This window comes from Sciurus carolinensis, chromosome 3, assembly GCF_902686445.1.
Source record: "Sciurus carolinensis chromosome 3, mSciCar1.2, whole genome shotgun sequence".
NCBI lineage: Eukaryota > Metazoa > Chordata > Mammalia > Rodentia > Sciuridae > Sciurus > Sciurus carolinensis.
Window position 1 is genome coordinate 21,327,493 of NC_062215.1, and position 70,370 is coordinate 21,397,862.

Genomic DNA, 70,370 nt, shown 5'->3' on the forward strand with positions numbered 1-70,370 from the left:
CTTATACATTTTGATAGGTCATACATAAATAGAGTATAATCTCTCATTTTTCTATTATACATATTGCAGGATCCCATCGGTCATGCAGTCATACGTGTACATGACATAATAATGTCAGTTTCACTCTACAATTCTACCTTCCCCCATACCCCTTCGCCTCCCTTCACTCCCCTCAACCTAACATAAAATAACTCTATTCTTCCCTACATCCCCATCTTATTATGAATTAGTTTTCACATATCCGAGAAAACATTCGCCCTTAGGTTTTTTGGGTTTGGTTTATTTCACTAAGCATGATATTCTCTGACTCCATTCATTTACCAGCAAATGCCAAAATTTCATTCTTTGTTAAAATTGAGTAATATTCAATCATATATATATATATACATACCAGGTTTTCTTTATTCATTCATTTGTTGAAGGGCATCTAGGTTGGTTCCATAGTTTAGCTATTGTGAAATAAGCTGCTATAAACACTGATGTGGCTGTGTCACTATAGTATGTTGATTTTAAATCCTTCAGGTATAATTTGAGGAGTGTATACTATACTTTGTATAGTATGAGATACCTGTATTTATGTGGGTTTGTCTCTGTATCTTCTATTCTGTAACAATGGTCTACATGTCTGTTTTGTTGCCAATACCATGCTGTTTTTATTACTATAGCTCTGTAATATAATTGAAGTCTTGTATTGCGATGCCTCCTGCTTCACTTTTTGCTTAGCAATCCTGCTAAGGATTGCTTTGGTATTCTGGGTCTCTTATTTTTCCAAATGAATTTCATGATTTCTTTTTCTAGTTCTGTGAAGAACATCATTGTGATTTTAATAGGAATTGCATTTAATTTGTATAATGCTTTTGGTAGCATGGTCATTTTGACAATATTAATTCTGCCTATTCAGGAGCATCTTATCTTTCCATCTTCTAAGGTCTTCTTCAGTTTCTTTTTTTAGTGTTCTGTAGTTTTCATTGTAGAGGTCTTTCACCTCTTTAGTTAGAATAATTCCCAAGTAATTTTTTAAGATGATTGTTAATAAGGTAGTGTTCTTTATTTCCCTTTCAGTGAATTCATTATTGATGTATGGAAATGCATTTGATTCATGGATATTGATTTTATATCCTGGTACTTTGCTGAATTAATTTATTAGTTCTAGGAGATTTTGGTGGAATTTTTTGGATCTTCCAAATATACAATCATGTCATCAGCAAATAATGATAGTTTGAGTTCTTCTTTACATATTTGTATCCCTTAAGTTTCTTTCTTATAATTGCTCTGGCTAGAGTTTCAAGGAAATTGATGAATAAAAGTGATGAAAAAGCATATCCTTGTCTTTTTTCCAATTTTTAGAGGGAATGATTTCAATTTTTCTCTGTTTAGAATTATGTTGGCTTTGGGTTTAGTATATGTAGCTTTTATGATATTGAGGTATGTTCTTACTATCCCTAATTTTTCTAGTGTTTTGAACATTAAGGGATGCTGTATTTTGTCAAATACTTTTTCTGTATCTATTGAGATGATTATATGATTCTTGTTTTTAAGTCTATTGATATAATGAATTACATTGATTGCTTTCCATATGTTGAAGCAACCCTCCATCCCTGGGGTGAATTCCAATTGATCGTGGCACACTATATTTTTAATGTTTTTGTATGTGATTTGCCAGAATTTTATTGAGAAGTTTTGCCTCTATGTTCATCAGGGATATTGGTCTGAAGTTTTCTTTCCTTGATGTGTCTTTGTCTGCTTTTGGTATCAGGGTGATATTCGCCTCATAGAATGAGTTTGGAAGGGTTGTCTCCTTTCCTATTTCATGGAATAATTTGAGAAGTATTGGTGTTAATTCTTCTTTGAAGATCTTGTAGAACTAGGCTGAGAATCCATCTGATCCTGGAATTTTCATAAATGGTAGGCTTTTAGTGGCATTTTCTATTACATTACTTGAAAATGTTCTGTTTAAATCGTGTATGACCTCCTGACATATGTAGAATATTTCATCCATCAACAAGCGAATACACTTTTTTCTCAGCCACATATGGATCCTTCTCTAAAATAGACCATATCTTATGCCACAAGAAACTCTTGGTAAAAACAAAAAAATTGGAGATAATACCCTGCATTCTATCAGATCATAATGGACTGAAATTAGAAATCAATGATAAGATTAAAAAATAGAAGCTACTCTAACACATGAAGACTAAATAATACACAATACATTACAAATGGATAGTAGAAGAATTCAAGGATGAAATGAAAAAATACGTAGAAGTAAATGAGAATACTAACACAATGTGCCAAAAACTCAGGGACACTATGAAGGCAGTACTAAGAGGAAAGTTCATTGCATTGAGCTCATTTATTAAAAGAATAAAAAGTCAACAAATATATGACCTAAAATTACATCTCAAAGCCTTAGAAAAAGAACAAATCAACCCCAAAAAACAAAAGACAGGAAATAATTAAAATCAGAACTGAAATCAAAACAAAAGAAACAATTGAAAAAATTGGCAAAACAAAAACTTGGTTCTTTGAAAAGCATCAATAAAATTGATAAACCCCTAGTCACACTAACAAAGAGAAAAAGAGAGAAAACACAAGTTACTCAAATATATGATGGAAAAGGACATACCAAAGTGAACAAAACTGAAATACAGAAGATAATTAGAAACTATTATGAAAATTTATACTCCAATATATTAGAAAATATTGAAGACATTGACAAATATCTAGAGATACATTACCTACCTAAACTTAATCAGGAGGTCATATATGACTTCTGTCCTTAATTGATATTTTAACACCAATGCATGTTAATAGGACCAATTCAACATGGAGGAGAGCAGCTTTGCTTTATATAGGAGAACCTGAGGAGCATGAAACACTTGGGTGCCCATGCCTCACCCAAGAGCAATTAAATCAAAGTGTTCTGGGCAGGAGCAGGCATTGGTAGTTTTCAAATCTCCCCACACAGATTTCAGTTGCAGCCAATACTGAGAACCCCTGGTCTAGGGGCACTGATTGTCCACACTCTGTTCTATGAGGGTCATGTACTCTGGCTTTTTAGTTATGATGAAACAGTTCTCTCACTTTCCCTAAATTATGTAGAAACATCTCACTAGTAATCAAACTCCCTAAATGTATGTAGAATCACCTCCCTGGTAATCCAAATGATTTTCATCTCTGTCTTATTATTTCCTCTGTCTTGCACAGCAAATCCAGTGGAAAAAATATCTATTTCAGGACATAGAATTATTAAAATATGTTCTATTCTCCTACCAAAATACACCTTAAAAATAAGAACACTACCTAGATCAGGTGTTTGCTAACCAAGCAAACATGATGGAAATACCTCAAGGATCATATTCTTTAAAAGATCATACTTTGAACATAATGAAGACACTCAAAAATGCCATCACAAAGAGATCAAATAGGCTCTTCCTTCCTGTTTCTTGACTGAAAGAAGACCAATTAATGGACTGACCATTTTTAGGAACAGTAGTCAGTGGCTTTTTGCATTTGGAATTTAGTCATCTTTGAACTTTGAATTCATCTTCACTGTGAATATATGTCAGCTGATATCCATTATTGAGATATGTTATCTTTTTTCACTCTGGATTTCTTTTGCTCTGTTTGTTTCTTGCATAATAATACCTAAATGATAAAATATGATCAATAACATCAAGAATAAAGAAGAGAAGACAACGGCATCTTCAGAGCAACTCAGAAGAGACAGGAAGTTGGAGTTATATGGGGAATGAGGAACCTCAGTGCTTGTTGAGTGAGTGTTAGACACAGAAGACATGAGTCAATATGTCCTGTAAAACTCACAAAGACAGGAAAGTCAAAACAGAAAGAAGCACTTCCCCATCAAGTGGAGAGTTGCAGAACCTGAATCTCAGGGTGTAGTTAACCTCTACAGCCAAATTCCCCCAAGAGAACCTATACTTACTTTTAGGAGATTTGTTTCTGAGAAAAGAGAAATATGTACTTTCACTACATAGGATTCCCCCTGGTTAAATGTCTGTGTACCCCGTTGAATATCTGGAATGAATAACAACTTTCAAATTATGGAATGGGAAATGTGTCCAAGTGGTCTTCTGCTCTCATGCATGGTCTATGTTGCATGTTCAAAACACTTTTGTCCACCAGACTCATAAAGAATGAGGCATCAGACGGTCATCAAGATTTTTTTCTTTACTGTCCACAGACAGAAATATGGGATGCTAAAGTCAACCTTTTTCAAGACAGACATGATGTCCTATGCATACTGATACTGAAGCCCACCACATAGAGGCAGAATGTCATGTGACACCTCTTTTTAAGGAAGAACAACTACAAATACACATTAGAGATAATTGAGGAAGAACTCAAAAATAAATCCATCACATCAGAGAAAGGAAATCATGTTATCCACACAATCTGAAATATAAACCAAAAACAAATGGGCCTAATTTGATAATTGCCTATTTACTAACACAAACAATAGCAAGAAAGGGTGTTCCATGTGAAGACACCAACCTTTGGCAGGGTATAAAAGGGGATGTGGGGCAGAGAGACCTGCAAACCTTCCAAACCCACCTCCCTGGAAATACCCACAGAACCTCCAGTCTCTGACACCATGTGCAACTCCTGTTGTGGATCCTGCTGCTCTGGCCAGGGCTGTGGCTGCTGCCAGCCCAGGTGCTGCCAGACCACCTGCTGCAGGACCACCTGCTGCCACCCCAGCTGCTGCTGCAGCCCTTGTTGTGGTGGGTGCAGTGGCTGTGGTGGCTCCAGTGGCTGTGGTGGGTGCAGTGGCTGTGGTGGGTGTGGTGGCTGTGGTTCCTGCTGCTGTCGCCCCATCTGCTGTAGGACCACCTGCTGCAGGACCACCTGCTGTCGCCCCAGCTGCTGTGGCTCCTGCTGTGGTGGGTGCAGTGGCTGTGGCTCCTGCTGCTGTCGCCCCTGCTGCTGTGTCTCCTCTTGCTGCCACCCTTGCTGCTGTCACCCCACCTGCTGCCAGACCACCTGCTGCAGGACCACCTGCTGCCGCCCCAGCTGCTGTGGATCCTGCTGATGCCGCTCAACCTGCTGAGAGTCTGGGTGCTGCCAGCCCCCTTGCTGGCACCCACCCCAGCTCCCTAGTGTCCTGGTCCTGTAGGCCCTCCTGCTGCATCACCCAAAGCTGCCAGAACACCTGCTGCACAACCCAGTGCTGCCCCCTCACCTCCTGGTTTTCCAGCCACTGCCACCTCATTTCTGTCCACACCACCTGACCCTCTCCAGTCTGCTCCAGTGGTTCCTGCTGCTGAGCACTCTGACTTGATCTCTCTTCTTCTTCAATCAGTATTCTCCATGGACTCCATCTATCAGCCCCTACATGATGGAACAATTGGACACCTCAATTCTAACTGATTACAGGAGAGAGTTTGACCTCCTAAGGCACTGCCCCTCCCCACAGTTTGAATATTCTGTAGAGTCCCTCTACTCTCACATTGCCCCTTTGGATATTGTTCTGTCTGGCATGTCATCTCGTTTGTAGATAGACCCACATCTTCAATAAATCTGAATTTTCCTGGCATACACACATAATGACTTCTGGTCTCTTTCTATCCCTTCTGAGTTGCTGTCCTATTCTGTCAGCACTTGAACTGGACAGCTCTTAAGATTTCAAAACCATAACAGATCACCTGCAATGATCCACTTGTATTCTGTCAACAGTTGTCCTTCTAACCCAGGAAGATTATTTTTAAAGCACCCACCTGAAAAAACCCACCTGAGGACTTTCTCTGCATGAAAAGGAAGCTCTGGGCAGGAGGCTTCAAGTCCCAGGAGTAGAGCCCAGCCAGTGAATGGGAGTTGGTGCATAGACGCCCCAGGTCAATTCCCCTTGGTTGAGTCCTTCCAGCCCTCCCTAGGTCCCCCATGGGACTTGACCTCAGGTCACCCAGTTTAATTCTATTCATTTTGTCACTGTCTCCTCCCTTCTGTAGTGCCCTGCGTCAATTTCCAAATTCGTCAATTTCCAAATGATCATGCTTCTTATGATCATTTCCCAAACTACTCGTTCTAATTCTTACTATCTTGATATTTTTGCAAGGGTGCCCAGACTAGGTCTCCTGTCCTCCCATTCTCAGAGTTGGTATCCTTCAATGACTTTTCAAACAACATGGACGTTCTCTATGTTCTCAGGGTCAACTCTTGGTTTGACTGAACAAGTTGTTATTTTTTACCAATTTCTTCACAGTTTCCTCCAGGATCGTCTTTTCAATGCTTTGTATTTTCTAGGACACTGGATCTGGGGGACAGGGAAATAAATCAGGTTGGTAACTCGTGCCTTTGACGGCTCCATTCTTGGCTCTGATCATGGGCCTCGGGGCTTCTTGGCTCTTGAGTGGAGGTTGTCCTCAGCTCTTTCCCTAACACATCACTGTAACCCTGCAGCTAGATTCATCTATGTCAGTGACAGAAGGAGAGCCTGTAAATAAGGTTGCTTTCCTACAGGAAAATCTTTGTCTTTTCTAACTTAAGTGCTGAATGTTGCCATATGCTATTGCCTAGAAAGAAGTCCTCATTGGGAAAGCAATTATACAGATTCCTATTTTATTCACTTCATATGAATGGAAGGAAATAACTGAACCAATGCACATACAAAGAGAAGTGGTGGTTCCAGTGAAGATCAAGTGGCACCTTATCTATGACCCTCTGCTTCAGACACTGGATAGAAATGACTGTGAGCAAGTCCTCAAACAAACCACACCCATCACCACCTATTAAGAAAAAGACAGTTGGGACTGGGGTTCCTCCAGTTCCTTTGGAGAGCATGTTCCCAAGGACCTCATGGTCTCTCATGAATCCTCACCTTTTCAAGGTCCATAGGATCTTCCAATTTGACCAGCCTGAGAATCCATCCTAGACCATGGAACACTGAGGACATTATTCATATGCAAGGCCCAATAACCATGAATACCAGAAAGTAGAAAGCACTCAGGTCACATAAGAGTCTGGTATTTCAGCTTGTACAGAGCTGGAGTCAAAGAATATATAAAAGACATATAATGAGAAGATTCGAGATGGTGGATCAGGAATGCAATGACAGGCTGCATTCCTACTTGCTCTGTGGATGGAGAATCATCCCTGGGAGTGCTGCTTCTCAGCAAAGTGCGTTAAAAAGGGATTTCACTGAAACTCAGCAGTGAACAGTCTGAGTGTCTTGGAGATTCAGAACTTTGGGCACATTGAATAAGAAGAAAAATTACACTGGAGTCAAACAGGTTGTTCCAGGGGCAGCAGCAGCAGAATGGGCATTGGTGTATCACAAGAGGGAGAACACAGAGAGAAAAAATGGATAGATTTATGGGGAAAAACTAAGATCAGAAAAGCAAAGTGAACTTAGCTGATGCAGAGGCTTCACTGTGCACTGGTGTTTGCAAAGTGCTCTGTTTCTCCACTGGCAGCAGAGAGAAGAGGCAGAGCCACACAGAGGCAGTCACAATGTAGCTGCTACTGCAGAATCAGGAGATCACAGCAAACACTGTCACACTGTCCTGGAATGCTTCTGATGTGTAACCTAGGGTGTACCTAGGAAAACAGCAGTGAAACATGCACAGAAAAGATTTTACACAGGGGCATTCAAGTCACAAAAATGAATGGGAGACCAACTCTCTCATCTAATGAGTCCAGTGCTTAAGTGACCAGCTGAAGAGAGTTGGGAATCTGAACAGGTGGGTACTAATACACTCAGGAACTATGCTTGGGAAGGCTGTGTTGGTGGGCAGCAGTGTGTGTGGAAGATTGACTCTCCTACCCAATGAGTAGAATTCTTGAGAGGTTCCTGAGATCCAGACTTCTGACTCAGATCAGCAACTGGCAGGCCATAGGGGTGTGCTGTGTACCAGGAAATGAAGCCCCTGAAGCCTTATTAGACCTAAGCCCCGCCTACCAGAAGTCCCCTCTTTGAACTCTGCAACAGCCCCACCCTGGGAGTGTCAGTACACATCTCAAGAAGAAATGGAAAGAAAGATAGTTCGACATAGACAGGGACCAGCTATTCTTGTCAACTATTTGACCACCTCCGTAGAAATGATTTCTTAATTTTTCATTAAGAATCTGTTTTCTTTATTTTTTTTTCTTTTTCTTTGTGTGTGTCTCTGTGTGCGTTTGCTGTGCTAATTCATTCATGGATATATGTAATATACATATTTGCTTCTTTATTTCTTGTTTTTAGCATTCTTTAACAAAGACATTTTTCCTTGTCTTTTACAGGTTAATGTTTTTAATTTGTCTGTTTTGGTTCAGTTTTGTATTGCTTTCATTTGTTTGTTTCTCTTATTTCTCTTTCTCTCTTTTCTTCTCCTTTTAACAGCCAAATTCTTTCGTTCTCTCTTTCTCTTTCCCTTTACTTGGTTACCTCTATTTTTCCTCCTCCTGCCTTATAACCATCATCTGCTATATCTCTTTTCCATTCTTTTAACTTTTGGAAACTGTATATTCTTTTCTGCCTACCTATTGCATTTTCTTTTCTTTTAATTCACTGTATTCTTACCATCTTTTAGAACTAATTGGTTTACATAACTCCTCAATTCACTTTCCTCTCAGCAGAAAACATTTTCTGAAACAGACTTTTTTTTGATCATGAAGCAAACCTTAGCAAAAATAGAGAAAATACTTTACTTTGCATTCTATCAGATCATAGTGAAATGAAATTAGAAACAAATGATTGGATAAAATACAGAAACTACTCTAATACCTGGAGATTATATATTATACTTTTGAATGATAAATGGATAGGAGAAGAAATCAGGGGAGTAATTTCAAAAATTCTTAGAAGTAAATGAGAATAGTATACAATATATCAAAATCTCTGGGACAATATAAAATCAGTCCTAAGAGAAAAGTTTAGAGTATGAACTTTATGATTAAAAGAATAGAAAGATACCAAATAAATGACCTAACATTAATCTTAAGACCCTAAAAAAGAAGAATGAACCAACATCAGAGTCAGTAGAAGACAGGAAATAATTAAAATCAGAGGCAACATCAATGAAATTGAGATTTATTTTAAAAAATCAATACAAAAGAACAATGAAACAAAGAGACAGTTCTTTGAAATGATAAACAAAATGGATAAACCCTCAGCCAAACTAACTAAAAGAAAGAGAAAAAACAACAGAACTTAACAAAATCCATGATGAAAGGGGAAATATTAACACAGATGATACTGAAATCCAAAGGCACATGAAAACCTATTTTGAAAATTCAAAACTCCAATAAGCCAGATAATCTTGAAAAATGAGAATATAGAAAACTATAAATATTTGCAAGAATGTGGTAGAAATGGTGCATTCATACATTGTTGGTGGGTCTGCAAATTAGTGCAACCACTCTGGAAAGCAATAGGGAGATTCCTTCAAAAACTAGGAATAGAACCACCATATGCCCAAGTTATCCCACTCCTTGGTATATATCCCACTCCTCAGTATATATCCGAATGTTTTAAAATCTATGTAGTATAAGTAATGCAGCAGCATTTCTACGTTCATGGCACCACAATTCACAATAGCCAAGGTATGGAGCCAACCTAGGTTCCTTTTAACAGATGAAAGGATAAACAAAATGTGATGTACATAAACAATGGAGTATTACTCAGCCACAAAGAAGAATGACATTATGGCATTTGCCAGTTCATGGATGAAACTGGAGACTATCAAGCTAAGTGAAATAAGCCAGTCCCAAAATGTCAAAGGACATTTGCCAATTTTATCGTTACATTGTGTGCATGTAAAAATATTAACTAACAAACACTATCTTTGTTTATGACTATAAAAAAATGGGGAAAAGTTAAGTATTAGAAGAAAGAAAGACATTAAGCGAGAATCTATATAAAATTCAAAGGCATATATAACTAAACTGAAGAGTTTACAAATGTATATGGAAGGTGGATAAAGTACAAAGACAAATGAAGATAAAACTATTTTAAAAATCAGGATTGTGATTCTCCATGGTAGAGGGAGGGAGATTGGGTCAAGAAAAGACATGAAAGATGCCTTGATGTTGCTAAGTCTCTTCCTGGACTTGAGCTTTAGGCATGTAGATACTTGGCTGATCATTATTTGTAACACTACACAGATATACCTTGTACTCTTTTTACAATAAATGTGTTTTCCATGATAAAAACTGTTGAATTTGTTATCATTTTGTTGTTATCATTTTCTCTGTTTCTGGGCATATTATCCAGGGATACTTTACTACTGAGCTAACCTTGAGGTTTGTTGTTTTTATTTAGATATGGAGTCTCACTAAGCTATCCAGACTGACCTCACTCTTGGGAACCATTGCCTCAGCCTTCTCAGTGTATGGCATTGCAGGCATGTGCCCTTGGGCCCAATATTAAAAACTGTTCTTAAGAAGTCAAGTGAAAGGCATCTAGGTAGGTCCCACCGTCTAGCTACTATAAATTGAGCTACTTTAAACATTGATTTGGCTGTGTTACTGCAGTATGCTAATTTTAAGTCCTTTGGGTATAAACCAAAGAGTGGGATAACATCATTCCTGCCTGCTTAAAAATGGGGAGAAGGGAGTTGGGGACTTAGTTTAGTGCAGAGCGCATGTCTAGCATGTGTAAGGCCCTGAGTTCAGTTCTTGGCTCTGAAAAAAATTTTTTAAAAAGTGGGAAAATATTTGAAAAAAAAAAGAAGGCAAGTGAACTGAAATATTCATTCAAAATTTTGAGAAACAATTTTAGATAAGAAATGAATGAAGCTATTTCAAGGAAAAATGGAAAGCCAATCGATGCTAGACCAACACTTTTATTGCTTTAAATACTGCTCTGATTACAGGTACCCCTTCGTATCAAATCTGATAATACTGCTTAATACATACTCCTAAATATTTGAAAGCAATTTGATTTTCATTGTAATGTAACAGTGGAATTAAAAGTACATTAATTTTCCTATCAACCTACATGGTTACTGTAGGGACCTCCATTTTTAGAGCATGTTATGGATTCAGTAAAAATGGATAAGGGGTCTCCCTAAAGCTCCTGTGTTTACGTAGCATTGTTCAGAGGTGAAATAATTGGGCTTTGAGTGTGGTGAGCCGCCTCACCACCATGATAAGATGGTGCTGGTTTCCTGAAGTGCTTTCTAGGTAAACAAGCCCATATTTGGTTGAGCTAACTGTTGCAAATGGGAGCACCTATGAACATAGGCCAAGTGGCAGGAGTAGATTGGCTATTGCAAGAGTATAAAAGTGTATGAATTCGGCTCAAGAATGAGAAGAAGAAAAACCATGGTTTTATAATAATAAGGTCCTTTTTAAACTGCTGAAGGAAGATTCCTGTGTCATGTTTTCTTGCGGGCGAGGGACACGACAAGTGGTGCCGAAACCCGGGAATCAGAACTTTCAGTGGTCAGGGGGTGCACCGGTAAGTAACAGGTAAGTGTGGCACTCCTCTGTAGATAAGAGAGGGCGGGAATCGACTTTGCATAGTCGGTCAACAAAGAAAAATATTTAATCGACTTTGCATAGTCGATCAACAAAGAAAAATACTTAATCACCTTTGCATAGTTGATCAACAAAGAAAAATATTTAATCGACCTTGCATAGTCGATCAACAAAGAAAAATATTTAATCGACCTTGCATAGTCGATCAACAAAGAAAAATATTTTGTTTTTGCTTTCATTCTGCTTGCTCTGAACACTGCTTTCATTATGGGCAATTCTCCATCTAGTTCCTTAGTACAGCCTTTAGATTTTTTGTTGCGCTCCAAAGAGCTCAAGGTCAAACGCAGTACTTTAGAAACATTCATTGTAAGAATTGATAAAGCGGCCCCATGGTTTGCTGTCTCCGGAAGCTTGACTCCTGCCAGTTGGGATAAGTTGGGAAAAGATTTGGATTTCCTTCAGGAGCAGGGACAATTGGAGAAAGGGGTGATACCGCTATGGAAATTAATAAAAGGATGTATTCTTGATGGTAGATGTCAGGAAGCTATTCATAAAGGACAGGAAGTTCTTGAACAACTACATGAGGAGAAGTCCAAGGATTCTATGAGTACTTCCAGTAAACATAGTGCAAGAGAGCAGGTTTATGGAACTATTCCAAAGAGGAGACTGTACCCAGATTTAAAAGCCCTTAGAACACCAGAAGAAACAGAGGAGTCAGAATCAGACGGTGATGAGGAAGTGAAAGAGCTAATGCAGCACTTACGGAAGGTGAAGATAAAAGAAGGGGGAACTAAGAGGCAAAAAGATTTTAGACAGAAGGACTATGAGGAAGAACAGGAACCAGCTCTAGCCTATGATCCTCCCCCATATGTGGGAGGGGTTCCAGGCACGGGTAGAACTTTTAACTCTGCAGCTTGGAGGGCTGCCCATATAGAGTTGGGGTTTGCCTATCCTGTATTCCAGGACAATGATGGGGGAAGACATCAGGAACCCATAGAATTTAAAACGATAAAGAATATAGCAGAATCTGTCCGCACTTATGGTGTGGATGCTGCTTTTACTATCGCCCAAATAGAGGGGCTCAATAGATTCTGCATGACCCCCTCGGACTGGGCCAGTTTAGTGAAAGCTTGTGTTTCCCCGGGTAAATATTTAGACTGGAGAGCCTTCATGTTAGAGGGGGCCAATGAGCAGGCTGCACGCAACCAAGCTATGGGCAAACCTGCCTGGGATGTGGATATGCTTCTGGGGCAGGGTAGATTTGCCAATCAGCAAACAGGCTTTCCATTAGAGGTTTATGAACAAATTAATAAGATCTGCATTGCTGCCTGGAAAGCACTCCCTAATAAAGGAGAGGTGCGAGGTAACTTAACAAAAATTGTCCAAGGCCCCACAGAAGCTTTTTCAGATTTCGTGGCTAGAATGGTAGATGCAGCAGGGAAGATCTTCGGGGATGCTGATGTAGCTATGCCTTTAATTAAACAATTAGTATATGAACAATGTACAAGAGAATGCAGAAATGCTATTAATCCATTTAAAAGCAAAGGCATAGAGGCATGGATGAAAGCTTGTAGAGAAATAGGCGGCCCATTAACAAATGCAGGCTTAGCTGCTGCCTTCCTTCAACTTTCTAACAGGACTTCCTCCGGAAATAGGAGGTGTTATTCTTGTGGACAAGAAGGACATTTCATGAGAGAGTGTCCTAGTATACATAAGGTAGAAAGGACAAATAACGCTCCTCCAAATCGCCTCCCGGGGGTGTGTCATAGATGTAAGAAAGGAAAACATTGGGCTCATAAATGTAAGTCCGTGAAAGATATCCATGGCCGGTTTATTGAAAGGATTGATTCAAAAAACGGCTGGAAGGGCCCCCGTCCTCAGGGCCCGCAAATATATGGGGCCACAGAGGAAGTAACCAGGCCGAACGAGTATTGGCCGTCTCTGAGACACCCCACGAGCCCAGGAGAGCCACTAAAGGTTCCGCAGGAGTTGACCTCTGTTCCACCACCAGACTCATTTTAACACCTAAAATGGGTGTTCAGGTGATTGACACTGATTTTAAAGGATCTTTGCCACAGGACACTGTAGGTTTGCTCATTGGGCGAGCCTCTTCAATCTTACAAGGTCTTCATGTCTTTCCTGGAGTGATTAACCCAGATGCGGTGGGTTCTGTTAAAGTCATGGTAGAAGCTCCAAAAGGCATTGTGTCCATCTCCCCCGGAGATCGGATTGCTCAGCTGCTCTTGCTGCCTAGCCTACATAAACATTTTAAAGCTGATGCCATTAATAGAACTAGTGAACAGATTGGGAGCACAGAGGGGAATAGCGCCTATTTAACTCTAGATTTGAACACACGCCCTTTGGTAACTCTAAACGTAGAAGGCAAACCTATCCTGGGGTTAATGGATACAGGGGCAGATCGTAGTATTATCTCTAAAAAAGATTGGGCTAGGGGGTGTCCAGTCCAGACTTCTGATCACTCACTCAGAGGGCTTGGATATGCTCAAGCTCCTCAAATTAGTTGTAGATCACTTTCCTGGCGGGACACTGAGGGGCATGCTGGACAGTTTATTCCCTATGTACTTGACCTCCCATTTTCTTTATGGGGACGGGATATCCTGAGTGATATGGGATATCAGCTCAGTAATACTTACTCTCCAGAGTCTCGTCAACTGATGTTGAAAATGGGATTTAAACCTAATCTAGGATTAGGAAAAAACTTACAGGGAAGGAAGAGTCCGGTGCCAGCCAGGAAAGATACGGATGGAAAGGGTTTGGGTTTTTCATAGGGGCCACTGAGGCGCAGATACCCATTACCTGGAAAACGGAGGAACCAGTATGGGTGTCTCAGTGGCCTTTACCCTCTGTCAAGCTGGCTGCAGCACATGAATTAGTTCAAGAGCAGTTTGATTTAGGACATATTAGACCTTCCACATCTCCCTGGAATACTCCAATATTTGTTATTAAAAAGAAGTCTGGTAAATGGCGTCTGTTACATGATTTAAGAGCAATTAATGCACAGATGCAGATAATGGGTCCAGTTCAGAGAGGGTTGCCGCTACTTTCCACTATTCCAGATCACTGGAGAGTCATGTGTATAGATATTAAGGATTGTTTCTTTTCTATTCCATTACATCCTCGAGACTCAGAGCGCTTTGCTTTCACCCTCCCAGCCTGCAATCATGAAAAACCTGATCTCCGATTTGAGTGGATAGTGTTGCCTCAAGGCATGGCTAACAGTCCTACTTTATGTCAGTTGTTTGTTGGTAAGACTCTTGAACCACTCAGGAAGAAGTTTACAGGATTAAAATGTATTCATTTCTTGGATGACATTTTATTAGCAGCTAAGTTGGAAGAGCTGCTTTCTGAAATCTATTCTGAATTAATTCGGCTTTTAGAACTGCGAGGATTACATATTGCTCCAGAAAAGGTTCAAACAGGAAGCATAGTAAACTTTCTTGGAGCAAAAATTTCCTCACAAGGTATTGCTCCCCAGAAAATAACTATTAGGACTGAGGATCTTCACTCATTGAATGATTTCCAAAAACTGCTAGGGGACATAAATTGGATCAGGAGTTATCTGCATATTCCCAATGTTGATTTACTTCCCTTATATGACATCCTTAAAGGTGACCCTGATCTCTCTTCTCCTCGGAAATTAACCCTTGAGGCCAGATTGGCACTCCAGAAGGTTGAAAAGGCTATTCAAAATGCCAGTTTTACTAGATTACAAGGAGATAAGCCTGTGCAGCTTTGTATATTGCCCACGCTCAGGCAGCCAACTGGAGTTTTATGGCAAGAAGGTTCATTGTTGTGGATTCATCCACATGTTTCTCCTGGACGTTCTTTAGAACATTACCCTGATGCTGTTGCCTATTTAGCTCTACTTGGCATTCAGCAAAGTATTCAGTTTTTTGGCGTTCTTCCAAATTCTGTAATTACTCCCTATACAACCAAACAAATTCAGATACTCAGTGCTACTTTGGACAATTGGGCCATCTTGAGATGTTCCTTTCCAGGGGAAATTGAAAATCATTTTCCCTCTCATCCACTCCTTGCATTTGTTAAGGAACATCTGATTATATTTCCTAGAATAACATCCACTGTTCCTTTGTTAAAGGCATCGAATATCTTTACCGATGGTTCTAAGACAGGTATAGGAGCCTGTTATTGATAGTCAGTTCCCCATCCAACATCAGTTTGAACCAGGAAACCCACAATGGGTGGAGCTACAAATTGTTATTAAGGTTTTTGAGAGTTGTCCTTTTCCTTTTAATCTGATATCAGATTCTAATTATGTAATAGGAGCACTTAAGGTGTTGGAAACTGTAGGTGCCATCAATCCTAACAACAAAGTTTCATCTTTATTTACTCAGTTACAAAATTTGATTTTGGGCCATTCTGCACCCTTTTATCCTGTACATATAAGAGCTCATAAGGCTCTCCCTGGACCTATTGTTGAAGGAAACGCAAGGGCAGATGCCACTACCCGCACAATTTGTTTTCTTTCTTCTCTTGACAGTGCTCGAGACTTTCATAATAAGTTTCATGTTAACTCCCAAACACTTCGTAAGCGCTTCTCTATTCCTCGAGCAGAAGCGAGACAGATTGTCTTAGATTATTTCCATTGTGTTCCATTTCATCATCCCCCTTCTCTTGGTGTTAACCCCTGAGGCTTGCGACCTCTTACGGTTTGGCAAATGGATGTAACTCATATTGCAGAGTTTGGTTCCCTAAAATATGTTCATGTCTCAGTAGATACCTTCTCTGGAGTTATGCATGCCTCTGCTTTGGCAGGAGAAAAAGGCCATCATGTCGTCTCCCATTGCCTAGAGGCTTGGGCCGCCTGGGGCCTTCCATGCTCCTTGAAGACAGATAATGGGCCAGTGTACACTGGTCACCAATTCACCTCTTTCTGCTCCACTATGGGAGTGCAACTGACTCATGGCTTACCTTACAACCCCCAAGGTCAGGGAATCGTGGAGAGAGCTCATAGAACGATTAAAGAACTTTTGCAAAGACAAAAAGGGGGAATAGGAGCAAGCCATACTCCTAAAGAGCGTTTGTCTCTGGCTCTTTTTACCATTAATTTTTTAACTTTGGATGCAAATGATAATTCTGCGGCTGACAGACATTGTTCGCTGCCTGCCCCCCCTTCCTTAGGGAAAGTGAAGTGGAAGGATGTGCTTTCAGGCCAGTGGTACGGACCTGATCCCGTGCTGATATGGGCACGAGGTTCTGTTTGTATTTTTCCACAGGATCGAACGGAACCGCTTTGGGTGCCTGAGCGACTCGTGCGTAGGATACCTGGGAGTCTGTTAGCATCAACTTCAGCTAAAGGTGTGAAGGAACAGAATGAAGAATCTACTGATCCTGTGGTGTCTGGTCCTGATGATCCAATGGGCCAGTCAGAAGCCAGTTTCTAAGATAAGGCTCTGGGCGGTTACTCGGGCATGGCCGATACCCATGCCAATCCATGCTGATTCCAATATTTTGCCAACCCTTTTCGCCACCACTTGTGAGATGGAAATGCCATGTCGTGATCCTATGTCTACTGAAACCTCCGTCTTTAATCTTACATCTTTTAATTTGACTGAAGTCTTTTGTTTCTCCCTTCATAGTAGCAGTCAACACTGTGTGCATCTGCTCCTTAAAAATGTTACCTCCTGGGACAATCCCTTGCGACATAACAGTGTATCCTTAAACATACTGACTGCTGCCCTCACGCAGGTCTCGCAGGGATTGCATTCTGGATCTGGTGTGGGAAATAATAGTGGAGTGATAAATGTCACCACCCTGGTTACTGTGAGTACCGGTCGTTTTCCATGGGCAAGGAAAAATGCGACAAATGCCACACGGTTTCTTGCTTCACCCGCTTGTACCCCTTACAAAAGCTTCCCCCCAATATTTACTCATTGTCAAGACAGAAATTGGGATTATAAAGAGGTGGCTCCGGGATTCTCTATATCTCCATCCCTTAAGAAGTTTTCCTATAATTTCAAAAAAATGGTACCTCTACCGGATCGGGGTGGCCTTTTTATCAGTGGCTGATAGGTAATCGGGCCGGAGCCACGGCTGACATCTCTGCTTTAGCCTTATTAAAAGGAGGCAATTTCTCTTTGCATAATGCAACAGGTACTGTCACGGAAGATATACAGAAAGGACATCGACTAGGAAACTTGTTGTTGCATAAGCAGCTATATAATGCTACTCTTTCCCCTGCTCCAGTATGCTTAACTCCCCCTTTTCTATTTCTATTATCAAACAGTTCGGAAGTGATTTTAAATTGTTCTAATGACAATATTACCTGCCTGCTTTCAGAGTGTTGGAACGGTAGTGAATCTGTTGCTGTGATTGTAAAGGTACCCACCTTTGTACCTGTCCCAGTGGAGGTCAATCCAGATAATTTTCCGTTGGTGAACCTCTTCAGAGAAAAGAGAGACTTTGGCATTACCGCAGCCATAATAACTGCTATTACTGTCTCTGCTGCTGCAGCCACTACCACTGCTCTAGCCATGACCAATCAAGTTCAAACAGCACAAACCATTAATCAAGTCATACAGCAAACTGCACAAGTGCTAGAATCCCAGGACCGCGTCAACAGACATATCTTATCTGGGATTTTGGCGGCGAATCAAAGGATCGATTTACTACAAGTACAGTTGGATGAACTTTTCAACATTGCACAAGTTGGATGCATCGGGAATCATAAACACATGTGTATAACTCCAGTAAGATATGAAGAAGCAAAGAATCAAAGCCACTTGATTTCCGCCTTTCTTGCAGGCAACTGGTCCCTAGAAGCTGAGAAGATGATGAATCAACAATTATTGCAGATTGCGATTTTAAATGACACCCGTGTTGAGCCTGTTACTTTGAGTCAGTTCTCTAACTGGCTCACCTCTGCCTTTAGTTATTTTAAAGAATGGGTTGGTGTGGGGATCTTTGGATGTATTTGTTTTGCAGGTATTTGCCTTTGCCTTTGGTTTATTTGCAAGCTAAGAGTGCGTCAAGCACGTGAAAAGGCTGTGTTAATTCAGGCTGTGTTAGCCATTGAACAAGGGGTGTCACCTTCTGTGTGGTTGGCTAATCTGGCTCTGGAATAAGTGACATTTTTAATATATCTCTGTTAAAGTTAGAATTATCATTTACGCTAGGTATCTGCAGGGTACTGCTGTAATTACTATGTACTTTTCTTTGAGGACTGTGTATTTGCATCCTGGGGATTTCTTGTACTAATTAAGGCTTCAATTGTCTTGTAACTTTCACCTTTGATCTTGAGCTATAACAATGATGTTGGAGGAGAGAACTGTTACTATGTGCTTTGTGTTCATTATGGTGCCCCTGTATTGTGCAGCATTGGCAAGTAGGGTGATGTGTTTTCCTACCTCAGGCCTTTGCAGTTTCGTAAGCTGAATAAGCTCCCCCAAGTATGGTTTTCCATACCACTATGTCTTCAGGGACACAGGATGCGAGGCAAAGCACTGCACTTGAGAGTTTTATTTTTAAACCTCAAGGAAGGCATGCCCTATTGCATGTGGGTTTGATGTCCACGTCCCACCCTACGAAAAAAGGCATCGGCTTAGGTGATGTCAGGCCCGGAGAAGGCGCCACTCTGGGACTGACGTTCACTGCCACTTTTGCACAGTAGGATAGGGCCTCTACCTTCACCTGTATTCATAAAATAAAGAAGGGGGAGCTGTGGCGAGCTGCCTCACCACCATGATAAGATGGCGCTGGTTTCCTGAAGTGCTTTCTAGGTAAACAAGCCCATATTTGGTTGAGCTAACTGTTGCAAATGGGAGCACCTATGAACATAGGCCAAGTGGCAGGAGTAGATTGGCTATTGCAAGAGTATAAAAGTGTATGAATTCGGCTCAAGAATGAGAAGAAGAAAAACCATGGTTTTATAATAATAAGGTCCTTATTAAACTGCTGAAGGAAGATTCCTGTGTCGTGCTTTCTTGCGGGCGAGGGACACGACATTTGAGGGCTATAACCTAATGAGTGCATCCTAGTTTGAAAAGACTGAGTGATAACTGCAGGCAGGTGGAGCATGGCTGGAGGAGGGGAGTCACTGAGGGTGTCCTGGAAGATACCTCTTCACTGTGGCCCCTTCCCTCTCACTGCTTCCTGACTGGGATTAATGGAGCACAGCAAGGCATATTCACCATGCCCTTCTGTCATGGTGTTCTGCCTTTTCTTGGACCCAAATCAATGTAGTCTGTGTAGATGGACAGAACCTCTGATACTGTGAGCCAAAATAAATATTTCCTCCTTTAAATTATTTTTGTACACAATTATGATGTTGTTACTAACACACCATAATTCAAATATTTGTCCCACCATAGCCTCCAGGTAGCTGTGAACAGAGTACATAGGATTTATTTATTTATTTTTAATTTTTTATTTTTTTATTTTTACAGACTGCATTTTGATTCATTGTACACCATTGGGGTACATCATTTTGTTTCTATGGTTTTACATGATATAGATTCATACCATTTGTGTAATCATTTATGTACATAGGGTAATGAAGTCTGTGGTAAGTGAAATAAGCCAATCCCAAAAACCAAAGGCTGAATGTTTTCCCTGATATATTTAGTTTTAAAATATTGTGCACTAGCATCATATAAGTGACACCTGAAAACAAAAGTCTGCTTCCTTATTCTCCAAAGGATAGACCAGCATGATTTTCCCAGGCTGCTCATAGACATAATCAGATCCCTGGATGGGTTTTGCAAATGGCAATGGAGTTCAATTCATTCAAATTTCCTTGGTACATAATTATCAGGATTATTTTATCTTGTGACATTGAAAAAGACAAACTGTATAATGGGAAAACATCACACTTGATATACTATTCAGAGTTATAGCAGAGGTGAAGGCCTTAGGTAATTTGTATGTATGTTCAAATATTAATTATCTGGTGTATTTCACAGGTAAAATTTACCAGGGAGTACAGTTAGTGGTGTCTCCCCTGTTTTGAGTTCCCTCCTTCACAGTGCAGGGTGCCAAACAGCAATTTCCCATTGTTCTTCATGCTCTTGTGGTCCATCTCACCCATGTGAGCACAAGAATGATCCAAAACACTCAAGAGGAATATTGGTTTTTCCAGTTCACATTGTTCAAACTTCATTGTTCCCCAATCAGGATATTTTGTCTATTATTTAGGTAGCATCCATTGAAATTTAGTGATTTTGGTGACTTCTGTTCTTAATTGGAATTGACACCAATGCATGTAATGGAGACAATTCAACATGGCAGAGAGCAGCTTTCCTTCATATAGGAGAACCTGAGGAGCATGAAACACTTGGGTGCCCATGCCTCACCCAAGAGCAATTAAATCAAAGTGTTCTGGGCAGGAGCAGGCATTGGTAGTTTTCAAATCTCCCCACATGGATTCCAGTTGCAGCCAATATTGAGAACCACTGGTCTAGGGGCACTGATTATCCACACTCTGTTCTATGAGGGTCGTGTATTTTTAGTTATGATGAAACAGTTCTCTCAATTCCCCTAAATTATGTAGAAACATCTCACTAGTAATCAAACTCCCTAAATGTATGTAGAATCACCTTCCTGGTAATCCAAATGATTTTCACCTCTGTCTTATTATTTCCTGTCTTGTACAGCAAATTCAGTTAAATATTTTCATACTCAGGACATAGAATTATTGAAATATGTCCTATTCTCCCATCCTACCAAAACACGCCTTAAAAATAAGAACACCACCTAGATCAGGTATTTGTTAACCAAGCAAACATGATGGAAATACCTCAAGGATCATATTCTTTAAAAGATCATACTTCAAACATAATGAAGACACTCAAAATGCCATCACAAAGAGATCAAATAGGCTCTTCCTTCCTGTTTCTTGACTGAAAGAAGACCAATTAATGAACTGGCCACATTCCTCATTTTTAGGAACAGTAGTCAGTGGCTTTTTGCATTTGGAATTTGGTCACCTTTGTACTTTGAATTCATCCTCACTATGAATATATGTCAGCTGATATCCATTATTAAAATATCTGTTATCTTTTTTCACTCTGTATTTCTCTTGTTCTGCTTGTTTTCTTGCAGAATAATACCTAAATATCAAAATCTGATCAATAACGTACAATGAGTCAAAATTCAGTCTGTAAAAATAAAAAAAAATTGAAAAAATGACTGAAGTAGAGAAGACACAGCATCACAGAGCAACCCAATAGAGACAGGAAGTGGCAGGTTGAAGTTATATGGAAAATGAGGAACCTCGGTGGTTTACATGATATAAAAAAATTGTTATATGAACACAATTGAATATTACTCAGTCATTACAAAAGAATGAAGTTATGACATTTGCCAATAACTGGAAACTGTCATGCTAAGTGAAATTGAAGCCAGAATTAAAGACAGGCAGTGAATGTAGATAGATGATTGGGTCAGATTGAGAAAATGGAGGCTGATTTGATCAGGGAAGTTGGAGATCCCCTTTCCCCAGGAGATTGGAATGTTCATATCTCCAGAGCCCTTTTATAACCAAGATTATCTGCCTATACTACCCCTCCCAAAAGGATGCAGACAGGGAGTTGTTAATTAATGTCTTCCTGCCTGGATAATTCCATTTGGCTCTTCCCTCTGCCCCTATGCTTCTCATCTTTTTGCCATCCCAAGAGCATCTCCTGGGTCTAATCAAGTACACAGGAAGGAGAGAAATAAGGGGTGAGAAAGCAGCAGAAGAAAGTAAAAGTCTATCAAAAGGGCAGGGCGCTCTCCCTTCTTGGTATACCAGAAAAACAGCTATGACCCTGGCCCCTTTCTGCCTCCTGGGAGAAGTCTGTGTTACTATTTCTAAATAAAACCCACTTTCTACACTTGCCACAGTGTGTTTCTCTAATGTTCAAGTTCAACATTTGAGGGAGCAGAGCTGACTCAACACTGATCACCAGCAGTATCTTATTAAGCCAATTCCAGAAAAAAAGAGACCCAATGTTCTCTAAGATATTCAGATGCTAACACACAATAAGGGGGTGGAGGGAGAGAAAAATAGAAGTTCATAGGATTAGACAAAGGAGAATGAAGGCAAGGGAAGGTGATGTGCACAGGAAGGACAGTAGAATATAATGTTCCTACGTTCTTATATGAGTACACGACCAGTGTAAGTCCACATCAGAAATGATCAAGGAAGAGCTGACAATGAATGCACTCACACTCTGAAAGGAAATCATGTTCTCCATGCACTTGGAAATGTAAACCAAAAATAAATGGGCCTAATTTGATAATGGTCTGTTTACTAATATAGTGATTAGGAAATGGTGTTACCTATGAAGACACAAGAATGGGAAGTCACACTCCCTGTATATATAATATGTCAAAGCACACTCTACAGTCATGTATAACTAAAAAGAACAAGTAAACTCATTATTCATTTTAAATAAAAAAACATAAATCAATAGATTATATACAGGCCAAAATTTCCTTATAGAAGATTTCTTTCTGAAGAAAGAGAAACATCATGTATTTTGGTCACAGTGTTGACAGTCTAAGACAATTATGATATTATTACTAACACATGGTAATTCAAGGAATCATAGTACATGGGAACTATGACACATACCAATGACATATTAATTTGAAATCCATTGTGCACTACCATCATATAACTGAAATCAATGCATGCAGTGGGGAGAATTTGATGAGGAGGATCTCAGCTTTGCATCCTACCGGGACACAATGAGAAGCCTGACAGAATGAGAAGACCAGACCCTTCCCCAGAGCGATTCAGTCCAAATTGTTCTGGGCAGGTGACAGGCATAGGCAGCGTTTCAGTGGCAGCCAACTTGGGCTTCCACTGTTTTGGAGTTTATCATATTCACTGCTCTGTGATGCTAACATACTCTGGTTTTTTCCCTGTGGATAACAGTAATTTCAAAAATTCCTAACTTTATTCAAAAATATTGCTTCTAGGAATCAGAGACTTAAACTTCTATGTCTTCTTTGTCCTCTGTTTTCCTTACACGGTAAATCCACTGACATATCTTTACACTCAGATAGCGTATAGATTTATCTAGGTCATATTCTCCACATTTACCAACACGTGCCTTAAAAATAAGGTTCAAGTGAAACACGTGTTTGCCACCCAAGCTACCCTGATGAAAATATGTCAAGGGCCTTCTTCTTTAAATTATTGAACTAAGACATAACAAAGTTACAACAGATGCCATCATAGAGATACCAACTCAAATTTACATGCCTGTATCTCACCACACAGAGAACCAGCTAATGGGGAACAGCTTTCCTCATTTAAGAACGTCAGTCCCCTGGTTATTAGCCATGACAGTTTTAGCCCCTATTTGACTCCATCCTCACTAGGTTTATGTGTAAGCTAATAGTCATTCATGGAGATATCTGATTTTCTTTCCTGATTTCTCTGTGTATTTTTGAAATTTATTATTATATTTGTTCTAATTATTTGTATATGACAGTACAAAGCATTTATGTATTTTGATAGATCATACATAAATAGATAGATCATACATAAATGCAATCTCTCATTTTTCTGATTATACACATTGCAAGATCACATCAATCATGCAGTCATACATGTACATGAGATAATGTCTGTTTCACGCTACTATTATTCCTCCCCCCCATAGCCTTTCCCCTCCATTCACTCCCCTATAAATAATATAAAGTGATTCTATTCTTCCCTATCATTCCCCTTAATGTCAATGAGCTTCCCCATATCAGAGAACGCATTTCGCCTTTGGTTTGGGGGGAGTTCTGCTTATTTCACTTACTGTGATATTCTCCAACTCCAACCATTTTTGAAAATTAGATCTAATCACTAAAATTCAATCAAAGACCTCAGTGCATACAAAAGAAAGTAAAGTTCATCTTAAGAATAAAGACACCACTTGACAGAGACAGCCAGCTGAAAGTTATGTGTTTCACAGGACAGGTTACCTAGAGCATCAAATATGGATTGGCAAGTGTGTTCAGGAAACACAAGACATGAGTCAACATGGTCTGTTCAAACCACAAACACAAGAAGCCAGAAACAGAGGGAAACAGTTGAGTGATCTGAGTCACTTGGTGCTGCTGATCTTTGCTGCCACATCTCCTCACAGGACACAGAAAAATCATTTTAGCCATTTGTTTCCTGGGGAAAAAAATCCAAGCTTCACTATGTGTGTTTCTACTCAAAATGTTCTGTACATCCCATTAAGAGATGTAGAAGAAAGGTAATGATTGAGGAGGGAAAGAGGAAGTGTCCTAGTGGCCTTCCTGCTCTCATGCCAGGGGTCTGTGTTGCAAATTACAAGCTCCTTTGTCCACCAGATGCATAATGAGTAAATCATGATGAAAATCCAGGTTTTTATTTGTATCCACACTAAGAAATTAGGGATGGAGAAGTTGATCTTTACCTCAGACAAGCATGACCTTCTATACACATTGACACTGTGGTCCACCAGACAGAGGCAGAATATCCTGTAACATCCTCTCTGTGGAAAGAGAGGAAGGAGAGATAGAAAGACACTTCAGAGATGACTCAGGAAGAGCTGAATGTGAATCCTATCACATCAGGGAAAGGAAATCATGTTTTCCATATGACCTGATAATTGATATAAAAAAATAGGACTAATTTGATAATTGAGTATTTATTAATGCAAACAATGGCAAGGAAAGAGTGCTGCATGTGACAACAACAGGCCCATAGCAGGGTATAAAAGGGGATGTGGGGCAGAGAGACCTGCAAAGGTCCGAACCCCACTTGCAGGAAATGTCCCCAGAACCTCCATCCTCTGACACCATGTGCAACTCCTGTTGTGGATCCTGCTGCTCTGGCCAGGGCTGTGGCTGCTGCCAGCCCAGGTGCTGCCAGACCACCTGCTGCAGAACCACCTGCTGCCGCCCCAGCTGCTGCTGTGGCTCCTGCTGCTGTGGTGGCTCCAGTGGCTGTGGTGGCTCCAGTGGCTATGGTGGATGCAGTAGCTGTGGTGGCTCCAGTGGCTGTGGTGGATGCAGTGGCTGTGGTGGCTCCAGTGGCTGTGGTGGGTGCGGTGGCTGGGGCTCATGCTGCTGCCACCCCATCTGCTGTAGGACCATCTGCTGCAGGACCACCTGTTGCCGCCCCTGCTGCAGTGGATCCTGGTGACGCTGCCCAACCTTCTGAGAGTCTGGGTGATGCCAACCCCCTTGCTGGCACCCACCCCAGCTCCTGAAGATCCTGGTCCTGTAGGCCCTCCTCCTCATCACCCAAAGCTACCAGAACCCCTGCTGCACAACCCAGTGCTGCTGGCTTTCCAGCTACTGCAACCCCATTTCTGACCACACCACCTGAACCGCCCCTGTCTGCTCCAGTGGTTCCTGCTGATGAGCACTCTGACCTCATCTCTTTTCCTCCTCAACCAATATTCTCCATGGACTCCATCTATCAGCCCCTAAATCTTGGAACAATTGGACACCTCAATTCCAACTGATTATTTGATAGAGTATGCATCCTAAGGCACTGCCCCTCACCACAGTTTCAATTGTCTATAGAGTCCCTCTACCCTCACATTGCCCCTTTGGATTTTACTTCTGTCTGGAATGTTGTCTCATGTGGAGATAAAACTCCACCTTCAATAAATCTGAATTTACTGCCATACACACATAATGCATGGCATGTCTTTATTTTCCCCTTTTAAGATGGTGGCCTTCACTGCCTGTTTTTAATAGGACAGCTATTAAGAGTTAGAACCATTACAGACCATCTGAGATGCTCTACCTCTGTTCTCTGAGCATTTGCCATTCTAATACCCAAACTGTGGTTGGGAAAGCAAGCCCCTGGACCTATCTGCCTGAGGACTGTCTCTGGATGAAGAACATCCTCTGGGCAAGAATGTTACAAGGGTCCAGGAGCAGAGCTCAGTGAATGGGAGTTGGTGCAGATGTGCCTGCTCAATTTCCTGTTGGGAAGTCTTCCCAGTCCTGCAGAGTTCCTCTGTGGGACTGCATCTCATATGACCCCACTGTCACTCTCTTCACTGTCTACTGCCTTCTAACTATCCTGAATCAATTTCCACATTCCCTACAGTGGTTCCTGTGATCATTTCCCAAACTGCTAGTGCTGGGTCCTTTCTAACTGGTATGTTTTCAAGAGAACAGAGACTAATAATGCTTAATGCTATAAGTACTGCCATTCTTAGTGTTCACATCCTTCAGCAACTTATCAAACAATATACATGGTCTCCATGTTGTCATCTCTTAGTCTGACTGTCTACTGAACTGATAATTCTTCTGAATTTACTGGAAAATTCAGTAGCTGGTAAGAATTGTTACTTCTTACCAATCTCTTCATAGATTCCTTTAAGATATGACTCGACATATCACTGCATCACTGGATCTGAGGGACACGGAACAGGTTAGCAACTCTCTTCCTTGATGGCCGTCACACTTGATTCTCAGGGATGGGCCTCAGGGCTTCTTGGCTGCTGAGTGGAGGTTGTCCTCAGCTGTTTCCTTAATGAATCACTGTCACACTGCCGCTGGATTCTTCTACGTGATAGAAAGAAGTGTTTGTTAAACAAGTGGGATTTCTGTTTTAGTCAGTTGTTTTGCTGCTGTGACTAAAGGTCCCAGTCGAAACAATTTCAGGAAGAAAGATTTACTTGAGGTTGAGGGCTCCAGGTTTCATAGGTCTTAGTCCATAAACGGCCGGCTCCATTTCTTGAGGCTGGAGGTGAGGCAGAACATCATGTCAGAAGAGTGTGGAGGAAGGAAATAGCTTACATGATGAACAAGAAGTAGAGAGAGAGTGTTTCTAATCTCCAGAAACAAACTATATACACTACAGGCAGGCTCCCAAAACCCACCTCCTCCAGCCACACCCTAACCACGTCAGTTATCACTCAACCCCATTAGGTGTTTAAATCACTGATTAGGTTAAGGTAACTTCTTGCATTGTCTCTCAATACAGGTTTTGGGGGACACATCATCTAATCCATAACACTTTCCTACAGGAATGTCTGAGGCTTTGCAAGTAAGTGCTGGAGATTGCCATGTGCTATTGTTTAGAAGCAAGTTCCCAAAGGCAAAATGATCCCATCAACTATTTTATTATTCACTTCGTCTCATCAGAATCAAACAACTGAGGCAATGCACATACAAAAAGCAGGTTTATGTTTCTCTCCACTCTGGAGCATCCAGTGAAGATCAAGTGGCACCTTTTCTATGGGTCTATGTGAAACATGCTGAGTGTCAAAGGCAAGAAACTTCTCCTTGGGGAAACCACACCATTCACCAGCTGGAAAGAGAAAGATAGAAAGGGCAGGGGCCCCCCAGTTCCTGGGGAGGGCCTGCTCCCAATGGTCTAAAGGCTTCCCCGGAATCTTCACCAATTCAAGGTCCACAGCATCTCCAAATTCTGTCAGTCTGGGAAGCCATCCTTCACAATAAGCAAGAGAGGCACTATCCATATTTGAGGCACACTAGCTATGAACACCAGGATGTAGAAACACGTGGAGCCACATACAGGTTGCTATTTCCAGATCCTCCAGAGTATTGAACCCAAGAATGGAAAAAAAAAGATGCATACTGTGATTCTATTTATACTTAGATTCTACTTATATTTGAAGGAATTTATAACTAAACTGTTACAGTTTAGATATATATATCTGGGCAGATAATATAGAAAGAAAAGCAATGTAAGACTACTTTAAAAACCAGAATGTTGAATCTCCGTGGTGGTGGGAGGAATGAGGTCAATAAAAGACATACAGAACCCTTGGTGATGCCAACTTTCTCTTCCTGGACTTGAGCTTTGGACATGTTGCTACTTACCAGCCAATTATTGTATAGCACTATATATGTATATCTTGTACATGTTTCTGAGTAAATGTGTTTTCCATTAATAAAAATGTTGAATTTTTTTATCATTTTGGTACTCTTTCCTGTGGCACAGGTCATGTTCCCTAGGGTGCTTTACAGGGACCTAAACCTCAAGTCTTTGTTATTTTTCTTTTGATATTGGCCTCACTAAGCTGTCCAGGCTGACCTCACCCTTGGGATCCTCTTGCCTCAGACTTCTCAGTGGATGGCATCGCTGGCATGTGCCCTTCAGCCCAATAAAATGAGTTCTTAAAAAGTCAGGTGAACTGAAATCGTCCTTCCAAAATTAAAATGCAATTTTAGATAAAAAATCAATTAAGATATTTCAAGGAAAAACAGAGAACCAATCATTGCTAGATGGTCCTTTTTACAATTTTAAATAATGCTCTGATTACATATACCAGTCCACAACTAATCTGGCAATATAGATTAATATATATACTTAACTATTTGAAAGCACCATTTTCTTCAATCAGAGTAACAAGGTAGAATTAAAATTACATTAATTTCCTATAACCCTAATGGTTATTGTAGGTGTGTCCAAAAAGAGCATGTTTGAGTCTAGGTTGAATTTTTCAGAGTCAAAATGATTGGATTGCAAGGGTTAAGACATAGAGTCCATTCTAGTTTGAAAGACCTGAGTGATAACTTCAGGAAACTGGATCATGGTTGGTGGAGGTAGGTCACTGGGGGGAGTCCTGGAAGGTCTCCCTTCCCTGTGGCCCCTTCCCTGTCTCTGCATCCTGTAGGTGATTAATGGAGTAGACTAAGGCATCTTTCCTGAGCCCTTCCACCATGGTATTCTGCCTTCTTTGGGGCCCAAAAGATCAAGTCATGGGGTCTGTTCAACAGGGACTGAAACTCTGGAAACATGAGACAATATAAATCTTTCCTCCTTTAAGATATTCTTGTCATGTATTTGATAACAGTGGTGAAAGGCTTACTAAGACAACTGTGATGTTATTACTAACACACTATAATTTAAGGAATCATAGTACATGGGAACTATGGACACAATACATATGACATATTAATTTGAAATCCATTGTGCACTAGCATCAGGTATGTGACACCTGAAAAGAAAAGTCTGTTTCCTTATTCTCTACAGGATACAATAGCATGAACTGTCCTGTCTGATCATAGACATAACCTGATCCCTGGATGCTGTGTGCAAATGTCTATTGTGTCCACCTCATTCAAATCTCTTTGGTATTGGGTTATTGTATCTGTGGCATTTGAAAAAACAAAGAAAACTATTTAGAGGGAAGACATGTCACTGTTTACTACTCCATATCATGAAAGAAATGAGTTTTGTGTAGACCTTAGGTCATCTATGAATATGACCCAAATATTAATTTTCCATTAAATTTCAAGAGAAATCTCAATTTCCAGAAGGAGTGCACACAGCCAGGTCTCTCCTCTCTCAAGTTTCCTTCTTTAGAGTGAATGCCCATTGTGCTTCCACTCTAGTGCTCTAGTCCCATCCATGTGCATCTGACAGTTTTCAATAACAATGATCTAAAACAACAAAGAGGAAAATTAAAATTTTAATTCCCATTGATCAAAATAGTGTTCCTTGTTCAGCATCCATTTCTCTGTCATTTAGATGCAACCCATTGAAATATATTGATTTTGGTGACTTCCATGCTTGAAAGAGACTGACAACAATGCATGCAATGGGGAGAATTTAATGAAGAGGGTCTCAGTTTTGCATCCTACTGGGATACAATGAGCAGCCAGACACACTTGGAATGCCCAGACCCTTCCCCAGAGTGATTCAGTCCAAATTGTTATGGGCAGGAGCCAGGCATAGGCAGTTTTCAGTGGCAGCCAACTTGGGGTTCAACTGTTTTGGGGTCTATCATATTCACTGGTCTATGATGCTAATATCCTCTGGTTTTTTCACTGTGGATAACAGTAATTTCAAAAATTCCTAAATTTACTCAAAAATATTGCTTCTAGGAATCAGAGACTTAAACTTCTATGTCTTCTTTGTCCTCAGTTTTTCTTGCACGGTAAATCCACTGACGTATCTTTACACTCAGATAGCATATTGATTTATCGAGGTCATATTCTCCACATTTACCAACACGTGCCTTAAAAATAAGGTTCAAGTGAAACACGTGTTTGCCACCCAAGCTACCCTGATGGAAATATGTCAAGGGTCTTCTTCTTTAAATTATTGAACTAAGACATAACAAAGTTACATCAGATGCCATCGTAGAGATACCAACTCAACTTTACATGCCTGTTTCTAACCACACAGAGAACCAACTGATGGGGAACAGCATTCCTCATTTTTAAGAACATCAGTCACCTGGTTATTAGCCATGACAGTTTTAAGCCCCTATTTATTCTTTGACTCCATCCTCACTAGGATTATGTGTAAGCTAATAGCCATTCATGGAGATATCAGATTTCCTTTTCTAATTTCTCTGTGTATTATTTAAATTTTTTATTATATTTGTTCTAATTATTTGTATATGACAGTACAAAGCATTTATATATTTTGATAGATCATACATAAATAGAGTAAGTAATCTCTCATTTTTCTGATCATACACATTGCAAGATCACATCAATCATGCAGTCATACATGTACATGAGGTAATAATGTCTGTTTCATGCTACTATTATACCTCCTGCCATACCCTTTCCCCTATATTCACTGCCCTCTACATAATAAAAAGTGACTCTATTCTTCCCTATCCTCCCCCTTCTTGTGAATGTGCTTCCCCATATCAGAGAACACATTTGGCCTTTGGTTTGGGGGGAGTTCAGCTTATTTCACTTACTGTGATATTCTCTAACTCCAACCATTTTTCAAAATTATATCTAATCACTAAAATTCAATCAATGACCTCAGTGCATACAAAAGAAAGTAAAGTTCATCTTAAGAATGAAGACACCACTTGACAGAGACAGCCAGCTGAAAGTTATGTGTTTCACAGGACAGGTTACCTAGAGCATCAAATATGGATTGGCAAGTGTGTTCAGGAAACACAAGATATGAGTCAACATGGCCTGTTCAAACCACAATCACAAGAAGGCAGAAACAGAGGGAAACATTTGAGGGATCTGAGCCACTTGGTGCTGCTGATCTTTGCTGCCATATCTCCTCACAGGACACAGAAAAATCTTTTTGGCCATTTGTTTCCTGGAAAACAAAACATCCAAATTTCACTATGTGTGTTTCCACTCAAAATATTCTGTACATCTCATTAAGAGATGTAGAAGAAAGGTAATGATTAAGTAGGGAGGGGGGAATGTTCCTAGTGGCCATCCTTTACTCATGCCAGGGGTCTGTGTTGCACATTACAAGCTTCTTTGTCCACCAGATGCATAATGAGTGAACCATGATGAAAATCCAGGTTTTTTTTTGTATCCACACTAAATAATTAGGGATGGAGAAGTTGATCTTTACCTCAGACAAGCATGACCTTCTATACACATTGACACTGTGGTGCACCAGACAGAGGCAGAATGTCATGTGACTTCCTCTCTGTGGAAAGAGAGGAAGGATAGATAGAAAGACACTTCAGAGATGACTCAGGAAGAGCAGAATGTGAATCCTATCACATCAGGGAAAGGAAATCATGATTTCCATATGACCTGATAATTGATATAAAAAAACAGGACTAATTTGATAATTGAGTATTTATTAATGCAAACAATGGCAAGGAAAGAGTGTTGCATGTGACAACACCTGTCCCATAGCAGGGTATAAAAGGGGATGTGGGGCAGAGAGACCTCCAAACCTTCCAAACCCACCTTCCTGGAAACATCCCCAGAACCTCCATCCTCTGACACCATGTGCAACTCCTGTTGTGGATCCTGCTGCTCCGGCCAGGGCTATGGCTGCTGCCAGCCCAGGTGCTGCCAGACCACCTGCTGCAGAACCACCTGCTGCTGCCCCAGCTGCTGCTTCAGCCCTGCTGTGGTGGCTCCAGTGGCTGTGGTGGGTGCAGAGGCTGTGGTGGGTGTGGTGGCTGTGGATCCTGCTGCTGCCGCCCCATCTGTTGTAGGACCACCTGCTGCAGGACCACTTGCTGCCGCCCCTGCTGCTGCTGCAGCCCCTGCTGTGGTGGCTCCAGTGGCTGTGGTGGGTGTGGTGGCTGTGGATCCTGCTGCTGCCGCCCCATCTGCTGTAGGACCATCTGCTGCAGGACCACCTGCTGCCGCCCCTGCTGCTGCTGCAACCCCTGCTGTGGTGGATGCAGTGGCTGTGGTGGGTGTGGTGGCTGTGGATCCTACTGATGCCGCCCAACCTGCTGAGAGTCTGGGTGCTGTCAGCACCCTTGCTGCCACCCACCTGAGCTCCTTAAGATCCTGGTCCTGTGGGCCCTCCTGCTCATCACGCAATGCTGCCAGAACCCCTGCTGCACAACCCCCTGCTGCCCCCTCACCTCCTGCTTTTCCAGCTACTGCAACCCCATTTCTGTCCACACCACCTGAACCACTGCTGTCTGCTCCAGTGGTTCCTGCTGATGAGCACTCTGACCTCATCTCTGTTCCTCCTCAACCAATATTCTCCATGGACTCCATCTATCAGCCCCTAAATCTTGGAACAATTGGCACCTCAATTCCAACTGATTATTTGATAGAGTTTGCATCCTAAGGCACTGCCCCTCACCACAGTTTCAATTGTCTATAGAGTCCCTCTACCCTCACATTGCCCCTTTGGATTTTACTTCTGTCTGGAATGTTGTCTCATGTGGAGATAAATCTCCACCTTCAATAAATCTGAATCTACTGGCATAGAAACATAATGGCATGGTGTGCCTTTATTTTCCCCTTTTGAGATGATGGCCTTCTCTGCCTGTTTTTAGTAGGACAGCTATTAAGAGTTAGAACCATTACAGACCATCTGAGATGCTCTACCTCTGTTCTCTGAGCATTTGCCATTCTAATACCCAAATTGTGGTTGGGAAAGCAAGCCCCTGGACCTATCTGCCTGAGGACTGTCTCTGGATGTAGAGCATCCTCCTGGCAAGTGGGTTACAAGGGTCCAGGAGCAGAGCTCAGTGAACAGGAGTTGGTGCAGATGATCCTGCTCTATTTCCCATCGGGAAGTCTTCCCCGTCCTGCACAGTTCCTCTGTGGGACTGCATCTCATATGACCCCACTGTCACTTCTTTACTGTCTACTTCTAACTATCCTGAATCAATTTCCACATTCCCTACAGTGGTTCCTGTGATCATTTCCCAAACTGCTAGTGCTGGGTCCTTTCTAACTGGTATATTTTCAAGGGAACAGAGACTGATAATGCTTAATGCCATAAGTACTGCCATTCTTAGTGTTCACATCCTTCAACAACTTTTCAAGCAATATACATGGTCTCCATGTTGTCATCTCTTAGTCTGACTGTCTACTGAACTGATAATTCTTCTGAATTTACTGGAAAATTCAGTAGCTGGTAAGAATTGTTACTTCTTACCAATCTCTTCATAGATTCCTTTAAGGTATGACTCGACATATCACTGGATCACTGAATCTGAGGGACACGGAACAGGTTAGCAACTCTCTTCCTTGATGGCCGTCACACTTGATTCTCAGGGATGGGCCTCAGGGCTTCTTGGCTGCTGAGTGGAGGTTGTCCTCAGCTGTTTCCTTAATGCATAACTGTCACACTGCAACTGGATTCTTCTACGTGATAGAAAGAAGAAGTGTTTGTTAAACAAGTGGGATTTCTGTTTTAGTCAGTTGTTTTGCTGCTGTGACTAAAGGTCCCAGTCGAAACAATTTCAGGAAGAAAGATTTACTTGAGGTTGAGGGCTCCAGGTTTCATAGGTCTTAGTCCATAAACGGCCGGCTCCATTTCTTGAGGCTGGAGGTGAGGCAGAACATCATGTCAGAAGAGTGTGGAGGAAGGAAACAGCTTACATGATGATCAAGAAGTAGAGAGAGAGTGTTTCTAATCTCCAGAAACAAACTGTATACACTACAGGCAGGCTCCCAAAACCCACCTCCTCCAGCCACACCCTAACCACATCAGTTATCACTCAACCCCATCAGGTGTTTAAATCACTGATTAGGTTAAAGTACCTTCTTGCATTGTCTCTCAATGCAGGTTTTGGGGGACACATCATCTAATCCATAACACTTTCCTACAGGAATGTCTGAGTCTTAGCAAGGTAAGTGCTAGAGATTGCCATGTGCTATTGTTTAGAAGCAAGTTCCCAAGGTCAAAATGATCCCATAAACTATTTTATTATTCACTTCGTCTCAGTGCAATGAAACAACTGAGACAATGTACATACACAAAGCAGGTTTATGTTTCTCTCCACTCTGGAGCATCCAGTCAAGTTCAAGTGGCACATATTCTATGGGTCTACGTGAAACATGCTGAGTTGCAAAGGCAAGAAACTTCTCCTGGAGGAAACCACACCATTCACCAGCTGGAAAGAGAAAGATAGAAAGGGCAGGGGCCCCCAGTCCCTGGGTAGGGCCTGCTCCCAATGGCCTAAAGGTTTCCCAGGAAACTTCACCAATTCAAGGTCTACAGCATCTCCAAATTCTATCAGTCTGGGAGGCCATCCTTCACAATAAGCATGAGAGGCACTATCCATATTCGAGGCACAGTAACTATGAACACCAGGACGTAGAAACACGTGGAGCCACATACAGGTTGCTATTTCCAGATCCTCCAGAGTATTGAACCCAAGAATGGAAAAAAAACGATGCATACTGTGATTCTATTTATATTTATATTCTAATTATATTTGAAGGCATTTATAACTAAACTGTTACAGTTTAGATATATATATATATATTGGGCGAATAATATACAAGGAAAAGCAATGTAAGACTAATTTAAAATCCAGAATGTTGATCCTCGTGGTGGGGGGTGGAATGAGGTCAATAAAAGACACACAGACCCCTTGGTGATGCCAACATTCTCTTCCTGGACTTGAGCTTTGTGCATGTTGGTACTTGCCTCCTAAGTATTTATAGCACTATAAACATGTACACCTTGTTCATGTTTCACAATAAATGTGCTTTTCGTTAAAAAAAAATACTGTTGAACTTTTTTATCATTTTGGTACTCTTTCCTGGGGCACAGGTCATGTTCTCTAGGGACGCTTTACAGGGACCTAAACCTCAAGCCTTTGTTATTTATATTTTGACATTGGCCTCATTAAGTTTTCCAGACTGACCTCACCTTCGGGATCGTTTTTCCTCAGCCTACTCAGTATATGGCATTGCTGGCATGTGCCCTTCAGGCCAAAAAAATGAGTTCTTAAGAAGTCAGGTGAACTGAAATAGTCCTTCCAAATTAAAATGAAATTTAGGTAAGAAATCAAGGAAGATACTTCAAGGAAAAACCAAGAGCCAATCAATGCTAGGTGTCTGTTTTCACTATTTTAAGTAGTGCTCTGATGACATATACCAGTAAGTAAAAAATCTGGCATTACAGATTTATATATATACTTAACTATTTGAAAGCACCATGATCTTCAATTAAAGTAAAGGTGGAATTAAAATTACATTAATTTTCCTATAAACCTAATGATTATGGTAAGTGTCTCCAAAGAGAACATGGTTGTGTCTAGGTAGAACTTCCCAGAGGCCAAATAATTGGATTGCAAGGGCTAGGACCTAGAGTCCATTCTAGTTTGAACGATCTGAGTGATAACTTCAGGCACTGGATCATGGTTGGTGGATATAGGTTACTGGGGGGAGTTCTGGAATGTCCCACTTCCCTGTGGCCCCTTCCCTGTCTTTGCATCCTGTAGGTGATTAGTGGAGTAGACTAAGGCATGTTTCCTGTGTCCTTCCACCATGTTGTTCTGCCTTCTTTGTGGCCCAAAAGTCCAAGTTGTGGGGTGTGTTCAACAGTGACTGAACCTCTGGTATCATTAGACAACATAAATCTTTCCTCCTTTAAGATATTCTTGTCATGTATTTGATAACAGTGGTGAAAGGCTTACTAAGACAATTGTGAGGTTATTACTAATACACTGTAATTTAAGGAATCATAGTACATGGGAACTATGAACACAATACATATGACATATTAATTTGAAATCCATTGTGCACTAGCATCAGGTATGTGACACCTGAAAAGAAAAGTCTGTTTCCTTATTCTCTACAGGATACAATAGCATGAACTGTCCTGTCTGATCATAGACATAACCTGATCCCTGGATGCTGTGTGCAAATGTCTATTGTGTTAACCTCATTCAAATCTCTTTGGTGTTTGGTTATTGTGTCTTGTGGCATTTGAAAAAGACAAAGAAAACTATTTAGAGGGAAGACATGTCACTGTTTACTACTCCATATCATGAAAGAAATGAGGTTTGTGTAGACCTTAGGTAATCAGTGAATATGACACAAATATTAAATTTCCATTACATTTCAAGAGACCACAGGTAGAACTCCAGAAGGAGTGCAAACAGCAAGGTCTCTCCTCTCTCGAGTTTCCTTCTTTAGAGTGAATTCCCATTGTGCTTCCACGCTAGTGCTGCAGTCCCATCCATGTGCATCTGACAGTTTTCAATAACAATGATCTAAAACAACAAAGAGGAAAATAAAAATTTTAATTCCTATTGCTCAAATTTGAGTGTTCCTTGTTCAGCATTCATTTCTCTGTCATTTAGTTGCAACCCATTGAAATGTATTGATTTTGGTGACTTCCATGCTTAAATGAAACTGACGCCAAGCATGCAATGGGGAGAATTTAATGAGGAGGGTCTCAGCTTTGCATCCTACTGGGATACAATGAGAAGTCTGACAAACTTGGAATGCCCAGACCCTTCCCCAGAGCGATTCAGTCCAAATTGTTATGGGCAGGAGCCAGGAATAGGCAGTTTTCAGTGGCAGCCAACTTGGGCTTCCACTGTTTTGGAGTTTATCATATTCACTGGTCTATGATGTTAATATACTCTGGCTTTTTTGCTGTGGATAACAGTAATTTCAAAAATTCCTAACTTTACTCAAAAATATTGCTTCTAGGAATCAAAGACTCAAACTTCTATGTCTTCTTTGTCCTCTGTTTTTCTTGCACGGTAAATCAACTGACGTATCTCTACTCTCAGATAGCGTATTGATTTATCTAGGTCATATTCTCCACATTTACCAACATGTGTCTTAAAAATAAGGTTCAAGTGAAACAGGTGTTTGCCACCCAAGGTAACATGGTGGAAATATGTCAAGGGGCTTCTTCTTTAAATTATTGAACTAAGACATAACAAAGTTACATCAGATGCCATCGTAGAGCTACCAACTCAACTTTACCTGCCCGTTTCTTACCACACAGAGAACCAACTGATGGGGAACAGCATTCCTCATTTTTAAGAACATCAGTCACCTGGTTATTAGCCATGACAGTTTTAGCCCCTATTTAATGCTCACTAGGATTATGTGTCAGCTAATAGCCATTCATCAAACAGATATCTGTTTTCCTTTTCTGATTTCTCTGTGCATTTTTTTTAATTTTTTTTATTTTATTTGTTCTAATTATAGTTGTTTATGATAGTAGAATGCATTTATATATTTTGATAGATCATACATAGAGTGCAATCTCTCCTTTTTCTGATTATACACATTCCAAGATCACATCAATCATGCAGTCATACATGTACATGAGGTAATAATGCCTGTTTCACTCTATTATTATTCTTCCCCCCGCACCTCTTTACCTCCGTTCAATGCCCTCTACATAATATAAAGTGACTCTATTCTTCCCTATCCTCCCCCTTCTTGTGAATGAACTTCCTGATATCAGAGAACACATTTGGCCTTTGGTTTTGGGGGAGTTCTGCTTATTTCACTTACTGTGATATTCTCTAAATCCATCCATCTTTGAAAATAAGATCTAATCACTAAAATTCAATCAAAGACCTCAGTACAAATAAAAGAAAGTAAAGTTCATCTTAGGAATGATGTAGAGACAACTGGACAGAGACAGCCAGGTGGAAAGTTATGTGTTTCACAGGGCAGGTTCCCTGGAGCATCAAAGGTGGATTAGCAGGGTGTTCAGGAAACACAGGACATGAGTCAACATGGCCTGTTCAAACCACAAACACAAGAAGCCAGAAACAGAGGGAAATAATTGAAGGATCTGAGCCTCTTGGTGCTGCTGATCTCTGCAACCATATCCCTCAGAGGACACATAAAAATTATTTTGGCCATTTGTTTCTTGGGAAAACAAAACATCCAAGTTTCACTATGTGTGTTTCCACCCAAAATGTTCTGTACATCTCATTAAGAGATGTAGAAGAAAGGTAATGATTGAGTAGGGAAGGAGGAAGGATTCTAGTGGCCTTCGTGTTCTCATGCCAGAGGTCTGTGTTGCATAGTCCAAGCTTCTTTGTCCACCAGATGCATAATGAGTGAACCATGATGAAAATCCACGTTTTTATTTTGTATCCACACTAAGAAATTAGGGATGGAGCATTTGATCTTTACCACAGGCAAGCATGACCTTCTATACACATTGACACTGTGGTGCACCAGACAGAGGCAGAATGTCCTGTGACTTCCTCTCTGTGGAAAGAGAGGAAGGATAGATAGAAAGACACTTCAGAGATGACTCAGGAAGAGCTGAATATGAATCCTATCACATCAGGGAAAGGAAATCATGTTTTCCATGGGACCTGAAAATTGATATAAAAACAAACAGGACTAATTTGATAATTGACTATTTACTAATACAAACAATGGCAAGGAAAGAGTGTTGCATGTGACAACACCAATCCCATAGCAGGGTATAAAAGGGGATGTGGGGCAGAGAGACCTCCAAACCTTTCAAACCCACCTTCCTGGAAACATCCCCAGAACCTCCAGCCTCTGACACTATGTGCAACTCCTGTTGTGGATCCTGCTGCTCTGGCCAGGGCTGTGGCTGCTGCCAGCCCAGGTGCTGCCAGACCACCTGCTGCAGAACCACCTGCTGCCGCCCCAGCTGCTGCTGCAGCCCCTGCTGTGGTGGCTCCAGTGGCTGTGGTGGGTGCGGTGGCTGTGGTGGGTGCGGTGGCTGTGGCTCCTGCTGCTGCCGCCCCATCTGCTGTAGGACCACCTGCTGCAGGACCACCTGCTGCCGCCCCAGCTGCTGCCGCTCCTGCTGTGGTGGGTGCAGTGGCTGTGGTGGTTCCAGTGGCTGTGGTGGGTGCAGTGGCTGTGGTGGGTGCAGTGGCTGTGGTGGGTGCAGTGGCTGTGGCTCCTGCTGCTGTCGCCCCTGCTGCTGTGTCTCCTCTTGCTGCCGCCCTTGCTGCTGTCGCCCCACCTGCTGCCAGACCACCTGCTGCAGGACCACCTGCTGCCGCCCCAGCTGCTGTGGATCCTGCTGATGCCACCCAACCTGCTGAGAGTCTGGGTGCTGCCAGCACCCTTGCTGGCACCCACCCCAGCTCCTTAAGATCCTGGTCCTCTAGGCCCTCCTGCTACATCACCCAATGCTGCCAGAACACCTGCTGCACAACCCAGTGCTGCCCCCTCACCTGCTGGCTTTCCAGCTACTGCAACCCCATTTCTGTCCACACCACCTGACCCTCCCCAGTCTGTTCCAGTGATTCCTGCTCATGAGCACTCTGACCTCATCTCTGTTCCTCCTCAAACAATATTCTCCATGGACTCCATCTATCAGCCCCTAATGGTGGAACAATTGGACACCTCAATTCCAACTGATTATTTGATAGAGTTTGGCCTCCTAAGGCACTGACCCTCCCCACATTTTCAGTTTTTGTAGCATCCCTCTACTCTCACATTGTCCCTTTGGATATTAGTTCTGTCTGGCATGTTGTCTCTTGTGGTGATAAAACTACATCTTCAATAAATCTGAATTTTCTTGGCATACACACATAATGGCTTCTTGTCTCTTTCTCTTGAGTTGCTGTCCTTCTCTGTCAATCCTTGAACTGGACATCTCTGTAAGGTTTAAAAACCAGAAGAGACCATCTGGGATGCTCCCCCTGTGTTCTGTGAGAATTTTTCATGCCCAAAATGGTTGAGAGAGCATGCACCTGGACCTCTCTTCTGTGGATGCTCTCTGAATGAACAGTAAACTCTGGAGAGGAGGATTAAAGGGTTCAGGGAGAGAGCTCATCCAGTTCATTGGAATTGCTGCACAGGAGATCCAGCTGCATTTCCCTTGGCTGGGTCCTTCCAGTCCTCCTTAGGTACTCTGTAGGACTGAAACCCATATGACCCCAGTGGTGTTTTCTCACTGTCTACTTCCTTGTGTAATGCCCTAAATCAATTACCAAATGTACTACAGTGCTTCCTCTGATCATTTCCCAAAGTTGTAAATCCTAAGACCTTTCTATCTGGTATATTATCAAGGCAACAGAGACTAGGAACACTGCCCTCCCATTCTCAGGGTTGATATCCTTTGAAAACTTTTCAAAAAATATGGGTGGTCTCTATGGCCAGGGTCAACTCTTCCTGTACCTGTCTATCAATCTGAGAAATCTTCTGAACTAATTGTTATTTCTTACCAATTTCTTTATAGTTACCTTTTAATACTGGATATATCAGTACATCAATGGATCTGAGGGACAGAGAACAATACCAGATGCTCAACTCTCATCCTTAGTGGGCTCCACACATGGCTCTCAGTGATGGACCTCAGGTTTTGTTGACTGTGGAATAGAGGTTGTTCTCAGCTCTTTCCCAAAATGTATCACGGTCACACTGTAGCTGGATTCACCTAAGCCAGTGACGGAAACAGAGAAGGTTGGTTACCTACAGGAATGTGTGAGTCTTTGTAATTTAAGTGCTGAATGTTGCTATATACTGTTGGTTAGAAGGAACTTCTCAAGCTGAGGCAATTATATAAACTACTTTATTATTCCCTTCGTATTAATGAAAGAAAATAACTGAGACAATGCACTGACAAAAAGCAGATTTATATTTCTCACCATTCTGGAGCTCCCAATCAAGATCAAGTGGCCCCATTTCTATGGGTCTTTGCTGAGGACAATGAGCGGCAAAGGCGAGAAGCTTCTGGTAGAGCAAACTGCAAACATCACCACCTAGAAAGTAAAAGACAGAAAAGGCAATGGTGTCCCATTCTCTCTGTAGGGCCTGCTCCTAATAGCCTACAGGTTTCCCAGGAAACCTCACCTTTTCAAGGTCCACAGCATCTCCCAATTCTGTCAGTCTGGGAGGCCATCCTTGACCATAGCATGAGAGGCACTACCCATGTTCAACGCAGAGTAACTGTGAACATCAGGAGGTACAAAACAGTGGGGCCACTTACAGGCTACTATTCCCAGCTAGTCCAGAGTATTGTACCAAAGAATACGAACTTCAAAAGTACATAAAATCAAAGGCATGCATAACTAAACAGTACAGTTTAAATATATATATATATATAGTATACAAAGAAAAAATGATGATAAAACTTCCTTAAAATTAGGGTGGTGATTCTCCCTGGTGGAGGGAGGGAGATAGGGTCAAGAAAAGATATACAAGAGTCCTTGGTAATGCCAACTTTATTTCGTTGCTAATTATTTGTAGCACTAAACTTGTACATCTTGTACACGTTTCACCACAAATGTCCTTTCCATCACAAAAACTGTTGAATTCTTTTATCATTTTTTCTTTATTCTCTGGGTTGGAAATATTATCCAGGGGTGCTTTACCACTGAGCAAACCCTCAGCTTTTCTTCTTTTTGTTTTGATATAGGTTCTCACTAAGCTGTCCAGGCTGACTTCACTCTTGGGATCCTCTTGCCTCGGCATTCTATGTGTATGGTATTGCTGGCATGAGCCCTTCAGCCCCACAAAAAATGTGTTCTTAAGAGAAACAAAATGATGTACCACATTTTTGTACAAAGACAAAATGTAGTCTGTAAAAAATTAAAAGCTAAATAAAAAATAATAAAAAAAAGAAGTCAGGTAAACTGAAATATGCTCTCAAAAATTAAAATGCAATTTCAGATGAGAAATAAATGAAGATAATTCAAGGACAAAAACAGAGTCAGTCAATGAATGCTAGGTAGCCCTTTTTGTTACTTTAAATACTGCTCTGATTACATGTACCACTTCATATCAATCTGGTAATACTGCTTAACATACTCTTAAATATTTGAAAGCAACTGAATATTCATTGTAAAGTAATAGAGTTGAATTAAAAGTACATTAATGTTCCTATCAAACTACATAGTTATTGTAGGAGTCTCAGAGTATGGTGATGGGTTCAATATAAATTGATAGTCTCCCCAAAACTTCTATGTTTAGGTAACACTGTTCAGAAGTGAAATAATTGGATTGTCATGACTGTAAACTAAAGATTTCATCCGAGTTTGAAAGATCTGAGTGATAACTTAGGGCAGCTGGAGCATGGCTGGTGGAGGCGGGTCACTGCGGGTATCCCAGAAAGATCCTCTTCCTTGTGGCACCTTCCCTGTCTTTGCATCCTGGCTGAAACTAATGGAGCAGATTAAAGCATCTTCACCATACCCTTCTGCCATGGTGTTCTGCCTTATCTTGAACCCAAGCAGTCTGGGTCATAGCATCTGCTCAACATGGACTGAACCTCTGGTATCATGAGCCAAAATTAATCTTTCCTCCATTAAGTTATTCTCTTCATGTATTTTGGTCACAGTGATGAAAGGTTTATTAACACAATTAAGATGCTATTACTAAAACATTGTGATTCAAGGAAACAGTACATTGTAACTATGGACACAATATATGGTATGTATTTATTTTTAAAAGTTGTGCATTAACACCATATAATTAACACCTGAAAAGAAAACTCTGCTTTGCATAGCGTTCTCTATCATCTACTAGTGTGATGTGCACAGGCTGCTCATAGACATCACCTAATTCCTGGATGGTGTGTGCAAATGCCAATTGTGTCCATCTCATTTAAATTTATTTGGTATTTTGTCATAAGGATTATTTTATCTTATGTACTTGAAAGAAAAAAATAAGAAGGGAAGACATTACACTCTCATTATGATTCTATGTCATAAAAGAAGTGAGTTTTTGTTAGACCCTGGGTAAAATCTTTGAATGTGATCCAGATAGTGATTATCCACTAAATTTCACCACACCACAGGTAGAATTTAGCAAGGAATGCATGGAGTGAGGTCTCTCCTCTTTTGAATTTCCTTCTTCAGAGTGCAGGATACTGTCTACAGTGATTTCCCATGGTGCTTTGTGCTCGGGTGGTCCATATGCATCTAGGTGAGTCTGTCGGTCTATTTGTTTCCCACAAGAATGATCTAAAACATGAAAGATCAATATGAAATGTTTACCTCTGCATTGCTCACACTTCAGTGGTCCCAGTTCAGAATCAGTTTCTCTGTTTTTCGATGCCATGAATTGAATTTTATTGATTTGGGTGACTTCTGTGCTAAATTGAAATGAACATCAATTCATTTAATGGGGACAATGTACTGAGGAGGGTCTCAACTTTGAATCCTGTCAGGATAAACTGAGGAGCATTAAAACTTGTGATGCAAAGACCCTTCACCAGAGCAATTCAGTCCAATTTGTTCTTGGGAGCAGTCAGCCATTGGCAGCTCTTAACGCTCCCCACATGATTCCAGTTGGAGTCAACATTGAGAACCACAGGTTTTGAAACTATGATGTTCACTGGCCTATCACGGTATTTCATGCTGGTTTTTCAGCTGTGCAAAACTGTATTATCAAATATCCTGAATTTATACAAAAGTATTTCTTCTAGGAATCAAAAAGCGAAACTTCTATTTCTTATTTTTCTGCTCTTTCTTGAATAATGAATCCAGTGAAATAATTCCACACTCTTTATCTATGCCACCTTCTCCATGTTCACCAATACATGCCTTAACAATAAGAACCAGTGAAATGGGTGTTTGCCACCCAAGCTAACATGACTGAAAAATGGCAAGGGCCTTATTCTTTAAACGATTGAATTAAGACATAACAAAGATACATCAGATGCCATCACAGAGATACCACATAGTCTCTGTCTGTCTGTTTCTTGACACACAGAGGAACAACTGATGGGGAACAGCATTCCTCATTTTTAAGAACAGTAGTCACCTGGCCATTAGGAATCACAGTTTTGACCCCTTTAAGATTTGACTCCATCCTAACTAGAAATATGTGTCAGCTAATATCCGTTCATGGAGAGATCTGTTTCCGTTTTCTGATTTCATTCTGCATGTTTTTTCTAAAATAACACCTAATCACTGAAATCCAATTGATGACTTCAAAAATTACTAAGGAGAATACAGTTCATCTTAAGAATGCAGAGACAACTCAATACAGGCAACCAGGTGGCAGGATATGAGTTCTACAGGGCAGGTTTCCTGGAGCATCAAACATGGATTGGCAAGAGTGTTCAGAAAACAAGACATGAGTCAACATGGCCTGTTCAAACCACAAACACAGGAAGCCAGAAACAGAAGGAAACAATTCTCAATCAAGTGGAGTGTTGAGGGATCTGAACCTCCTGGTGTTGTCGATCTGTGTAGCCAAATCTCCTCAGAGGACCCATAAAAAACACTTTGGTCATTAGTTTCTTGGGAAAACAAAATATTCAATTTCACTGTGTGGGTTTCCACTCACAAAAGTTGCGTATATCCCATTAAGACTTCTGAAAGTGACATAATGATTGGGTAGGGAATGGGGAAGTGTCCTAAAGGCCGGCCTGCTCTCAGGTCCGGAGTCTGTGCAGCACATTCAAAACTTCTTTGCCCACAAGAGGCATCAAGAATGAGCCATGAGATGAAAATTCAATTTTTTACTTTTCTATCCCCATAAAGAAATAAGGGACACTGAAGTTGATATTTTCAAAGGGCACATAATACTTACTACCCACACTGACATTGATGCCCACCACACAGAGGCAGAATGTCATGTGACACCTGTTCTATGAGGAAGTAAAGATAGAAAGACACTTCAAAGATGACTTAAGAAGAGCAGAATGTGAATGCTATCACATCAGGGAAAGGAAATCATGCCTTCCATAGAACTTGAAAATTGATATAAAAACAAACAAAACTAATTTGATAATTGACTATTTACTAATACAAACAACTGCAAAGAATGGGTGTTGCATGTGACAACACGAGTCACATAGCAGGGTATAAAAGGGGATGTGGGGCAGAGAGACCTCCAAACCTTTCAAACCCACCTTCCTGGAAACATCCCCAGAACCTCCATCCTCTGACACCATGTGCAACTCCTGTTGTGGATCCTGCTGCTCCGGCCAGGGCTGTGGCTGTTGCCAGCCCAGGTGCTGCCAGACCACCTGCTGCAGAACCACCTGCTGCCGCCCCAGCTGCTGCTGTAGCCCCTGCTGTGGTGGGTGCAGTGGCTGTGGTGGCTCCAGTGGCTGTGGTGGGTGTGGTGGTTGTGGCTCCTTCTGCTGCCGCCCCATCTGCTGTAGGACAACCTGCTGCAGGACAACCTGCTGCCGCCCCAGCTGCTGTGGCTCCTGCTGTGGTGGGTGCAGTGGCTGTGGTGGCTCCAGTGGCTGTGGTGGGTGTGGTGGCTGTGGCTCCTGCTGCTGTCGCCCCTGTTGCTGTGTCTCCTCTTGCTGCCGCCCTTGCTGCTGTCGCCCCACCTGCTGCCAGACCACCTGCTGCAGGACCACCTGCTGCCGCCCCAGCTGCTGTGGATCCTGCTGATGCCTCCCAACATGCTGAGAGTCTGGGTGCTGCCAGCATCCTTGCTGGTACCTGCCCCAGCTCCCTAATGTCCTGGCCCTCTAGGCTCTCCTGCTGCATCACCCAAAGCTGCCAGAACACCTGCTGCACAACCCAGAGCTGCCCCCTCACCTGCTGCCTTCCCAGCTGCTACCACCCATTTATATCTACACCACCTGACCCTCTCCAGTCTCCTCCAGTGGTTCCTACTGCTGAGCACTCTGACCTCATGTCTGTTCCTCCACAACCAATATTCTCCATGGACCCCATCTGTCAGCCTCTACATGATGGAACAACTGAACACAATTCCAACTGATTATATGAGAGAGTTTGGCATCCAAATGCACTGCCCCTCCCCCACTGGCTTGCTCTGTCTCTTACCAATGTAAACTAGTTTTAATTTTCTCTATCCTCCCTCTACTGTCTCATGACCTCTTTGGATATTATTGCTCTCTGGCATGTTGTCTCATGTGGAGACAGAGCTACATCTTCAATAAACCTGAGTTTTACTGGCATACACATTTACTGGTCTCGTGTCTCTTTATTTTTCCCTTTTGAGTTGCTGTCCCACTCGGCCTTTTTGTTTGTTTGTTTGTTTGTTTGTTTCGATAGGACATCTATCAAGCTTTTAAAACCATAACAGATAATCTGAGAGGCTCCACCTCCTTTCCGTGAGCATTTATCATTCTAATGCCCAGTAATGAATTGGAAAGCTGTCACCTGTATGAGACTTTCTCTGGATGTGGAGCATCCCCTGTGCAAGAGGGCTAAAGTGTCCAGCAGCAGAGCTCAGCAGGGAATTGGAATTGGTGCACAGAAGGCCCAGGTCAGTCTCCCCTGTGTGGTCTTTCCAGTCCTCTGTAGTTCCTCTGGGACCTGGAACTCCTATGATGACAGTGTTGTTCTGCTCACTCTCTACTGCCTTCTGACTATCCTGAATTCATTTCTTAACTTTCCACAGTGCTTCCTGTGATCATTTCCCAAACTTCTACTTCTAGGTTCTTTCTCTCTGGTATATATTTAAGGGAGCAGAGACTATGACCCATGTACTCCCTTCTCAAAGTTGGTATTCTTAAACAACATTTCAATAAACATGAATAAAGATCAGATCTTAGTTGACCCATCTACTGAACTGATAAATCTTCTGAAGTAATTGTCCTTTTTCTTTTTTTTTTTTTTTTTTTTTTTTCGGTGCTAGGGATTGAACCTTGTGCTTACGAGGAAAGCACTCTACCAACTCTGCTATATCCCCAGCCCAGCAATTGCTATTTCTTACCACTGTCTTCACAGATTCCTTTAAGATATCAGTGGATATATCACTGTATCACTGGATCTGAAGGTTGGCATTCCTCCACTCTTGCCTCAAAGAGATGGGTCTCAGCATGTTGGCTGTTGAGTGGAGGTTGTCCTCAGCTCTTTCCTTAATGCATCACTGTCACATTGCAGAACCTGTAAAATAAGGTTGGTTAACTACAGAAAATTTTGTGTCATTTTAACTTCAGTGCTGAAGGTTGCCAAATGCTATTGATTAGAAGGGAAATTTCAGACATAAGCAAAGACATAAACTGCTTTATTATTACCTTCATATTAATTCAATGAAATAGCTGAACTAATGCATACACAGAAACTAGGTTTATTTTTCTCATCCTTCTGGAGGTTCCAGTCATGACCAAGTTTCTATGGGTGTTTGCTGAGGACACCGAGTAAAAGATTTCCAAAGGCAAGAAGAATGTTGTAGAAAAAACTGCACCCATCACCATCTGGAAAGAAAAAGACAGAGAGGGCTGGGTTCCCCTACTACTTTTGTAGGGCCTGCTTCCAATGGCCTAATGTCTTCCCTGGAAACCTCACCTTTTCAAGGTCCACAATTCACTCAGTCTAGGAGGCCAATGTTCACAATAAACATGAGAGTCATGATCCATGTTCAAGAAACAGTAACTGAACACCAGAAAGTAGAAAACGGTGGAACCACCTATAGACTGCTAATCCCATTTAGTCCAGAGTATTGAGCCAAAGACCAGAAATGTCTGTCCATTTAGAAGATCCAAACAATTCCATCCAGAAATCTTCTAGAACAACTAAATGAATCAGCAAAGGAGCAGGATATAAAATTAACATACATGTATCAGTCATGTTCCTATAAATCAATGATGAACTCACTGAAAGAGAAATTAGGAAAATTACCCATTCACAACAGTATCCAAACATTGCCAAAATGGCCATACTACCAATAGTGTTATACAGATTTCATGCAATTCCTACTACAATCCCAATGACATTCTTCATAGAACTAGAGAAGGCAACCAAAAATTAATTTGGAAAAATAAGTCAACAGAATACCCAAAGCAATCATTTCAAAGAAAAGTGAAGCAGGTGGCATTTCATTACTAGAACTTAAATTATACGATAGAGTCATAGTAACAAAAACAACATTACATTGGCACCAAAACAGAAGCATAGGCCAATGGTACACAAGAGAAGACACAAGACAAATCAACATAAATAGTTACCTCATGATACACAAAGGCATCAAAAACATATATTGGAGGAAATATAGCCTCTTCAACAAATGGTGCTGCGATAACTAGAAATCCATATGTATCAAAATAAAACTAATCATGTATCTCTCACCAATCACAAAAGTCAACTCAAAGTGGTTCATGTACTTCAACACTAGAACAGAGACCCTGCACCTAATAGAAGGAAATGTAGGCCCCAATCATCACCATGTCAGCTTAGGAACTGACTGCCTTGACAAGAGCCGTGGAGCATCAAGAAGAAAAATCAAGATTCCGTAAATGGGATGGATTCAAATGAAACAGCTTCTTCTCAGTAAAGGAAACAATCAATAACATGAAGAGAGAGCCTATAGAACGGGAGAAAATTTTTACCACATGAACCTCTGATGGAGCATCATTCTACAGGACATACAAAGAACTAAAAACTCAACACCAAAAAAAAAAACCACAATCAATAAACAGAGTATTAATCTGAAAAGACACTTCACAGAAGAACATATACAATTGAGCAACAATATATGAAAAAAATGTTTGACATCTCTAACAACTAAAGAAATGTAAATCATAACTACTCCAAGATTTCATCTCAGTTCAGTCTGAATAGCAATTATCAAGATTACAAGCAACAATAAAAGTTGGCAAGGATGTGGGAAAAAGGTATACTTATACATTGCTCGTGGGACTGCCAATTGGTGCAACCACTCTGGAAAGTAGTATGGAGATTCCTCAGAAAACTTGGAATGGAACCACCATTTGACTCAGCTATCCAAGTCTTTTGTTTATACACAAACCATTTAAAATTCACATGCAAAATTGATGCAGCAACGTAAATGTTTATAGCCACTTGGTTCACAAGAGCTAAATTATGGAACTAATTGAGATACCAATCAACAGATGAATAGATAAAGAAAGCGTGGTGTTAGATCAGACCATCTCCCACCCCCAACCCTGCATGGATGCAGTCAGGCACCCGCTCCATGGGGTTCCAACACTGCCACCTGCTGGCTGGGGCTCCCCATCTACCAACACCTTGGGACACCTCTGCCACCATCTTGGATTATCCCTGACACTGGCACTGCCATCTTTATTTGGGGCAGTTTCCATCCTGGGACACCTGCTAGAGACTAGAAACTCAATATCAAGGTTATCTTACAGGTTATCGACTGCTGCAGTCTCCAACTTTGGAAGTGGTCACTCTCATCCAGGGATAAGAGCTAGGACTAGAAAGATCATCACCAAAGCCCTGCAGGTTTAGTTACATCTGAGGTATGCTTGAGAAGTGTGTTAATCACCACCTTCTTGCTGCAGAGGCAGGAGAGAGGTTGCAAGGAGTTGGTAGGCGGGAAGAGTGTGGGAGGGCATCTTGATCCCTGCTTATCCAGCAAACCATCCAGCACCCATGCAGATATCAGATAAAACTCAGGGAGGACTTGCTGGGATCTGACATCACCTTGGTCCACAACTCCACCAATCACCTGGTCCTGCCAGTTTGACAATCAACAGGGCCCTCTGGCTTCTCAATCCCCAGTCTCCTTATCATTCCCTAGCTACCAATCCAAACCAGTGCTTGCAGATGTATGACTGGCCCACAGCTTTCAATAACTGGTCCTGATTTGCTCAGTACAAAACAGCTTTCTGAGTCAGACATACAGGTCATGGTGCTATACCTTCAGGACCTCTGGTGCAGAAGTCCCTCACTGGGAAGTCAAAAGGGCAGGGGCAGGAGAGATACAATTTAAAGACTAGATTATGGACCAGAATTTCTGGGGTCCATTAGTGAGGGAAGGGGCTAAGACCAGGCTCCTGAATCATACGAATGGACACCAAAGAGAGTCCCCATGTGCACTCTCCTAGAAGGACTGGCAGTTGCTATAGCCTGCCTCCAGGAGTCCCACCTCCATGTGTAATCCTCTCACCTTAGTAGCTTTCATCATCCAAGGGTGGCGTTACCACCAAACTCCAGACAACCCCACGTGTCAGAAGAGAAGGAAAGCAGAGAAGATATTGAACTCCAACAGAAACAATTGCCCAATTTTCCTTCAAGACATTTTTCCCCTAATTTTCATATAGTTTTTCAGCTTTGGGTTCCCATTCTCACATCCCCATCCTATTTGAACTCAAGTACCTTTCATACATCAGGCTACTGAAGACTGGAAGGATTGAATAGTATATTACGGTTTGGTTTTAGAGTCTTTTCTATTTTAACTCACTCTAGTTTCCTCTTATTTAGCTATTTCCTCAGAATCTCTTTCTGCCTTTTCTCCTGCTAGCAACCAACTTCTTTAGATTTTTTTTAGAAAATAACTGAGACAATGCATTGACAAAAAGCAGATTTATATTTCTCACCATTCTGGAGCTCCCAATCAAGATCAAATGACCCCATTTCTATGGGTCTTTGTTGGGGACACTGAGCGGCAAATGTGAGAAGCTTATGGTAGCGCAAACTGCACACATCACCAGCTAGAAAAAAGACAGAAAAGGCAATGGTGTCCCATTCTCTCTGTAGGGCCTGCTCCCAATAGCCTAAGGGTTTTCCAGAAAACCTCACCTTTTCAAGGTGCACAGCATCTACCGATTCTGTCAGTCTGGGAGGCCGTCCTTCACCATAGCATGAGAGGCACTACCCATGTTCAACGCACGGTAACTGTGAACATCAGAAGGTAGAAAACAGTGGGACCACCTACGGCTACTATTCCCAGCTAGTCCAGAGTATTGTACCAAAGAATAGAAACTTAAAAAGTACATAAAATCAAAGGCATGCATAACTAAACAGAACAGTTTAAATATATATATATATATATATATATATATATATGGATAATATACAAAGAAAAAATGATGATAAAACTTCCTTAAAAATTAGGGTGGTGATTCTCCCTGGTGGAGGGAGGGAGATAGAGTCAAGAAAAGATATACAAGAGTCCTTGGTGATGCCAATTTTTTTTCTTTGCTAATTATTTGTAGCACTAAAGTTGTACATCTTGTACACATTTCACCACAAATGTCTTTTCCATCATAAAAACTGTTGAATTCTTTTATCATTCCTTTTTGTATTCTCTGGGTTGGAAATATTATCCAGCGGAGCTTTACCACTAAGCAAACCCTCAGCTTTTCTTCTTTTTGTATTGATATAGGATCTCTCTAAGTTGTCCAGGCTGACTTCACTCTTGGGATCCTCTTGCCTCGGCATTCTAAGGGTATGGTATTGCTGGCATGAGCCCTTCAGCCCCATAAAAATGTATTCTTAAGAGATACGAAATTATATACCCCATTTTTGTACAATGACAAAATGCAGTCTTTAAAAAATTAAAAGTTAAATAAAAAATAATAAAAAAAGAAGTAAAATAAAATGAAATATTTCCTCAAAAATTAAAATGCGATTTCAGATGAGAAATAAATGAAGATATTTCAAGGACAAATACAGAGTCAGTCAATAAATGCTAGGTGGCCCTTTTTGTTACTTTAAATACTGCTCTGATTACCTATACCACTTCATATCAACCTGGTAATACTGCTTAACATACTCTTAAATATTTGAAAGCAACTGAATATTCATTGTAAAGTAATAGAGTTGAATTCAAAGTACATTAATTTTCCTATCAACCTACATGGTTATTGTAGGGGTCTCTTCTTAGAGTATGGTGATGGGTTCAATATAAACTGATAAGTAGCCTCCCAAAACTCCTGTGTTTATGTAACATTGTTCAGAGGTAAAATAAGTGGATTGTCATGACTGTAAACTAAAGATTTCATCCCAGTTTGAAAGATCTGAGTAACAACTTCAGGCAGCTGGAGAATGGCTGGTGGAGGTGGGTCAGCGCGGGTATACCAGAGGGCTCCCCTTCCCTGTGGCCCCTTCCCTCTGTTTGGAACATGGCTGAAACTAATGGAGCAGATTAAAGCATCTTCACCATACCCTTCTGCCATGGTGTTCTGCCTTATCTTGAACCCAAACAGTCTGAGTCATAGCATCTGCTCAACATGGACTGAACCTCTGGTATCAGGAGCCAAATTAATCTTTCCTCCATTAAGGTATGCTCATCATGTATTTTGGTCACAGTGATGAAAGGTTTATTAACACAATTAAGATGCTGTTACTAAAACATTGTGATTCAAGGAAACATAGTACCTTGTAACTATGGACACAATATATGATATGTATTTATTTTTAAAAAGTTTTGATTAACACCATATAAGTAAAACCTGAAAAGAAAACTCTGCTTTGCATAGCGTTCTCTATCATCTACTAGTGTGATGTGCACATGCTGCTCATAGACATAACCTAATTCCTGGATGGTGTGTGCAAATGCCAATTGTGTCCATCTCATTTAAATTTATTTGATATTTTGTCATATGGATTATTTTATCTTATGGCACTTGAAACAAAATTACAAGGAGGGAAGACATTACACACTCATTATGATTCCATGCCATAATACAAGTGAGTTTTTGTTAGACCCTGGGTAAGATCTCTGAATGTGATCCAGATAGTGATTATCCATTACATTTCACCACACCACAGGTAGAACTTAGCAAGGAATGCATGGAGCGAATTCTCTCCTCTTTTGAATTTCCTTCTTCAGAGTGCAGGATGCTGTCTACAGTGATTTCCCACGGTGATTTGTGCTCGGGTGGTCCATATGCATCTAGGTGAGTCTGTCGGTCTGTTGATTTCGAGAAGAATGTTCTAAAACACTAAAGATGAATATGAAATGTTTACCTCTGCATTGCTCACACTTCAGTGGTCCCAGTTCAGAATCAGTTTCTCTGTTTTCAGATGCCATCAATTGAATTTTATTGATTTGAGTGACTTCTGTGCTAAATTGAAATGAACATCAATTCATGTAATGGGGAGGGTCTCAACTTTGCATCCCATCAGAATAAACTGAGGAGCATTAAAACTTGTGATGCAAAGACCCTTCACCAGAGCAATTCAGTCCAAATGTTTCTGGCAGGAGCCAGTCATTGGCAGCTCTTAATGCTCCCCAGGTGATTCCAGTTGGAGAACATTGAGAAACACAGGTTTTGAAACTATGATATTCACTGGCTTATCATGGTATTTCATGCTGGCTTTTGAGCTGTGCAAAACTGTATTAGCAAACTTCCTGAATTTATACTAAAATGTTTCTTGTAGGAATCAAAAAGCGAAACTTCTATTTCTTATTTTCCCCTCTTTCTTGATTAATAAATCCAGTGAAATAATTCCACACTCAAAAGTTTCTTTATTTATCTATGTCACATTCTCCATGTTTACCAATACATGCCTTAACAATAAGAACCAATGAAATGGGTGTTTGGCACCCAAGTTAACATGACAGAAAAATGGCAAGGGCCTTATTCTTTAAATGATTGAATTAAGACATAACAAAGATACATCAGATGCCATCACAGAGATACCACATAGTCTCCATCTGCCTGTTTCTTGACACACAGAAGACCAACTGACGGGGAACAGTATTCCTCATTTTTAAGAACAGTAGTCACATGGCCATTAGGAATCACAGTTTTGGCCTCTTTGACTCTATCTTCACTAGGAATATGTGTCAGCTAATATCCATTCATGGAGAGATCTGTTTCCATTTTCTGATTTCTTTCTGTGTGTTTTTGCTAAAATAACACCTAATCACTAAAATCCAAATGATGACTTCAAAAATTACAAAGGAGAGTACAGTTCATCTTAAGAATGCAGAGACAACTCAATACAGGCAGCCAGGTGGCAGGTTATGAGTTGTACAGGGCAGGTTCCTGGGAGCATCAAATGTGGATTGGCAAGGGTGTTCAGGAAACAAGACATGAGTCAACATGGCCTGTTCAAACCACAAACACAGGAAACCAGAAACAGAAGGAAACAATTCTCAATCAAGTGGAGTGTTGAGGGATCTGAACCTCCTGGTGTTGCCGATCTGTGAAGCCATATCTCCTCAGAGGACCCATAAAAAACACTTTGGTCATTAGTTTCCTGGGAAAACAAAATATTCAATTTCACCGTGTGGGTTTCCACTCACAAAAGTTGCGTATATCCCACTAAGACTTCTAGAAGTGACATAATGATTGGGTAGGGAAAGGGGAAGTGTCCTAAAGTCTGGCCTGCTCTCAGGCCCGGAGTCTGTGCAGTACATTCAAAACTTCTTTGCCCAAAAGAGGCATCAAGAATGAGCCATGAGATGAAAATTCAATTTTTTACTTTTCTGTCCCCATAAAGAAATAAGGGACACCGAAGTTGATATTTGCAAAGGACAGATAATACTTACTACCCACACTGACATTGATGCCCACCAGGCAGAGGCAGAATGTCATGTGACACAGGTACTATGAGGAAGTGAAGATAGAAAGACACTTCAGAGATGACTTAAGAACAGCAGAATGTGAATGCTATCACATCAGGGAAAGGAAATCATGTTTTCCATACAACTTGAAAATTGATATAAAAACAAACAGAACTAATTTGATAATTGACTATTTACTACTACAAACAATTGCAAAGAAAGTGTGTTGCACGTGACAACACGAGTCTCTTAGCAGGGTATAAAAGGGATGTGGGGCAGAGAGACCTCCAAACCTTCCAAACCCACCTTCCTGGAAACATCCCCAGAACCTCTATCCTCTGACACCATGTGCAACTCCTGTTGTGGATCCTGCTGCTCCGGCCAGGGCTGTGGCTGCTGCCAGCGCAGGTGCTGCCAGACCACCTGCTGCAGAACCACCTGCTGCCGCCCCAGCTGCTGCTGTAGCCCCTGTTGTGGTGGCTCCAGTGGCTGTGGTGGCTCCAGTGGCTGTGGTGGCTCCAGTGGCTGTGGCTCCTGCTGCTGCCGCCCCATCTGCTGTAGGACTACCTGCTGCAGGACCACCTGCTGCCGCCCCAGCTGCTGTGGCTCCTGCTGTGGTGGGTGCAGTGGCTGTGGTGGCTCCAGTGGCTGTGGTGGGTGCGGTGGCTGTGGCTCCTGCTGCTGCCGCCCCATCTGCTGTAGGACTACCTGCTGCAGGACCACCTGCTGCCGCCCCAGCTGCTGTGCCTCCTGCTGTGGTGGGTGCAGTGGCTGTGGTGGCTCCAGTGGCTGTGGTGGGTGCGGTGGCTGTGGCTCCTGCTGCTGCCGCCCCATCTGCTGTAGGACTACCTGCTGCAGGACCACCTGCTGCCGTCCCAGCTGCTGTGGCTCCTGCTGTGGTGGGTGCAGTGGCTGTGGTGGCTCCAGTGGCTGTGGTGGGTGCAGTGGCTGTGGCTCCTGCTGCTGTTGCCCCTGCTGCTGTGTCTCCTCTTGCTGCCGTCCTTGCTGCTGTCGCCCCACCTGCTGCCAGACCACCTGCTGCAGGACCACCTGCTGCCGCCCCAGCTGCTGTGGATCCTACTGATGCAGCCCAACATGCTGAGAGTCTGGGTGCTGCCAACGCCCTTGCTGGCACCGGCCCCAGCTCCCTAATGTCCTGGCCCTCTAGGCTCTCCTGCTGCATCACCCAAAGCTGCCAGACTCCTGCTGCACAACCGAGAGCTGCCCCCTCACCTGCTGCCTTTCTAGCTGCTACCACCCATTTATATCCACACCACCTGACCCTCTCCAGTCTGCTCCAGTGGTTCCTACTACTGAGCACTCTGACCTTATCTCTGTCCCTCCTCAGACAATATTCTCCATGCACCCCATCTAACAGCCTCTACTTGATGGAACAACTAAACAGAATCCCAACTGATTATATGGAAGAGTTTGGCATCCAAATGCACTGCCCCTCCCCCACTGGTTTGCTCTGTCTCTTTCCAATGTAAACAAGTTTGAATTTTCTCTATCCTCCCTCTACTGTCTCATGACCTCTTTGGATATTATTGCTCTCTGGCATGTTGTCTCATGTGGAGACAGAGCTACATCTTCAATAAATCTGAATTTTACTGGCATACACATTTACTGGCATCGTGTCTCTTTCTTTTTCCCTTTTGAGTTGCTGTCCCACTTGGCCTTTTTGTTTGTTTGTTTGTTTTTTTGATAGGACATCTATCAAGCTTTAAAAACCATAACAGATAATCTGAGAGGCTCCACCTCCTTTCCGTGAGCATTTATCATTCTAATGCCCAGTAATGAATTGGAAAGCTGTCACCTGTATGAGACTTTCTCTGGATGTGGAGCATCCCCTGTGCAAGAGGGCTAAAGTATCCAGGAGCAGTGCTCAGCAGGGAATGGGAATTGGTGCACAGAAGGCCCAGGTCAGTCTCCCCTGTGTGGTCTTTCCAGTCCTCTGTAGTTCCTCTGGGACCTGGAACTCCTATGATGACAGTGTTGTTCTGCTCACTCTCTACTGCCTTCTGACTATCCTGAATTCATTTCCAAATTTTCCACAGTGCTTCCTGTGATCATTTCCCAAACTTCTACTTCTAGGTTCTTTCTCTCTGGTATATATTTAAGGGAGAAGAGACTATGACCCATGAACTCCCATTCTCAAAGTTGGTATTCTTCAACAACATTTCAATAAACATGAATAAAGATCAGATCTTAGTTGGCCCATCTACTGAACTAATAAGTCTTCTGAAATAATTGTCCTTTTTTTTTTTTCAGTGCTGGGGATTGAAACTTGTGCTTATGAGGAAAGCACTCTACCAACTGTGCTACATCCCCAACCCAGCAACTGCTATTTCTTACCACTGTCTTCACAGATTCCTTTAAGATATCAGTGGATATATCACTGTATCACTGAATCTGAAGGTTGGCATTCCTCCACTCTTGCCTCAGAGTGATGGGTCTCAGCCTGTTGGCTGTTGAGTGGAGGTTGTCCTCAGCTCTTTCCTTAATGCATCACTGTCACATTGCAGAACCTATAAAATAAAGTTGGTTAACTACAGAAAATTTTGTGTCATTTTAACTTCAGTGCTGAAGGTTGCCAAATGCTATTGATTAGAAGGTAATTTTCAAAGACATAAACTGCTTTATTATTACTTTCATATTAATTGAATGAAATAGCTGAACTAATGCATACACAGAAACCAGGTTTATTTTTCTCATCCTTCTGGAGGTTCTATGGGTGTTTGCAGAGGACACCGAGTAGAAGATTTCCAAAGGCAAGAAGAATGTTGTAGAAAAAACTGTACCCATCACCATCTGGAAAGAAAAAGACAGAGAGGGCTGGGTTCCCCTACTACTTTTGTAGGGCCTGCTTTCAATGGCCTAATGTCTTCCCTGGAAACCTCACCTTTTCAAGGTCCACAATTCACTCAGTCTAGGAGGCCAATGTTCACAATAAACATGAAAATCATGATCCATGTTCAAGAAACAGTAACTGAACACCAGGAAGTAGACAATGGTGGAATCACCCATAGACTGGTAATCCCATCTAGTCCAGAGAATTGAGCCAAATACCAGAAATATGAAATATCTATACTGTCTATACATTTAGAAGATCCAAACAATTCCATCCAGATATCTTCTAGAGCAACTAAATGAATCAGCAAAGTAGCAGGATATAAAATTAACATCCATAAATCAGTCATGTTCCTATAAATCAATGATGAACTCACTGAAAGAGAAATTAGGAAAATTACCCCATTCACAATAGTATCCAAAAATATTTAGAAATCAATCTAAAAGAAGAGGTGACAGACCTCTGCAATCAAAACTACAGAAAACTAAAAAATAAATTGAAGAACACTTTAGAAGATGGAAAGATCTCCATGCTCTTCGATAGTTTGAATTAACATTGCCAAAATGGCCATACTACCAATAGTGCTATACAGATTTCATGCAATTCCTACTACAATCCCAATGACATTCTTCATAGAACTAGAGAAGGCAACCAAAAATTAATTTGAAAAAATAAGGCAACAGAATACCCAAAGAAATCATTTCAAAGAAAAGTGAAGTCGGAGGCATTTCATTACTAGAACTTAAATTATACTGTAGAGTCATAGTAACAAAAAAAAAACATTACATTGGCACCAAAACAGAAGCATAGGCCAATGGTACACAAGAGAAGACACAGAGACAAATCAACATAAATAGTTACCTCATGATACACAAAGGCATCAAAAACATATATTGGAGGAAATATAGCCTCTTCAACAAATGGTGCTGCGATAACTAGAAATCCATATGTATCAAAATAAAACTAATCATGTATCTCTCACCAATCACAAAAGTCAACTCAAAGTGGTTCATGTACTTCAACACTAGAACAGAGACCCTGCACCTAATAGAAGGAAATGTATGCCCCAATCATCACCATGTCAGCTTAGGAACTGACTGACTTCACAAGAGCCCTAGAGCAACAAGAAGAAAAATCAAGAATTAGTAAATGGGATGGATTCAAACTAAATAGCTTCTTCTCAGCAAAGGAAACAATCAATAACATGAACAGAGAGCCTATAGAATGGGAGAAAATTTTTACCACATGAACCTCTGATGGAGCATTATTCTATAGGACATATAAAGAACTAAAAACTCAACACCAAAAAAAAAAAACCCACAATCAATACACAGGGTATGAATCTGAACAGACTCTTCACAGAAGAAGATATACAATTGATCAACAATATATGAAAAAAATGTTCAACATCTCTAACAATTGAAGAAATTCAAATCATAACTACTCCAAGATTTCATCTTAGTTCAGTCAGAATAGCAATTATCAAGATTACAAGCAACAATAAAGGATGGCAAGGATGTGGGGAAAAGGTGTACTTATACATTGCTGGTGGAACTGCCAATTGGTGCAACCACTCTGGAAAGTAGTATGGAGATTCCTCAGAAAACTTGGAATGGAACCACCATTTGACTCAGCTATCCCAGTGTTTTGTTTATACACAATCTACTTAAAATTCACATGGAAAATTGATGCAGCAACGTAAATGTTTATAGCCACTTGGTTCACAAGAGCTAAATTATGGAACTAATCGAGATACCCTTCAACAGATGAATGGATAAAGAAAGCGTGGTGTTGGATCAGACCATCTCCCACCCCTACCCTGCATGGATGTAGCCAGGCACCCACTCCATGGGGTTCCAACACTGCCACCTGCTGGCTGTGGCTCCCCTTCTACCAACACCTTGGGACACCTCTGCCACCATCTTGGATTATCCCTGACACTGGCACTGCCACCTTTTTTGGGCCAGCTTCCATCCTGGGACACCTACTGGAGACTAGAAGCTCATTATCAAGGTACTTACAGGTTATTGACTGCTGTAGTCACCAACTTTGGAAGTGGTCACTCTCATCCAGGGATAACAGCTAGGACTAGAAAGATCATCACCAAAGACCTGCAGGTTTAGTTACATCTGAGGTATCCTTGAGAGGTGTGCTAATCACCACCATCTTGCTACAGAGGCAGGAGAGAGGTTGCAAGGAGTTGGTAGGCGGGAAGAGTGTGGGAGGGCATCTTGATCCCTGCTTATCCAGCAAACCATCCAGCACCCATGCAGATATCAGATACAACTCAGGCAGCACTTGCTGGGACCTGACATCAACTTGGTCCACAATTCCAGCAATCACCTGGTCCTGCAGGTTTGACAATCAACAGGGCCCTCTGACTTCTCAACCCCAGTCTCCCAACCATCTCCTAGCTACCAATCCAAACCAGTGCTTGCAGATGTGTGACTGGCCCACAGCTTTCAATAACTGGTCCTGATTTGCTCAGTACAAAACAGCTTTCTGAGTCAGACATACAGGTCATGGTGCTGTACCTTCAGGACCTCTGGAACAGAAGTCCCTCACTGGGAATTCAAAAGGGCAGGGGCAGGAGAGATACAATTTAAAGGCTAAATTATGGACCAGAAATTGTGCGGTCCATTAGTGAGGGAACAGGCTAAGACCAGGTTCCTGAATCATACGAATGGACACCAAAGAGAGTCCCCATGTGCACTCTCCTAGAAGGACTGGCAGTTGCTATAGCCTGCCTCCAGGAGTCCCACCTCCATGTGTAATCCTCTCACCTTAGTAGCTTTCATCATCCAAGGGTGGCGTTACCACCAAACTCCAGACAACCCCACCTGACAGAAGAGAAGGAAAGCAGAGAAGATATTGAACTCCAACAGAAACAATTGCCCAATTTTCCTTCAAGACTTTTTCCCCTATTTTTTATTTATTTTTTCTTCTTTGAGTTCCCATTCTCATATCCCCATCCTATTTGAACTCAAGTACCTTTCATACATCAGGCTACTGAACACTGGAAGGATTGAATAGTATATTATGGTTTTGTTTTAGATTCTTTTTTTTAACTCACTCTAGTTTCCTCTTATTTAGCTATTTCCTCAGAATCTCTCTGCCTTTTCTCCTGATAACAACCAACTTCTTTAGATTTTTTTTAGAAAATAAATGAGACAATGCACGGACAAAAAGCAGATTTATATTTCCCACCATTCTGGAGCTCCCAATCAAGATCAAGTGGCCCCATTTCTATGGGTCTTTGCTGAGGACACTGAGCAGCAAAGGTGAGAAGCTTATGGTAGAGCAAACTGCACATATCGACAGCTAGAAAGTAAAAGACAGGAAAGGCAATTGTGTCCCATTCTCTCTGTAGGGCCTGCTCCCAATAGGCTAAAGGATTCCCAGGAAACCTCACCTTTTCAAGGTCCACAGCATCTCCCAATTCTCTCAGTCTGGAAGGCCATCCTTGACCATAGCATGAGAGGCACAACCCATGTTCAACGCACGGTAACTGTGAACATCAGGAGTTAGAAAACAGTGAGGCCACCTACAGACTACTATTTCCAGCTAGTCCAGAGTATTGTACCAAAGAATAGGAACTTTAAAAGTACATAAAATCAAAGGAATGCATAACTAAACATTACAGTTTAAAGATATATATATATTTGGATAATAAACAAAGAAAAAATGATGATAAAATTTCCTTAATAATAAGGGTGGTGATTCTCCCTGGTGGAGGGCGGGATATGGAGTCAAGAAAAGATATACAGGAGTCCTTGGTGATGCCAACTTTTTTTCTTTGTTAATTATTTGTAGCACTAAACTTGTACATCTTGTACACATTTCACCACAAATGTCCTTTCCATCACAAAAACTGTTGAATTCTTTTATCATTTTTTTTCAAGTTCTCTAGGTTGGAAATATTATCCAGGGGTGCTTTACCACTGAGCAAACCCTCAGCTTTTCTTATTTTTGTTTGGATATAGGTTCTCACTAAGCTGTCCAGGCTGACTTCACTCTTGGGATCCTCTTGCCTCGGCATTCTAAGGGTATGGTATTGCTGGCATGAGCCCTTCGGCCCCATAAAAATGTGTTCTTAAGAGAAAAGAAATGATATACCCCATTTTTGTACAAAGACAAAATGAAGTCTGTAAAAAATTAAAAGCTAAATAAAAAATAATAACAAAAAAGAAGTCAGGTAAACTGAAATATTCCCTCAAAAATTAAAATGCAATTTCAGATGAGAAATAAATGAAGATATTTCAAGGACAAATACAGAGTCAGTCAATGAATTCTAGGTAGCCCTTTTTATTACTTTAAATACTGCTCTGATTACATGTACCACTTCATATCAATCTGGTAATACTGCTTAACATACTCGTAAATATTTGAAAGCAACTAAATATTCATTGTAAAGTAAAAGAGTTGAATTAAAAGTACATTAATTTTCCTATCAACCTACATGGTTATTGTAGGGGTCTCTGCTTAGAATATGGTGATGGGTTCAATGTAAACTGATAAGTAGCCTCCCCAAAACTCCTGTGTTTAGGTAACATTGCTCAGAGTTGAAATAATTGGATTGTCATGAATGTAAACTAAAGATTTCATTCCAGTTTGAAAGATCTGTGTGATAACTTCAGGCTGCTGGATCATGGCTGGTGTAGGTGTGGGTATACCAGAAGGCTCCCCTTCCCTGTGGCTCCTTCCCTGTCTTTGCAACCTGGCTGAAACTAATGGAGCAGATTAAAGCATCTTCACCATACCATTCTGTCATGGTGTTCTACCTTATCTTGGACCCAAAAAGTCTGGGTCATAGCATGTGCTCAACATGGACTGATCCTCTGGTATCAGGAGCCAAGATTAACCTTTCCTCCATTTAGTTATTCTCATCATGTATTTTGGTCACAGTGATGAAAAGTTTATTAACACAATTAAGATGCTATTACTAAAACATCGTGATTCAAGGAAACATAGTACATTGTAACTATGGACACAATATATGGTATGTATTTATTTTTAAAAAGTTGTGCATTAACACCATATAAGTAACACCTGAAAACTCTGCTTTGTGTGATGTGCACAGGCTGCTCATAGACATAAACTAATTCCTGGATGGTGTGTGCAAATGTCAATTGTGTCCATCTCATTTAAATTTATTTGGTGTTTTGTCATATGGATTATTTTATCTTATGGCACTTGAAAAAAAATAAACAAGGAGGGAAGACATTACAGTCTCATTATGATTCCATGTCATAAAAGAAGTGAGTTTTTGTTAGACCCTGGGTAAAATCTTTGAATGTGATCCAGATAGTGATTATCCATTAAATTTCACCAAACTAAGGGTAGAATTTAGCAAGGAATGCATGGAGTACGGTCTCTCCTCTTTTGAATTTCCTTCTTCAGAATTTCATCCTTCAGGATGCTGTCTACAGTGTTTTCCCATGGTGCTTTGTGCTCGGGTGGTCCATATGAATCAAGGTGAGTCTGTCGGTCTGCTGGTGTCCCACAAGAATTATCTAAAGCACTAAAGATGAATATGAAATATTTACCTCTGCATTGCTCACACTTCAGTGGTCCCAGTTCAGAATCAGTTTCTCTGTTTTTAGATGCCATCAATTGAATTTTATTGATTTGGGTTACTGCTGTGCTTAACTGAAATTAACATCAATTCATGTAATGGGGAGAATATACTGAGAAGGGTCTCAACTTTGCATCCTGTCAGGATAAACTGAGGAGCATTAAAACTTGTGATGCAAAGACCCTTCACCAGAGCAATTCAGTCCAAATTGTTCCTGGCAGGAGCCAGTCATTGGCAGCTCTTAACACTCCCCACGTGATTCCAGTTGGAGCCAAGTTTGAGAACCACAGGTTTGAAACTATGATATTCACTAGCCTATCATGGCATTTCATGCTGGCTTTTGAGCTGTGCAAAACTGTATTATCAAACTTTCTGTATTTATAAAAAAATTATTTCTTCTAGGAATCAAAATGCGAAACTTCTATTTCTTATTTTTCCCCTCTTTCATGAATAATAAATCCAGTGAAATAAGTCCACACTCAAAAGTTTCTTTATTTATCTATGTCACATTCTCCATGTTTACCAATACATGCATTAACAATAAGAACCAGTGAAATGGGTGTTTGCCACCCAAGCTAACATGACAGAAAAATGGCAAGGGCCTTATTCTTTAAACGATTGAATTAAGACATAACAAAGATATATCAGAGGCCATCACAGAGATACCACATAGTCTCTGTCTGCCACTTTCTTGACACACAGAGGACCAACTGATGGGGAACAGCATTCTTCATTTTTAAGAACAGTAGTCACCTGACAATTAGGAATCACAGTTTTGGCCCCTTTAAGCTTTGACTCTATCCTCACTAGGAATATGTGTCAGCTAATATCTGTTCATGGAGAGATCTGTTTCCATTTTCTGATTTCTTTCTGTGGGTTTTTTCTAAAATAACACCTAATCACTGAAATCCAAATGATGACTTCAAAAATTACAAAGGAGAGTACAGTTCATCTTAAGAATGCAGAGACAACTCAATACAGGCAGTCAGGTGGCAGGTTATGAGTTGTACAGGGCAGGTTTCCTGCAGCATCAAATGTGGATTGGCAAGGGTATTCAGGAAACAAGACATGAGTCAACATGGCCTGTTCAAACGGCAAACACAGGAAGCCAGAAACAGAAGGAAACAATTCTCAATCAAGTGGAATGTTGAGGGATCTGAACCTCCTGGTGTTGCCGATCTGTGAAGCCATATCTCCTCAGAGGACCCATAAAAAACACTTTGGTCATTAGTTTCCTGGGAAAACAAAATATCCAATTTCACTGTGTGGGTTTCCACTCACAAAAGTTGTGTATATCCCACTAACACTTCTAGAAGTGACATAATGATTGGGTAGGGAATGGGGAAGTGTCCTAAAGGCCGGCCTGCTCTCAGGCCAGGAGTCGGTCCAGCACATTCAAAATTCCTTTGCCCACAAGAGGCATCAAGAATGAGCCATGAGATGAAAATTCAATTTTTTACTTTACTGTCCCCATAAAGGAATAAGGGACACTGAAGTTGATATTTGCAAACAACAGATAATACTTACTACCCACACTGTCATTGATGCCCACCAGACAGAGGCAGAATGTCATGTGACACCCATTCTATGAGGAAGTAAAGATAGAAAGACACTTCAGAGATGACTTAAGAACAGCAGAATGTGAATCCTATCACATCAGGGAAAGGAAATCATGTTTTTAATAGAACTTGAAAATTGATATAAAAACAAACAGGACTAATTTGATAATTGACTATTTACTAATACAAACAATTGCAAGGAAAGTGTGTTGCATGTGATAACACATGTCTCTTAGCAGGGTATAAAAGGGGATGTGGGGCAGAGAGACCTCCAAACCTTCCAAACCCACCTTCCTGGAAACATCCCCAGAACCTCCATCCTCTGACACCATGTGCAACTCCTGTTGTGGATCCTGCTGCTCCGGCCAGGGCTGTGGCTGCTGCCAGCGCAGGTACTGCCAGACCACCTGCTGCAGAACCACCTGCTGCCGCCCCAGCTGCTGCTGTAGCCCCTGCTGTGATGGCTCCAGTGGCTGCGGTGGCTCCAGTGGCTGTGGTGGGTGCAGTGGCTGTGGCTCCTGCTGCTGCCGCCCCATCTGCTGTAGGACCACCTGCTGCAGGACCACCTGCTGCCGCCCCAGCTGCTGTGGCTCCTGCTGTGGTGGGTGCAGTGGCAGTGGTGGATCCAGTGGCTGTGGTGGGTGCAGTGGCTGTGGCTCCTGCTGCTGTCGCCCCTGCTGCTGTGTCTCCTCTTGCTGCCGCCCTTGCTGCTGTCGCCCCACCTGCTGCCAGACCACCTGCTGCAGGAACACCTGCTGCCGGCCCAGCTGCTGTGGATCCTGCTGATGCCGCCCAACTTCCTGAGAGTCTGGGTGCTGCCAGCACCCTTGCTGGCACCTGCCCCAGCTCCCTAATGTCCTGGCCCTCTAGGCTCTTCTGTTGCATCACCCAAAGCTGCCAGAACTCCTGCTGCACAACCCAGAGCTGCCCCCTCACCTGCTGCCTTTCCAGCTGCTACCACCCCATTTATATCCACACCACCTGACCCTCTCCAGTCTGCTCCAGTGGTTCCTGCTACTGAGCACTCTGACCTCATCTCTGTTCCTCCTCAACCAATATTCTCCATGGACCCCATCTATCACTCCCTACATGATGGAACAACTGAACACAATTCCAACTGATTATATGAGAGAGTTTGGCGTCCAAATGCACTGCCCCTCCCCCACTGGCTTGCTCTGTCTCTTACCAACGTAAACAAGTTTGAATTTTCTCTATCCTCCCTCTACTGTCTCATGACCTCTTTGGATATTATTGCTCTCTGGCATGTTGTCTCATGTGGAGACAGAGCTACATCTTCAATAAATCTGAGTTTTACTGGCATACACATTTACTGGCATCGTGTCTCTTTATTTTTCCCTTTTGAGTTGCTGTCCCACTCTGCCTTTTTGGTTTTTTTGTTTGTTTGTTTGTTTGTTTTGATAGGACATCTATCAAGCTTTTAAAACCATAACAGATAATCTGAGAGGCTCCACCTCTGTTCCGTGAGCATTTATCATACTAATGCCCAGTAATGGTTTGGGAAACTGTCACCTGTATGTACTGATCTGAGACTTTCTCTGGATGAGGAGCAGCCCTTGTGCAAGAGGGCTAAAGTGTCCAGCAGCAGAGCTCAGCAGGGAATGGGAATTGGTGCACAGAAGCTCCAGGTAGGTCTCCCTTGTGTGATCTTTCCAGTCCTCTGTAGTTCCTCTGGGACCTGGAACTCCTATGATGACAGTGTTGTTCTGCTCACTCTCTACTGCCTTCTGACTATCCTGAATTCATTTCCAAACTTTCCACAGTTCTTCCTGTGATCATTTCCCAAACTTCTACTTCTAGGTTCTTTCGATCTGGTATATATTTAAGGGAGCAGAGACTATGACCCATGTACTCCCATGCTCAAAGTTGGTATTCTTCAACAACTTTTCAAACAACATGAATCAAGATCCAATCTTAATTGGCCCATTTACTGAACTGATATATCTTCTGAAGTGATTGATATTTGTCTGTGTGTTTTTTTTTTCCTCAGTGCTAGGGATTGAGCCCAGGGCCTTGGCTTACGAGGCAAGCACTCTACCACCTGTGCTATATCCCCAGCCCAGCAATTGCTATTTCTTACCACTGTCTTCACAGATTCCTTTAAGATATCAGTGCATATATCACTGTATCACTGGATCTGAAGGTTGGCATTCTTAATGGCCTCCACTCTTGCCTCTGAGTGATTGGTCTCAGCCTGTTGGCTGTTGAGTGGAGGTTGTCCTCAGCTCTTTCCTTAATGCATCACTGTCACATTGCAGAACCTGTAAAATAAGGTTGGTTAACTACAGAAAATTTTGTGTCATTTTAACTTCAGTGCTGAAGGTTGCCAAATGCTATTGATTAGAAGGGAATTTTCAAAGACATAAACAAAGACATAAACTGCTTTATTATTACCTTCATATTAATTGAATGAAATAGCTGAACTAATGAATACACAGAAACCAGGTTTATTTTTCTCATCCTTCTGGAGGTTCCAGTCATGACCAAGTGGCACCCTTTCTATGGGTCTTTGCTGAGGACACCAAATAGAAGTTTTCCAAAGGCAAGAAGAATGTTATGGAACAAACTGCACCCATCACCATCTAGAAAGAAAAAGACAGAGAGGGCTGGAGTCCCCTACTACTTTTGTAGGGCCTGCTTCCAATGGCCTAATGTCTTCCCTGGAAACCTCACCTTTTCAAGGTCCACAATTCACTCAGTCTAGGAGGCCAATGTTCACAATAAACATGAAAATCATGATCCATGTTCAAGAATCAGTAACTGAACACCAGGAAGTAGACAATGGTGGAATCACCTATAGACAGCTAATCCCATCTAGTCCAGAGAATTGAGCCAAAGAGCAGAAATATGAAATATCTATACTGTCTATCCATTTAGAAGATCCAAAAAATTCCATCCAGAAATCTTCTAGAACTACTAAATGAATTCGGCAAAGTAGCAGGTTATAAAATTAACATCCATAAAGCAGTCATGTTCCTATAAATCAATGATGAACTCACTGAAAGAGAAATTAGGAAAATTACCCCATTCACAATAGTATCCAAAAATATTTAGAAATCAATCTAAAAGAAGAGGTGACAGACCTCTGCAATCAAAACTACAGAAAACTAAAAAATAAATTGAAGAACACTTTAGAAGATGGAAAGATCTCCATGCTCTTTGATAGTTTGAATCTACATTGTCAAAATGGCCATACTACCAATACTGTTATACAGATTTCATGCAATTCCTACTAAAATCCCAATGACATTCTTCATAGAACTAGAGAAGGCAACCAAAAATTAATTTGGAAAAATAAGTCAACAGAATACCCAAAGCAATCATTTCAAAGAAAAGTGAAGTCGGAGGCATTTCATTACTAGAACTTAAATTATACTATAGAGTCATAGTAACAAAACCAACATTACATTAGCACCAAGACAGAAGCATAGGCCAATGGTACACAAGAGAAGACACAGATACAAATCAAAATACATAGTTATCTCATGATACACAAAGGCATAAAAAACATATATTGGAGGAAATATAGCCTCTTCAACAACTGGTACTGTGATAAATAGAAATCCATATGTATCAAAATAAAATTCATCATGTATCTCTCGCCAAGTACAAAAGTCAACTCAAAGTGGTTCAAGTATTTAAACACTAGAACAGAGACCCTGCACCTAATAGAAGAAAATGTAGGCCCCAATCAACACCATGTCAGCTTAGGAACTGACTGACTTCACAAGAGCCCTAGAGCAACAATAAGAAAAATCAAGAATCAGTAAATAGGATGGATTCAAACTAAAAAGCTTCTTCTCAACAAAGAAAACAATCGATAACATGAACAGAGAGCCTATAGAATGGGAGAAAATTTTTACCACATGAAACTCTGATGGAGCATTATTCTATAGGACATACAAAGAACTAAAAACACCAAAAAAAAGAAAACCACAATCAATACACAGGGTATGAATCTGAACAGACTCTTCACAGAAGAAGATATACAATTGATCAACAATATATGAAAAAAACGTTCAACATCTCTAACAATTGAAGAAATGCAAATCATAACTACTCCAAGATTTCATTTCAGTTCAGTCAGAATAGCAATTATCAAGATTACAAGCAACAATAAAGGTTGGCAAGGATATGGGAAAAAGGTATACTTATACATTGCTGATGGGACTGCCAATTGGTGCAACCACTCTGGAAAGTAGTATGGAGAGTCCTCAGAAAACTTGGAATGGAACCACCATTTGACTGAGCTATCCCAGTCTTTTGTTTATACACAAACTACTTAAAATTCACATGCAAAATTGATGCAGCAACGTAATGTTTATAGCCACTTGGTTCACAAGAGCTAAATTATGGAACTAATCGAGATCCCTTCAACAGATGAATTGATAGAGAAAACGTGGTGTTGGATCAGACCATCGCCCACCCCCACCCTGCATGGATGCAGCCAGGCATCCACTCCATGGGGTTCCAACACTACCACCTGCTGGCTGGGGCTCCCCATCTACCAACACCTTGGGACACCTCTGCCACCATCTTGGATTATCCCTAACACTGGCACTGCCATCTTTATTTGGGCCAGCTTCCATCCTGGGACACCTGCTGGAGACTAGAAGCTCATTATCAAGGTACTTACAGGTTATCAACTGCTGCAGTCACCAACTTTGGAACTGGTCACTCTCATCCAGGGATAACAGCTAGGACTAGAAAGATCATCACCAAAGCCCTGCAGTTTACTTACATCTGAGGTATCCCTGAGAGGTGTGCTAATCACCACCATCTTGCTGCAGAGGCAGGAGAGAGGTTGCAAGGAGTTGGTAGGCGGGAAGAGTGTGGGAGGGCATCTTGATCCCTGCTTATCCAGCAAACCATCCAGCACCCATCCAGATATCAGATACAACTCAAGCAGCACTTGCTGGGACCTGACATCAACTTGGTCCACAATTCCAGCAATCACCTGGTCCTGCAGGTTTGACAATCAACAGGGCCCTCTGACTTCTCAACCCCAGTCTCCTAACCATCTCCTAGCTACCAATCCAAACCAGTGCTTGCAGATGTGTGACTGGCCCACAGCTTTCAATAACTGGTCCTGACTTGCTCAGTACAAAACAGCTTTCTGAGTCAGACATACAGGTCATGGTGCTGTACCTTCAGGACCTCTGGTGCAGAAGTCCCTCACTGGGAAGTCAAAGGGGCAGGGGCAGGAGAGATACAATTTAAAGACTAGATTATGGACCAGAAATTGTGCAGTCCATTAGTGAGGGAAGGGGCTAAGACCAGGTTCCTGAATCATACGAATGGACACCAAAGAGAGTCCCCATGTGCACTCTCCTAGAAGGACTGGAAGTTGTTATAGCCTGCCTCCAGGAGTTCCACCTCCATGTGTAATCCTCTCACCTTAGTAGCTTTCATCATCCAAGGGTGGCATTACCACCAAACTCCAGACAACCCCACCTGACAGAAGAGAAGGAAAGCAGAGAAGATATTGAACTCCAACAGAAACAATTGCCCAATTTTCCTTCAAGACGTTTTTCCCCTATTTTTAATTTATTTTTTCTTCTTTGGGTTCCCATTCTCATACCCCATCCTATTTGAACTCAAGTACCTTTCATACATGAGGCTACTGAATACTGGAAGGATTGAATAGTATATTATGGTTTTGTTTTAGATTCTTTTTTTTTTAACTCACTCTAATTTCCTCTTATTTAGTTATGTCCTCAGA

General features: G+C 41.5%; 6 protein-coding genes across 7 annotated transcripts; all 6 read left to right on the forward strand.

Annotated features, from left to right (window-relative positions):
- The first annotated feature begins 4,615 nt into the window (after positions 1-4,615).
- Positions 4,616-5,053, forward strand: LOC124980617 (keratin-associated protein 4-12-like). Of its 2 annotated transcripts, none has more exons than XM_047546389.1 (2): positions 4,616-4,749; positions 4,792-5,053. In XM_047546389.1, exons 1-2 carry the CDS (start codon positions 4,616-4,618, stop codon positions 5,051-5,053), a joined length of 396 nt encoding a protein of 131 aa, XP_047402345.1. The 2 variants fall into 2 exon arrangements, with proteins under 2 accessions (XP_047402345.1, XP_047402346.1); XM_047546390.1 differs by having other exon boundaries at positions 4,616-4,730; positions 4,818-5,053.
- Positions 5,054-32,083: 27,030 nt separating this feature from the next.
- On the forward strand, positions 32,084-32,890 carry LOC124979262 (calphotin-like). Its single transcript, XM_047543782.1, has 2 exons — positions 32,084-32,252; positions 32,367-32,890. Exons 1-2 carry the CDS (start codon positions 32,084-32,086, stop codon positions 32,888-32,890), a joined length of 693 nt encoding a protein of 230 aa, XP_047399738.1.
- A 6,181-nt stretch (positions 32,891-39,071) lies between these two features.
- Positions 39,072-39,563, forward strand: LOC124980552 (keratin-associated protein 4-12-like). The gene is made up of 2 exons (XM_047546235.1): positions 39,072-39,346; positions 39,425-39,563. The coding sequence occupies exons 1-2, from the start codon at positions 39,072-39,074 to the stop codon at positions 39,561-39,563; spliced, it is 414 nt and encodes a 137-aa protein (XP_047402191.1).
- Positions 39,564-45,386: 5,823 nt separating this feature from the next.
- Positions 45,387-45,842, forward strand: LOC124980553 (keratin-associated protein 5-5-like). The gene has a single exon (XM_047546237.1). The coding sequence runs from the start codon at positions 45,387-45,389 to the stop codon at positions 45,840-45,842; it is 456 nt and encodes a 151-aa protein (XP_047402193.1).
- Positions 45,843-54,991: 9,149 nt separating this feature from the next.
- On the forward strand, positions 54,992-55,729 carry LOC124979263 (keratin-associated protein 4-2-like). Its single transcript, XM_047543783.1, has one exon. The coding sequence runs from the start codon at positions 54,992-54,994 to the stop codon at positions 55,727-55,729; it is 738 nt and encodes a 245-aa protein (XP_047399739.1).
- A 9,231-nt stretch (positions 55,730-64,960) lies between these two features.
- On the forward strand, positions 64,961-65,416 carry LOC124980386 (keratin-associated protein 5-5-like). The gene has a single exon (XM_047545887.1). It carries the CDS (start codon positions 64,961-64,963, stop codon positions 65,414-65,416), a length of 456 nt encoding a protein of 151 aa, XP_047401843.1.
- The last annotated feature ends 4,954 nt before the right edge of the window (positions 65,417-70,370 follow it).

Coding starts and splice junctions, on each gene's coding strand:
- LOC124980386 (XM_047545887.1), top strand. CDS start 64,961: ATGTGCAACTCCTGTTGTGGATCCTGCTGCTCCGGCCAGGGCTGTGGC.
- LOC124980552 (XM_047546235.1), top strand. CDS start 39,072: ATGTGCAACTCCTGTTGTGGATCCTGCTGCTCTGGCCAGGGCTGTGGC. Junction 39,347..39,424: donor TGCCGCTCCTGCTGTGGTGG/GTGCAGTGGCTG, acceptor TGGTGGGTGCAG/TGGCTGTGGCTCCTGCTGCT.
- LOC124979262 (XM_047543782.1), top strand. CDS start 32,084: ATGTGCAACTCCTGTTGTGGATCCTGCTGCTCCGGCCAGGGCTATGGC. Junction 32,253..32,366: donor GGGTGCAGAGGCTGTGGTGG/GTGTGGTGGCTG, acceptor TGGTGGCTCCAG/TGGCTGTGGTGGGTGTGGTG.
- LOC124980617 (XM_047546389.1), top strand. CDS start 4,616: ATGTGCAACTCCTGTTGTGGATCCTGCTGCTCTGGCCAGGGCTGTGGC. Junction 4,750..4,791: donor TGCAGCCCTTGTTGTGGTGG/GTGCAGTGGCTG, acceptor TGGTGGGTGCAG/TGGCTGTGGTGGGTGTGGTG.
- LOC124980553 (XM_047546237.1), top strand. CDS start 45,387: ATGTGCAACTCCTGTTGTGGATCCTGCTGCTCCGGCCAGGGCTGTGGC.
- LOC124979263 (XM_047543783.1), top strand. CDS start 54,992: ATGTGCAACTCCTGTTGTGGATCCTGCTGCTCCGGCCAGGGCTGTGGC.